This window comes from Callorhinchus milii, unplaced genomic scaffold, assembly GCF_018977255.1.
Source record: "Callorhinchus milii isolate IMCB2004 unplaced genomic scaffold, IMCB_Cmil_1.0 Scaffold15, whole genome shotgun sequence".
Lineage (NCBI taxonomy): Eukaryota > Metazoa > Chordata > Chondrichthyes > Chimaeriformes > Callorhinchidae > Callorhinchus > Callorhinchus milii.
This window is the reverse complement of record NW_024704756.1, coordinates 8,844,720-8,916,808: the sequence shown is the minus strand read 5'-3', so window position 1 is coordinate 8,916,808 and position 72,089 is coordinate 8,844,720. Positions and strand designations below refer to the sequence as shown.

The 72,089-nt window shown below is 39.8% G+C and overlaps 2 protein-coding genes across 2 annotated transcripts; one reads left to right on the top strand and one right to left on the bottom strand.

Annotated features, from left to right (window-relative positions):
- Positions 1–3,250: 3,250 nt before the first annotated feature.
- hmgn7 (high mobility group nucleosomal binding domain 7) lies at positions 3,251–11,608 on the bottom strand. Its single transcript, XM_007892071.2, has 6 exons — positions 11,377–11,608; positions 8,039–8,062; positions 7,883–7,912; positions 7,741–7,791; positions 5,060–5,206; positions 3,251–3,945 (listed from the first exon to the last, which is right to left on the bottom strand). The coding sequence occupies exons 1-6, from the start codon at positions 11,389–11,391 to the stop codon at positions 3,898–3,900; spliced, it is 315 nt and encodes a 104-aa protein (XP_007890262.2). The 5' UTR covers positions 11,392–11,608; the 3' UTR covers positions 3,251–3,897.
- Positions 11,609–30,057: 18,449 nt separating this feature from the next.
- Positions 30,058–47,154, top strand: LOC103177754 (SH3 domain-binding glutamic acid-rich-like protein). The gene is made up of 4 exons (XM_007892069.2): positions 30,058–30,393; positions 41,007–41,192; positions 42,028–42,108; positions 45,285–47,154. The coding sequence occupies exons 1-4, from the start codon at positions 30,349–30,351 to the stop codon at positions 45,315–45,317; spliced, it is 345 nt and encodes a 114-aa protein (XP_007890260.1). The 5' UTR covers positions 30,058–30,348; the 3' UTR covers positions 45,318–47,154.
- The last annotated feature ends 24,935 nt before the right edge of the window (positions 47,155–72,089 follow it).

The following is a 72,089-nucleotide window of genomic DNA, read 5'->3' as shown; positions in this document are numbered from 1 at the left end:
ATCCTCTTTGGAGTAAAACCATGTGGTGCACAAAATGGCTGCCTTTATCTACAAAAAGCTACTGTGCTCGAACAACAACAAAATTACATTTGTATAGCACCTTTCACGTTGGGAGGACATCCCAAGGCGCTGGAAACATCAATTACTCGCAAAGTGCTTAGAGACATTTCAATGTTACAGGTCCTACAAAATGCATGGATTATTGTTATAATGGCTTAATGGAAATACATGTTGGTTGAAGGTCATATTGACTGACTTAGCCCACCAAATGAAATTGTGCTCACAACTAATGTTGAACTTTAAAAAAAAATTCCATATATTTTCCATCAGAAATTTCTCTAGAGCAGGGGTTCTCAAACTTTGTCACAATGAGCCTTCCTTGGACAACAAAAAAAACAATTGTGCCTCCCTACAGTTCACCAAGATAACACACAGAACTGAAAATCCCATACTCTGCAGGAATATGAGCAACAAAGTAGAAGGGCTCCAGTCAATAACAGTTACAAGAATATGAGAGTCAAAAGCACTAATTCTGCTTCACAAAGCACCCTCCTTGCTATCCCACGGTTCTGCCGAAAGAGTACAAATCACAGCAGCCAAAACAAAACTACACAAACACTCCAGGATAGCACAATACAAAACAACTACAGACCGTGTCAGGACATTATCCATCAGTCCCATCCCACCAGTAGGAAGAGTGAGATTGTCTCACTTTACAAAGTAGTGGAATAGAGGGTTGCAATTTAGAACAGTTGAAGTGGGGTTAGGCTGTCGTGGGAAATGCCTTTGCGAGGCCAGGCCATCGGGAGTGGCTAATTTTAGTAGAAAACGCTTTACATACACTCACAATACAGGTAAATGTACTTCACATGTATGTTTATATGGATATTTCCTTAACAAACATCTACTTAACAAACATCTACCACCACTCAGTGCAAAACTTTTTTTTTTGCAGTCTTTCTCTTTCACCAACGTTAAGCTTAGTTAACGTTTAGTTAAGCTTCTAGATTTATGTCCAGCAGTTGCGAGCAGTACTTTGACTTCATCAGTCATGGCAAAGGGTAAGGAGCATCCAACCATGTTCTGGATGGAGAGCAGGGGTGGATCTTCTCTTTATTTTTCTTTGGCGAGATGTGCCAGATCCAGAGGTTTCACCCATGCTACACAGCATTTTAGCAGATAACCAATAAGCAGTAACCAAAGAAGTAAAGCACACATAATGATTAAAATACACTCGCACACATTGCTTTTTGCCTTACTATTTTACCAACAAGTGTACAAAAAGGTCAAAGTTCATGAGTATTGAGATCATATGCCCAATGACGGTGTCTATTAATCATTTTTATTTACTAATCCAAAGTGCAATTTAGCCACATCTGGATTCCCAATTCACCACATGTGGCTAGTGGCAAATGTATTGGATAACCCTGCTCTTGAGTAATTAAATCATAGTTGTTTAGGTATCACCTGTGACAAAATGTCATCGACCTGAAATGTTAATTCACTTTCCTCTCCCCATAGATGGTACCTAACCTGCTGAGTTCACCCGGGGAATTCTGTTTTTATTTCAAACCATAGCTGTATTGGCTCGATATAGTCAGACCCACAAACCAAATTTTCATAATATGAATTTGAACTTTTGCAAATTATTTGCAGTGCAAGTAAAATATAAATTTTAGGTAACATTGTGCCTGTCTGTGTCATGATTTGTCAGTCGGCCTTTTGATGAAAAATTAGAGATCTGTTGGGTGATAACACTTCACCTCGTACTGGCTAACTCAATTTAATAACAGAATGTGTTACTTAGTAACGTAGAAGAGAGCATGCAGGTCAATTCTGAAAAGTAGCTTTTTTAAAAAGTTCTCTCCATCTATTATCCCTTTTCTCCTCACTCTGGCTGGCATCGATCCTGAATTGATATCAGAAACCCAGGCTAGGGCTCGCTTGTTCCCACAAGGTTTTGTAATTGCTTGGATCATTCTTCAAAATTAGAAGCATCTGATGATTTCAATTCTAAATACAAGATTGTGCAAGATATCAAGCAGATCTACCCTGGCTTTTTGGATCAGGAGTAAGCAGTTGAGTTATCAGAACATTTGGTCCACCCTTATCATCACTCAGGCCTTGTCAATAGGTGCATCTCCCAGTCATCTAAATAAACGTTCTTCCAACGTGGAAGGCGTTATATAAACGTAATTTGTTGGTAATAAAAAGGTAAAAGGAAAGGAACACACTTACAGGCTAATTTTTCTTAATATTACTGCAATATGTGGATCTTTGTGGTATCCATTTCTAAAGTGTAACCCAGTTTTCTCAGAATGTTCAATGTGTTAAGAGTAACTACTCAATTAGTACTAGTACTCAAAATCTGCTGTTCCATCTACGTTGGTTTGAGTTCACATCACAATCCCAAATAGCTGATCTAAACATTTCCCATCCCAGAATAAGATGGCTTGCTTATTGTGATGCTTGCTTTTTAATGAATAAGTAAAACTGGGAGACGGTAGTTTTATATTAATTTGCCAGTGATAGATTGGTAGACATAGGCATTAAATGTGTAGTTTAAAGTCATATTATAATTTTGAGTACCATGATCTAAAAATTGCCCAAACATTAGTTAAAGCAAAAGATCAGCTTTGTAGGTATAAACCTGTTGTCTAAAATTTGTACTGGAATGGGTAAAGCATAAATCACTTTTAAAATAGAAAACTACTTCCCAGTTAAAACTCCAGTAATTAACTCCTGAAAAAAAAACCTTTTGATTAATAATCTTTCAAACATTGTTCAGCAGGTACTCAAAAGCAAACAGTCACATTTTAATTATTTAAATTAGATTAGATATTTCAAATTCATCGTGTGAAATGTCATCATATATAAACATTCACATTTGCTTTTCTAGTCACTATAGAAGCAAGATCACAACTCTTCTTAAAACAAATTCTGAATCAGAGCAAGGTGTTTTTACCTGGGAGTTGGGGAGGGAAGAGGCAGAGAGAGGAAAAAGAGAGATGAAAAGGGAATTCAGGTAGCAGACAACTAAGTTCTATGCTGAAATATAAAAACATGAATCTCTCTGTACTTGCTCTGTGAAGTATGGTTTCTGAGCTTGTTTGGCATCTACTATACAAGCACCATATTCACCATGGATGATTCCACATTCATGGGGAACTTATTGGATTAGACCTTCATACTGTTCATTTAGAAAATCCAATGAACAATTAAATGAAATAGCATCAGCAATACAACTTCATGTAGAGAAACTTTGGGGAGTTTTTTTATTAAGGTAAATCCAGCAAAAATTCTGACAGGAAGTGGGTACACACAGCCATCTGCCCTTTAAAAGATGTTCATTTTCCATTAGAAACTAGTTTTACATGATTTGCAAAGATTTTCTTTACAAAAATGACAAATCAAAAATTAAAATATTTTTCACATCAGATTTCCAGGCCCCATGTGTTTATTTCTTTTCACCAAAATATTTTACCTGGTTACAAAACTAATCCACAAAACCACTGGAATGTTTTTGACATAGACAACAACTTTCTGCTTATTCTTCCCCAATTGTAGTAGCCTAACACCAAAAAAAAAACCCCGGTGAATTAAAATATCAGACCTTTGAAAATGACACAAGACAGACATTTTGACAGAAGTCAATTAACTACCACCATTTACTTGTCCCACGTACCACACTAGCTACAACAATCACAAAATGTTAAAACAATGATTCTTTAGGGTTTTCATACCCCCAAATAATCTTGAGATGTGGGTGTTTCCATAATTAAATTCATGCTAAAAAAAACCTTGTATTTATAAAATAGTTGATAAAAATATTCCTCTCTGTTAACAATACAGTATGGAGGTATGGATGCCATTGATGGAGATGACAGGCAGATGCAGTTACTCTGTCTTGGCTTCTTTCTCTTCACTGCTTTCAGCAGACTGTGCCTAGAACATAAATGGCAATTGAAAGAACTAAAATGTTACAGATAGAAACAAAACATTACACAGAAACTTTTTAGAAGTGTTGTCTTCAAGAGTCATTGTTAGTACTTACAACTGCCAAACTACCAGCTTAGTTTACAACACATTTTATTGTTTGAATATTTTTGTTATGTTCTTACTTCTTATGTTCCTATTTTTCCTTTAGGAAATAACATTATGGAATATAGTACATAGATAGTTCGGGACATATACGCAAGTGACCACCAGGAAGGTGAACTAGATGGAGCTTGGTCNTTTTTCGTCTAGCAAATCTTATGTCTGTGCATCATATCACTCAAATCTGTCTCCTATGTGAAATTATGATTGTTTTTAAAAGAAACCGAAAAGTAAACTTTAGACAAAAATAACAGTTTTAACAGGTGTACAATTTATTCTTCTGCCTTAAAGCAAAAAGCCTCACTTAGAAACTTAAGTGAGGATTGTAAATACTGTGAAATCCACCTGAAATTTATATTGCTACCCAAAAGACTCATTCACCAAAATGTATTTGTTAATTATTAAAATACAGATAACCATTTCTTAAACAACCCATATGTTGTTATGCTTATCTAGAGTAAATAAAACACTGCAGTGTAAAAATGTAAATAGACCAGCTAAAAACTAGTAAAAAAGGTTAAATAATGGCTGATCTGAAAAAAGATACATTTCCATGACATAAGACAATTAAACAATTCAAGTTGTAGTGTAATTAAAACATAAAATGCAGATAACCAGATAGTATTCACAAAGATAGGAAAAATAAAAGCCAGCAGGAAAACAAGCATTCTAATCGTTCCAAAGCACTGACTGGCAGATATAGCAAATTATAAATGAGTCTACTTTATCAGCTGAACAGAATTATAGATATTTTTCAATTTATTTTTGGGAGGGGGATTATTTTATGATTAAACAAAAAACAAAAGTGGAAAGTGGACCCAATAATAATCTCAAACTATTCAAATAGTAAAAATAAATAAATAAAATAACTGCATATACTGAGTCTCAAGAGATCATGAGAAAACAGGGTTAAGAGACAAGCTGCCAAGTTAAGAGGATTACTTTTCAGCGTTACATTTACCTCATCATTTTTGGCTTCTCCATTTTCAGAGGGAGTTTCTTCCTTTGTATCCTCCTGATTAGTCTCCTCCTTGCCCTTCGCTCCCTTTTTTCCTTTTGCTGGTGCTTTTTTATTATCCTCCTTCTTGTCATTGGCTGCCTTCTCTTTCTGTTAAAATAGATCCAGCACGTTACAGCCAGTCTAAATGACAGTGCAAAAAGAGTAGAATAACAACACTTTGGATTATAGCACCTTTCATGTAGGGAGAATGTCAGAAAGCGATTCCAAAGACGCAGGTTTTGGAAGACAGTTCCAGAGAATGGGGACAAAGAGTTTGAAAACTTCTTCTTCAAACACATGAACTGGGTAAGGGGAATGGAGCAGTCCAGACTGATATGAATAAGTTGTGTTATAAAAAATATAGTTCCAATGAAAATTCCTCCCAAAAGGGACATAAATAACTGCACTGTAGTAGTAATTAATGTGAAGATTGTGAACTTCATGGATAAGATCCAAGCAAGTTGGTGATGCAGAACACGGATTGATAACCTGGAGAACTACCAGAATCTTGGTTGAAGAAAGAGCAAGAATCAAGCAACTTAAAAACTTTCAAACAAAACTGATGACCGTGAGAACTTTTGATATTACTTGCCTTTTTGTTATGATCACAACTCATTTTACACATGTTTGGCAGGCTCTCTTGGATCACCTAATGGATCCCAGGACTGTGTGCTCCAAGACGCTGTCCGGCATGAAGGGCATTATATAAATGCAAGTTGTTGTGTGTATAGCATGCTGTACAAAAGACCTCCTTTACACAAAGTGCACTTCATGGTCACAAATTCTACTTAAATAATATTTTTATAATATATCACCCTCTTCATGAGTTCAAGGTTAAATCCCATAGGAATGATGAAAAAGACTTGACTAAAGTCTCTTCACATCTCAAATCACCCAGCACCCAGTAAAGATGATTTTTTAATATTTAGAGGGGCTAATTCTAATTCCACAAGGCTACATACTTTGCCTCAAGGTAATTCACTGCAATCTAACACCTTTACACCTAAGCGCACCTTTAAATCAAACACCATGTGCCAATTTATTTCAATTCACTCTTGCCTTAGATCAGAAGGCTGTGGATAAAGCTCTATGTTGAAACATTCCAGGACAGTTCTGCATTGTCAGAAGAGACATAAAACCAAAGATCTGTTGAGATGGATTTTAACAATCCCATGGCATTTTTGAAAAGGGAGTTTCTCCCAGTATCCTGAACAATGCACCAGATTAAATAGTCATTCACCTCATAGCAGGTTGTGAAGTGTTGCTGATACATATGGTTGCACTACACTTTAAATCACTTTAATTTTGATACGATAAAAAAAAACTTACTTTATACTAAGTTATTTATTTTTATTCAAGTGTGTGAAACAAGAATTTTAATTAGCACAAACTTCCCATTAATCTGACTAGATTCACTCTCTTTATTAAAAGTTTATTGTATAATCCTGATCTTTTAGTAAGTAAACATTCAACCCAACTCGAGATGATGTTTGGTCTGTCAGTTTTAAAGATACTATATTACTTTATTCCCACCACAATGCCTTTAAATATAAAAATGCCTGAAGAGTAGCCATTATTTGTTTCATTCCACACATTTGAGTTTGGAATGAGTGTATTCTCTGCATTCCAGCTCTGGCTGATTTTAAAGAAGTGGAATTTGTTCCTTGAGGAATATGAGGCATCCTCTTCATATTAGCCATTGAGTCGTTTTGCAGGTAAAATCCATATCCAGTCAAAGCTATGAAGAATCTAAGTAGAAGTATCCAGAAAGCAGATAACATCTTCCTATTATCTGAAAAAACCTGCTGATCTCAACCCTTCAGCTGCTGGAGAGAATTTTATGAATGATTGTGTCATAAATTAGACCAATTCTGAATCTATCCATACTTCCCCATTTATGATAAAGTAGCTTACCCGGTTTTCTAAATGGTCCTCACTGGGGATGAATATTCTATGTTAGTATTCTGTTTTCAGTCAATATAAGTAGTAACTTTGCTTCAGAATAGCAAGCTCAAGTCTGCCAAAATTCCTTCAAGTGTGCCCTTATTTTTTATGGCAAAAGAATTGTTACTAGTACCATTTCCACAAATTCAACCATTGTGAACTGATTTAAGAGAAGCAAATTATTCCTGTATAGCAAGCCAAATCTGTACAACAACTGCATAAATGCAAGGGTTATTAAAGTCCAGTCCACAAATTCAGATAGCCACACTAACTCTAATTTATCCTTCTGAAAATGATCCATCAGAATCTAGTTATTTTGCAATTCTATCCCCCTTTTCTGGAAAAGGGGAAGGGAAAAGAAAAAACTGCTGGTAAACTGCAAGGTTCACATAGAAGCAAAACTAAAGAAAATTACAAGATTTGGATGAATACTTCCTCAGTAGTGAGTAGAGATGGCATTAGAGAAGGGGAAAGCTCTTAACGGCCTAATAAAACATAGAAGTTTTGCGAAAAAAATACAAGCCAATGGTCATGAATTAGTGCTATTTATTCAAACCTGTTCAGAAACTTGAAACTCAAATACAGATAAATCATAATAATGTAAAGCAAGCCTTGTGTAACAAAACAAAAGCACACAATTTGTGCCAAACACTTTTTTCATGAAAAGTATAGAACTACAAAAGTGAAGTCTCACTTACTTTAGTTGGTGCCTTCTTTTGTTTGGGCTCTGGTTTTGGGGGAGAAGGTTTCTGCAATAATGCAAAGATGCACATAATCAATGTTCTGCCATTCAATCTAGATCTTGATGAAATTAAATACAACAGTAATAAAGATACTTACAGCTGACAACCTTGCCGACCTTCTTTTTGGCTTCAGAAAAGAAAAATAAATGTCAATCTTATAACTGCTTAAAGTGCAATCCACATTTACATTAGAAATGACTTGCAATAACTCATATTTTTAGTCTCATTGAAAAATAAAAATCAATTCACAAACCTCATCTTTTAAATCTGTTTCACCCTGGAAAAACAAAACAAGAAACAATTACATTGGTTAGAGATGTCAATTGAATTAACAATGTGAAAAGACAAAATCCATAAACTTTTCCAGATATTTCACCAGACAATGTAATTTGGAACCACAACTTAGTTCGAGTATTATAGGAATCCAACTCCTGCTTTGACCTGTTAGGATAGTGTCTTGATTATTAACCCCAAGTGATTTTACGTTATTCGTGAAAATGCTTAGCAGAATTTATCCTCAAGTCCAAGTTAATGTAGTACCCGTTAACATGAATTAATATATCAAACTTAATCCTTTATTCAGTCATTTGAATTTTTATTTTAAAGCGCAGTTCAAAGTCAAGTCTAAAATCAAAAAGCTGAACTAACCACATACTGAGAGCATGGAAAGTGACAAAAGATCATTCATTTTCAAAAGATTTAATCACACCAAACATCCCCAATATGTAGAGATATATCATTTTAAAAAAAGGCTGCACATCAATTGACCAACAAAGAGTAAGAGCGTCAGGACGTCCCAAGGCGCTGAAATCACACGTACAGTGTTTCATTTTTTGAAACATAAGTTTAATCTCAGTCCATGTGTTTATTGGTAGAAGGAGCCTAAGTAAAATCTGTTCAAGCAGTCAAACGTTGGTCCTCAGATCCAAGCGAACGCAAGTACATTACAACTTTGCATGCAAGTACATTACAAATTTGCACTGACTTGACAACCTTACCCAGGAAAGTCAAAGAGAAGTGTGTACCTGTATTGACTTCATATTAATTACCGCCTAAACAATAATAATAAAAAAACTATAGCACTAACATTCCTCACCTTAGTAAAGACAAGGTAGTACAGAACTCACCACTAGAGCAACAACCTAAAGGGGCAACTAAATACAACTTACTAGGACGTCAACATCAACACAAGTTAAAAATATGCAGCACCTCAAAGACTTCCAATCACAACATTTCATAGTTTTATGGCTGGACAGGATTAGCAGCCACAAAGTAACGTCATACGTATAACTAAGGCAAGTCCTCAAACCATCACCCCCTACCAGTTAAATCAGGGAGTACAGAGCTAAGCCCCTAAAAAATCTTCCCAAAGATGTATTGTGGTAGATATAGCACCATTTTTACAAGCATATCTGATCATATGCATTAAGTAATTTGTAATCTATGTAATGTGATGCTGCAATCATCTATTGCCAACCTTAATAGGGTTTGTCAGTGAGTTGGAGCCTTGTAAATAAATTTTAAGTGAATTCCTATCAAATACTGATGTCATCTTAGCTTTATTTTCCTTAATAACTAGATGCTACTCTTCTACGTTAAAACATTCAGCATTTACAAATACATAACGTATCTCTTGATAACATGAAAATAATAAGCTGTCCGCGCACACTCGTGGCTCAAAATCTTGACTTTCCAATCTATTCACGAGAATTTGTACGAAAGCGTTTGTGACAGGACATGGCTCGAGAAGGTACATTGCGTTCGCCCACAAATATACAGTCAATTCACTTTACAGTGTGTTCTGTGAAGCGCTTTGGGACGTCCTCCCGACGTGAAAAGCGCCATATCAAATGCAAGGATTATTATTATTATTGGAAAGGAAAGTATGAAGCAAACAACAATTTGGTGGCAATCCCGACCCCCCCCCCCACCCCCAAAAAAAAAACAATAACTTGGGTCTCGTCAAATCCACGACTGTTCGCGGGGACACCGCTGTGCGTGATCGGCCGCCGCGTTTCGCCCGCAAAACACACAGCCAATTCACTTCACGGTCGATTCCGCGAAGCGCTTTTGAGGCGCCTTCACGACGCGATAAGGCGCCCTACGGGGTCACTATTATTTTAACAACAGAGATTTTGTGGGGTGTGGGGGAAAAGGGGGTGGGTGGGGAGATGACCTGAACTGAACGCACTGCGCGCACTTGCACGTTACATCCACCGGTGCGGATCTCCACAGCGGCAGCGAGCGCCTCACGCACGGGAACGTGAGGGCGCGCGTGAGACTGGCGGCCGATGACGTCGCACGTACTTTCAAGCTTCCCGCCGTTTTTTTTCGCACGAGAGAGAGAAGGCGGGGGGGGGGGAGTGTGGGGTGGGAGTGAACCTCCCAATTCGTAAGAGATAACGGTCGCTGGGGCTCGAGCGCGGGACGCCCGTCACAAGCGCGACCAGCGAAGGCTGAGCCGCCGCCGAGCCCGACACTCGGTTTGGAATCAGATCTCAAAACCGTTGGAAGCCGTCGCTCCCGCAAACCTTCACATTTACACCCAACAAAAAAAAATTAAACCACAACAGCCTGACATCTCGTGCAAATCATTCGCCGCCTTCGCCCCCCCCCCCCACCCCGAGGCGTCTTCAATAACCCGTCCCGAGTGCGCAGCGGTTTTATGTTTCAGGTAACGGGGAAAGATGGGGATGGCGGTGGCGGAAAGATGGCTCCGCCGGAGCGGACCTCTTCTTTTCTGCTGAACGCGGGTTCCACTCCTGGAACCGAGTCTTTTTTTTTAAAAAAAAACCCACACATTTATAAACGTCTTCTTATTATTTTTTTTTAAAAAAAACAACAAATCAATTTCCCGCTCTCTCTCGCCGCCTTTTTTTCTCCTCCGTCGACCCCCCCCCCCGTCCCCCCACTCCGCGGCCACTTGCCCCCTAACGGCGGGAATCGGGAAGTGCGCCGACATCTGGCGCTTAAATAAAACAAGTCGGCGGCGGCGGCGGCAGCAGCGACGACGACGACTGGGGGGTGGGTGGGGGGGGGGGAGAGAGAGAGGGAGAACAAAGAAACGAGGGCTCTTTTTCTCTTTCGCCTCCACTCCGCAGCCGCTTGTAACAGCCCCCCTCCATCCTCTTCCTCCCCCCCCCCTCTCTCTCTCTCTCTCTCCCCCCCCCCCTCCCTCCACCCACAGAATAAAACATCATGGCGCGGGGGAGCGCGCCGTAGCCGAGCAAATTTTTTTTTCTTAAGCTGTGCGTTTTTGTGGCGTCTTGGATCGCGCCCGTGGGACACGGCGGCGGTGGTGGTGGTGGTGATGATGGTGGTGGTGGTTGTTGTGTCCGGCATGGACGTGGGGGAGAGAGAGAGAGAGACGCACACACACGCACGCACGCAGCAGCCACCTTTACTAAACTAACTAACTAACAGGAGAGGCAGAGGCAGAGGGAGGGGGAGGGAAAGAAAAGAACAGCAAACAGCACCAGCAGCAGCAGCAATGTCAGTCGATGCTTCTTCCTTCACTCCTCTCGCTCTCTCTCTCTCTCCTCTCTCAACTTTAAACACGACAACTGTCGGCGCTGATTTTCTTTTACGTACCTTTCTCTTGGGCATGGTTACTTGATGGATCCCCCCAAATAAAAAAAAATGTACAAAAAAAAATAAAAGTGGGGGGGGAAAAAAAACCGAGCGACGTCTGTTTCCTTACAAACGGTTAATAATAAAACCACAGTTTTTTTTTCCCCCTTTTCCCCCCTTTTTGCACACACTAAAATACCACCAATGGCCAGTCCCAGAAATCACACACTGGGAAGCCAACAACCAAACGTGCTGGCTGGGGGGGGGGCTGCTGGCCTGATGGACGCGGCTGCCGGCCAATCGCTCGCCGCTACCCGGCGGGCTATTGGCAAACGGGAGCCGCCGCGTCCAATCAGAGTGGGGGGCGGGGCTGAGGCGGAGGGGGCGGGGCTGAGGCCCCCGCGCGGCCCCAGCATGTTAGTGTGAGAGGCGATTGTGCTGAAAACAAACCAATGCCGATCCGTTGCTTGATGTGATTTTTTTTTGGAAAAGGTGGAGGGCGGCGGGGGAGGGGGGGGGGGAATATATTTGTTTAATTTATTGTTATTCATCGTGGGCGGTGGGTGGGTCGTCGGTGCAAAAAATAGTGGGGGTTCGAGGTTGGGTGTGGGGGAGGAGAGGGGGTTCGTGGCAGATCTCCTGGAGGACGCGATCATCTTTGACCAACAACTGTGGAATTTTTTTCTCTCTCTCTCTCTCTCTCTCCCTCTCCACTCCCCCGCGCGCTAAAAAAAAAGAGAGAGAGAGAGAGGAAAATACACAATAATTCACCGTAAATTACACGTTAAAATATGTTAATCTGCCCAAACCGGTTCGAACCAGATCTGATTAAGGGCTAATCCCCGGTCGTGGTTGGATATGACCGGGTCACGTGATCGCCCAAAATATCGATGACCCTTGACCGTCAAGAGAGGGACTTAATATAAATCCAGTTATTAAAATAATTCATCTTGCATTAACGTTGCCAATTGCAACGGGGTTGAAGCAACCCCCCCCCCCCCCCCACCACCACCCCTTTTTTTGCATCAACACAATAAACCCCACCACCACCACCACCCAATTGGGATAACAATTCCATTTTCTACCATTTCCTTCTTTTTATAGATTATGTATATATATATATATATATATTTATATATATTATTGCATTTATATTAAAAAAATCCCCCCAAATGTATCTTTCAATGCCAAATGCTAAGGGTCGCTCATTTAATTAGTTTTTTTCTGAATCGAAACAGACTGGAAGAAATTGCAACCTCTCTGCACGAACGTTTCACACTGTACCAAGCTAGCAATTTTTTTTTCTGTGCCCCCCCCCCCCCCCCCCACCACCCACCACCTGCCCCCTCCCCCAAGTTGTTGCAGCCCTATTTATTCTTTTATTATAAAACTTCTTTTTTTCTCTCTACGACCAGCAGCAAATGCAAGAGCATTGCATTGCACAGTGTATTGTGGCTGAGACTTAAAAGTTGATGGCTTTTTTTTTGGGGGGGGGGGGGGTGGGTAGTGGGGGTGAGGAAGCTCCATATTTATTTCACCAGTGTATAAGCCTCGAAAGGGATTGGTCCTTCTACTCACTCCTTTGATTTTTTTTGGGGGGGGGGGTGAAAATTTTTAAATCATTAAATTTGAAGCACACACACAAGCAAAAAAAAAACCACACGTATCGAGAGAGAGAGACAAAAAAAAATAAAAGTCTGCTCAGGTTTATTTCTTTTTGTTAAAAAGAGAGAGAGTGCCCCTGCGGATATTCTTTAGGTGGGGGGGGTGGAAAAAAATACATTTGTCTGAATATCCTTCTAGTGATGGCCACAAGTCACTAACGACAGCGCAATCCAGAATCTCAGGCTCTACCATTGGAAATGTATGTCCTTTGGGATAAGATGGGGGGGAGAGGGGAGGGGGAAATCACCCTGAAATCTCCACAAATCTCCCCCCATATATATATATATATAAACGTAACAAATGTATGACCTGCACCAGGCTGACCACAGCAGGGACTCACTCACTCACTCACTCACTATTGCGCGGTGCTCCTCACATTAGTCCCAAGAATAAACTAATGGAGAGGATGTTCTCTTATGACTCGGTTTACATAGCGCGCAACATCTGATTTAACGCCGCGGTAACACGGACCCGAATGATCTCCAAAGGGGTCTTCAACACACACACACAACGCACTCGCACACAAAACATATCGAAACGATAGGCTGGTGGGGTGGAGTGGGATTACACAGAGATAACTCCAGTGGCAACTCAGCGCATCGATTATACTCAGTGTCATTGCCTGAGCGTCAACGGGTTATTGATCAGAGCGCTATCCCGGGTCAGTCGGGTGGAGAGGGAATCCGGGTTTAAGAGGCAAAAGGGGGATCTGTGGGATTCTTGAACAGTTGGACCTCAATGTGAGTTTAATGGTATTTCTCCCTTTTCCCGACTTTCTTGCAAATGGGACTGGAACCGTTTGCATTCCAGACAGACCAGAGGTGTGGGGAGGGAGTGGGGTCGGGGGTTGTCGCACCTTCTTTAAAATCAGCCTCGTAAACCTTCTTTTGATCTGGAGAAAGAGCTCAGCCCATCCCCTTCCCTCCGCCAGAGAAGAAAACAAAGTCATCGTGAATTGATGGTTACTGTTAAAAAAAAAGCTTTCTCGCAGTGTCATTTTTAATAGGGTTACAACGCTTTAGTAACTTCTCATTCGAGATGAATTATTCTCCAGTTTCCATCAGTTTGAAGAGGTGGGACAGTAATATTTTCCACCTTTCATTTAGTGGACTGAAGAGTTAACTGAAGACTTTTGAAAACAGCATCCAACTTTTTCATGTAAATAGTCTGTCTACGAACTAATAGTCATTTGCTGCCTTGATGGCTCAACAGGTAAATAGTACACAATCCTAAGCGAGTCAGACCAGCGAGGTAAGAAAATTAAACTTGGTCTGCGCTTAGTGAATTGATCTCAGTTTGGAGCAGTAAGGAAAGGGTTCCTATAATTTGCCCCATTATCCTCAAATAGGGATGGGCAATATTTCCATCCTTGATCATTATTCAGTGATCTTTACTGGAATGTGTGAGAATGGGTGTTGTCTGACCACAAAAACACACTTTCCACTGAAACACCTGGCTATCAAATCACGATAACGTTTTCAAGTTCAAGACTAAATTTGATACCTCATTATCCTTTAACAAATGTAGTGACATACCTGGCTATACTTAGGTCCTGAACCTTTATATCAGCCAGCTGGTAAGAAAGAGTACTTATTGTGAGAAGCTTAGTTTGCACTCATTCACAAAACCTGCTTTCTTTCCATTAACAAACATGTAAAATGCATACATGGTAGTGAACAAAAATAATAATCCTTGTATTTGCATTCCTTGTAAGACATCTCAAAGTGGTTCTGAGGAATTACAATGAAATCTAATGACTGTATTTTATAAGTGAACACAGTGGCTAATTTACCTTCAGCAATATACCACAAACAACTATAATGTGAATGATCAACCTTATCTGGAGGATTGTTGGCAAGGACACATGAGAAATACTCTGAACATCAGAAACTCTTTACTATAATAATAATAATCCTTGCATTTGATATAGCGCTTTTCACGTCTTCTAGACGTCTCAAAGCGCTTCGCAGAATATACTGTAAAGTGAATTGACAGTACATTTTTGTGGGTGAACGCGACAGCCAATTGCACACAGCAGTGTCCCACAAACAGTTGTAGATTGAAAATGACCAATTTATTATTGTTTTTTTTTGAGGGATTATTATCAGGCGTACAAAGTAAGGAAACTTGCCCAAGGTTTCGCCCGGCCTGGAATTGAACTCAGGTCTCTCGCTTACAAAGCGAGTGCTCTAACCATTGAGCTACAGGACTCCACAACTATCCATTTGAAAAGGCAGAATTCACAGAAAGCCAAGGAATTATCCTAATAAGATCTCACTGACTTTGCAGTATCCCTATTTGTCAAAATAAGCAGTTATTTGTACTGTATAATATTTTGTTCAAATCGCTACAATTTTATGAATTATTATGACAATATTTAAATAGAAGTGTTTAGGATTTAGCAATTGGATGTGAGATTATGCATCAAGTTACATGTTTCTAGAGAGAATGGTTGCTTTTAGTAATTCAGTTTGATGATTATAATAAGACTAATGCTTTGCACTACATTTTGAATCAAAATAATAAATGCCTTCATTGTCACCCCTGAGAATCCTTTCAATTTTCATTGACATGAATTAGATCTATAATGCTCTTATATTTGGTAAATGCCGGAAAACATAAATGGTATTGTAATGCTGGGGGTCAGCATTGCTCTGTTATTTACTGAACATCAGGATTTTCAATGAGTAATATTAAAGATACAGCATGATTATTTATATGCCTAATGTACTTGTACATTTAACTAGTTACATGGTGTTCATAATTATACATCTTACAAATTCTCACTTCAACAGGGATTTTACTAATAAAATGTAATTGACTCAGGAATAAGGTAAATTCAGCAAAAGTGATTTATTCAAAAGTTTACTATTAAAACCTTGTCATATTATATTATGTAATATTAAAGAAGATTTCAAATGATAGATTTTGAAATAATGTTTTACCCTATTTCTTCAATATAGTGGGAGCCCAAAATGATGAGACTGAATCAATAAGACTGGGTGCAATTAAAAGCTAAAATATCACATTACGAATTTTCACTGCAAGTTGACGATAAGTTTATTAAATACAACAACAACAACAACAAGATTCCATTTATAGAATGCCTTTCACGTCAGGAGGACGTCCCAAGGCAAACACATGGAGCAATTATCCCCAAATTGGATAAATGAAAACCTGATTAGAGGCTAGAACAATTGGGAGTTTCTGTAACACAGATTGTTTCGGTCACTTTAATATCTATCCTATGTACTCCAGCCACATGCCTAAAGGAAATTAACCAGGACCAGAGGGTGGCAATGTATTATAACATTGCCTCACACAATATGGTACTGAAACTCTCATCCATGTTTTTGTCACCTTCTGCATTCACTTCATAAATGAGTTCCTCACTATACTCCTCAGCTTCTACCATCCACAAGGTTCAGGTAATCCAAAACTCACCTGTCCACCTCCTCTCCCACACCAAACTCTGTAAGCCCATTACCCAATCTTCACCAGCCTCCCATTCGCTCCCTGTATATGAACAGATAGACTGCAGGGTTCTCACCCTCACAGACAAGTCTCCAACCCTAACTCTAGCACCTCCCTATCTCTCTCTCGTCTCCCTGTAGTCCATGCCTCTGGCCTCCCTCTATGCTCAGGTAACACAGGCCTACTGCACTTTCCCCACTCCACTCTGCATCACCATCAGTCACCAAGCCTTCAGTCATTACACACCAACTTCTACAAGCTCAGCCTTGCTCCCTCTCTATCTTTAAATCTCACTTCAAACCCTACCGCTTTGACCGGGCGAATAATCACTTGCTAGCTCTTAGCCTCCTTCCTCCTATCTTGACGTCCACCCCCACTATTGTGAAGCACATTTTGCTTTAAATTCCATATGAACTAAACTTTGTACAGGTGTATTAGTTCATAGTTATAAAATGTTTTATTGGAAAATAATCAAATGCAGTATTTATTGGCTTACACTTTCTCCAACAGTTAAACCATTTAAAAACACAACCTCACCTAAATTCTAAGGATGGATATAAGTTTGATTTATCACCTTACAGATAGTGCTATGAAACTGTACTTTATTTTTATTAACTGTGTAAAGGATACTCAGATACCACTTCAATAAGCATAGTAGGGAGGTTATTTATAGTTATAATTTTTTCTCACAATTTTAAAGGGCTGGAGTTTATTATTTCAACAACAAATAAGCAATTTCAGAGCAGGATGATTGAAAATACAGATTTGTTTATTCACCTGTGAAATAGCAATCTAATCCCATTAATATGCAGTACTAACACTTTGGAGAAACATTAGGATTTCTGCAAAAATGATGGCCTTTCTATTAAGTAAATTACATGGAAGAAATTGGATTGCAGACTCAATGTGATAAATACTAATTAAACTATAAACCAATAAAGTACTATATGGAACAATTTAAATTAAACCTTTACCATCAAGCCTAATAATAATCCCTCCAAAAAAACAAAGCAATAATAAATTAGTCATTTTCAATCCATGACTGTTTGCGGGACATTGCTGTGCGCAATTGGCTGCCGTGTTCGCCCATAAATATACAGTCAATTCACTTTACAGTATATTCTGTGAAGTGCTTTGGGACGTCTAGAAGTTGTAAAAAGTGCTATATCAAATGCAAGGATTATTATTATTATTAAGCTGACTGTTTTGATCCAAACGAGCAATCAAAATTGAGTAACCCAAGCCAACCAAAATATTAAATATTAGTTGAACTATTCCATTTCTAATTTAAAAGCTCATTGTCTTCCAGAGTTAATCTTTGCCCCAAAACTGGAACATTCTCCCTCAATCCCTCCGCCTTGCCCCCTCTCTTCCCTCTTTCAAGTCACGTCTGAAGACTTTCCTGTTCTACCGTGCTTACGGCCGCCTTCCCCCTACCCCTCCCCCCTCCCCCTGGCTCGGAGTAAGCCTCTGTTACTGTTAAGCACTTTGAAATGCTACCCTGTGTAGAAGGAGCTATATAAGTGCAAGTTGTTGTTAATAATGCAGAGACTGTTTCTATAACCGAATACTTATTCTGATCTCTAAATATGCTAAAGTAAACATATAGTTCCAATAATGAACGCTACAAGAATCACTATATTAGAAAATTCTAATATTTCTTTTCAAATGGAAACACAATTAGGTCATCATATTGAAACATTAATTTTACATGGCACCATTTATATTCCAAACAGGTCGTTAGTTCTTGCTTGTGACTGCAATACTGTTAAAGGTTTGACATCTAGCAGTTTTGAAACAAAAAGGCATCCCTGGTTCTAACTACATGATGTTGAGAATATTTAATTTGATAAATTTAGGTTATTTTCCATTGTATATAAAAAGAAATGCACAGATTATTTAATAAAAGATAGAGCAGTCAGTTCTGAAGAATTGTTACGAACAAACCAATTTCAATATTTGGTCTTTGTACATTGTAGATAAGGAATAATTTCATACAAAAATTAAAATTGTACATACAAATAATAAACTAATTCAATAAACCAAGACGCTTGGCTGAAATGGATGTTTAATGGTACATCATTCTAAATTAAGACCACCTTGGCGTGAATTTCACTGTACACCAATACAATGCTGAAGATCAATCAATTTGCATTTTTATGTACTTCACAAGGAGAATGTTTGTGATTCTTCGAATTATAACATACAATATCTACTGTATCTACATGGCATAATCCTTCCACTTGGTATAGTGTCTATAAAATTTAAATATTTCAAAGCACTTTACGGGCAATATAGACAGAGTAGTTTCTTTTAAAAAAGCAAACACAGTTCCACAAATAGATATGAGATGAATAGCAAACCACCAGAGAATTATTGGTCAGGACACAAGGTTTTCTTTCTGTTTTCTTCTTGTTTTGTGCCAAGGGATCATTAAAGTCCACCTGAAAAGCCAGATGGCATCTCGGTTTAACATCTCCTTTGAAGGCTCCACAACACTGCGCTGGAACTTCTCAACCTAAATTATGACCTCATGTCCTGATGTGTAAATTAAACTTAGAGCCTCTGATTTAGAATTAAGAGAGCTGTTAACTGAGCCAGACTGACTTGAAAGTTGGAAAAGCCTGGTGGACCATTGCCTAAAAAGGACAGACATGAAGTAACTCATATTGAACAAAATTTGAGTATCATTCAAAACAATCCTATAAGCTAATGAAAGCAGTCATGCCTGGATTGAATCTGTTGCATGAGAAGAGAGGGCACAAATATTTGAGGAGCCATTCGGCAGATGTGATGTGACCTCTTCTGAGAAGTCATTACATGATGTCTGGACGATAACACGAACCACTGGTGTTCAATGAGATCAACAGTATGTGTGGAACATTGAACACTGTAGTTAAGAAAAGACTTAAACATACCATGTTTGTGGGACATTGCTGTGCGCAATTGGCTGCCGCGTTCGCCCACAAATATACAGTCAATTCACTTTACAGTATATTCTGTGAAGCGCTTTGGGACGTCCTCCCGACGTGAAAAGCGCTATATCAAATGCAAGGATTATTATTATTATTATTATTATTATTATTATTATTATGTGAACATTTGACTGAGAATTACTGCCAGTTGTTACAGTCAAGAAAATATTTGTGAAAGTGTCTGGAGTTGCAAATTGAACAAATTAAGTAGGTTGATCCATGAATGTATGTTTTTGTTCAGCATCTTGCTGTTTTCTCTTTGGTGGTTATGGTAGACTTAGGAGAACTATAGAATTTACCGTCAAAGTTGATATGACTTATAGAGCTGGAATGCATTAGACCAGAAATTAAATTTTAAATGATAATAAAAAAAGTTTGGAGCTTAGGAAATCATTCCTTCCCTGAATAACCTGCGGAATGCATGGCAAATGCAACAACAATGTCCCACAGACAGACATGTAGTGAATGTTCAATTTTTAATGTAGGGTTGTAGGCCGCGATACCAGGAGAAATTCCCCTATTTTTAAGTGGATACTTAATGTCCACTGAAACAAGTAGGTGGGACTTTATTTTAGCATTTCAAGTGAAAAGGTGGCACCTTCAATAATGCAGCACACAACCACTGCCCTGTATCAACCTAGACTTGCGAGTTCAAAGTCCCAAAGTGAGACCTGAACCCATAGTGATCTGATTGAGATAAGTGTGGTACCCACTGAGGCATTCTTGCTGCATTTGCCTTTATATATATAAAAATATATGCATGGCAGAAAAGTACTCATTAGAATTATAGATCTAAGAAGAAAATAGAGATTTTGAAGAGCTTCACAGCATAAAAATGAAATGAGTCTTTTGCAATATCCCTGTTGCACAACCTCTTTAATCACACTCTGATACTGTTAGGAAGACCTGCTTGTACCCAGACACAGATTTTAACTATGCCCTTTGTAATCAGACAGTGTTTTTCTTGCTACTTGGTGCCGTGCTTCAGTTCCTGCAGTGCAGGCACATTGGCAGAGTAAAGGTTTGTCTTGTTCAAAAGTTGTTTCTGAGAAAGCCGTACACTCAGTCTTTCCTTGCAGTAGCATTCTCCTCCGCATATATGGCTCACCACTTTTATTTCACCTATTTTTAAAATTACAACCATTAGACTAGCTTCTGATTCCAGTGAGTTTAGCCTGCTATTAGGGATGCTACTGGGGCAAGGGTCATTTTAAAACTAGTCAAGCAACAGACCTTGGACCTAAATCCACTGCAGCTCATTAACTTCCCTTTGCAAATGTGGTCTGTCCTTTTGTCTTTTAGAATGATCATCAAGCTCACATTGTGTGTTGGCAGAGCAAGAGAAGAAACCAGACAAGCCCGTAGACCACCATAGGTTTTAGCCTTTGAATAACAACTACAGTAGTCGATTGTTCTCATCAAATTAGTTGTTTCCCTCCAAAGGTACGCCATTCAATTCCCAAAGTCGTTTTTAGCAATGATTATTTGATGTACCTAACATCTTATAATTTAAGTTTAATCAACTGCATTTTGTGTTAAGTTTTATTTTTTTAGCACAGTATGGGAGTGAAATAATGATGCTTTTAAGTTAAGTGTATCTGAATGATCGATACTGCTCCACAGCAGGCAATATAGGATACAAAGTTGTCAGTATAATGCTTGTTTCATGATTGAAAGAGTTCATGAGTGTCAAATTGCAAATTTAGAATAACACCCAGCTGATCATACAGGTTCTATCGCATACAGCAACAAGGTATAGATTAGTGGTTCCAAGTTTGAATTATGGTCTGTTATAGGTTGGCTGATTTCAGCACTGTGGTGATTTTCAGCACTGCTACAATTGTCTATGCCATCTCCATGCCAGGATTCTGGTTCCTAATTGTTATCCAGCATGCATATGTTCATTGCAGAGAACAGGCTTAAACTTGCCTGTGATAACCACAATAGTCAAATAGTCTTCCAGTACTATGTAACTGGGAGTGAGGGGGAAAATAAGAGAAAGAGCAAGACATAAATTGTATTTTGTAACATCTTATAGGGGCAACATTTCACCTAGATCCAGATTTACTTTAATAAGAATCCTTTGCATATGCTATAGCTCCTCTCATGTCAGGAAGATGACTCAAACACATTCACAGGATTTACCGTAAAGTGTCTTGACTGTATTTTGTAGGCGAATGCGGCAGCCAATTTCCACACAGTAATGTCCCACAAAGAGTCATGAAGTAAATGTCCAATTTTATCTAGTGGGGGGAGATGGAGGGGTGGGGAGAAGCTCCCTCATGTCTTTGAGTGAATTCCTAGTCTGTGAATTCAAAGTCCCAATGTGAGGTTTGAACCCACAGCTTTATGAATCAGAGGCAAAAATGCTATCGTCTGAGCTCAGCTGATACTTCTACATCTATCATGAGTCAAATAATTGATATTTTATACATTATGAAAGAAAAACAAACAATTTATGTTTAGAATATTGGGATCTGTTCTTCAGTTTGAATTTGCTGACAGCATTACCATCCAAGGATTCACACTCCACCTCACTGAGCCAGTCCGGAACCTTGATGTCTTGTTTGACCCTCAACTATCCTTTGTACCCCACCTCCGTGCAATGACCCGCTCTGCCTTTCTTACTTCCTCAACATTGCCTGGCTCCGCCACAGTCTCACACCGCAGGTTGCTGAGACCCTCATACACGCATTCATAACATCCAGACTTGACTATGCAAACTCCATGCTTGTCAGCCTCCCCAACTCCTTCCTCCATAGGCTGCAGATCATCCAGAACTCTGCAGCCCTTGTCCCCTCCCGCACCAGGCTCCATGACCCTATCACCCCATCCTTGCCCGACTCCACTGGCTTTCCATCACACAGAGGATACAGTTAAAGATCCTGATCCTCACTTTCAATGCCCTTCATGGCCTTGCTCCCGCTTACCTCTGGAACCTTCTAAACCTGCTTGCTTCCTTTGCTCAGCGGGCTTTGATCTGCTTCACATCCCTCGCCCGACCCACCATTGGTGGGCGGGCCGTCAACCACGCTGCCCCCACCCTCTGGAACTCCATCCCACAGTCTGTCTGCCTTGTCCCCTCCCTTGCTTGCTTCAAAACCCATTTCAAAACCCTCGACCGTGCGTTCGATCATCTTCCTTCCTTGCTTTCCACCCTCCCAACCTCCAGCTCAAGTCCAAAACACTGATTATCCAGCGCCTTGGGATGTCCTCCTGATGTGAAAGGCGCTATGCAAATGCAATGTTGTTGTTGTTGAATATTCATGTAGGCATGATAGATGTTTTTAATTGAGAAAAATAAAACCTTTTGTGTAAATAGTATTCAGTCTGAAAACGTTTCTAATGGAAGCAGGAATTATAAGACTTCATGGGAGGGGTGGGGTGTAAAATACTTATCACTAGGGTAACACAAGACCAATATTACAACAATCTGCATACATCAATAGAAACAGCAGGCACCAAGCCATGAACAAATATAATATGTACCAACCAGTAGGAGATGTGAGAGATTGCTTCAGATAGCGAAGTCCTCTTATAAAGGAAGGCAAAGAAGCCAGAGCCAATGGCTTGTTAGCAACATTTTGTACACTTCCTGCTCTTTATGCAAGCTGTTCAATTAATACCAAGTGAGTAGTATAAAAATACAAAGCAAATTTATTCCAATTATGACAGAATTAGGATTTTTTGAGACTTAACTCTTTATAATGCAAATCCACATATTTTGCTCATGGGTTTCTTACACACTGACGGTCATCTTAAGCCTTTCAAAACTGATATTCAGAAAAATATTGTGCACGACTAGATTTTTGTCTACCCAAAATATTCTTGACACTGTTACATTTTTATTACATAAAATATTAGCCTCATTCTTAAACAATAATGTTTTATTGAATCATTTATGAACCTATAGTAAATAATAATCTGTTCATTTGATATACCACATGTAACATTGAAAGATTTTAAAGTTCAGTGATTGTATTTGTAAGAGAATTCACAGCCAAATTTGCACAAAGCTGTGTCCCACAAACAGTCATGAAATGAATGTCCATTTTTTTTCTCTGGGGTATTGCAGATCAGGACATTGGGAGAAACTCCTATCTCTTTTTGAATAGTGCCATGACGTCTTTTGTAGACCTCAACAGGCAACTGGGTCTTTGGTTTAATGTCTCATCTGAAGGAAGGTACTACTGATAATGCAGTGCCAGTGCCATTGAACTGGGATGTCAGCCTCCACTATGAGCTCAATGTCCCCTATGTGGGACTTCAGTCCACAGCCTTCTGATGAGAGTGCACTAACCGACCCAGGCTGATACCCGATAACAGTTGAGGAAAACTATGTAATATATCTGTAATTGATTACAGAACATGGTATTTCTTTGCCAAGAAAGTTAGTTTCAATACTGAAAATGTTAATGAGATAAATACACAAGTTGCAGAATTACAATAAACTGCAAGCATGTTGTGCAGAAAGCAAAGATCCTGCTAAGGACCAGGCTACAGTGTAAGAAACAGGACACTAATTGTTTGTGGAATGTTTAATGGCTCTAGCCAGTCACATCCAACTTTGTAAACAAACCAGTGAACTTAATAGAACATATTAGAATTTTGATGTGAACTGCTTTACTATTTAGGAATTAATAGATTACTTTGCTGTGAGCACATGAGACTAAATCATATTCATTTGCAGCTCATCATGTAAAGTTAACTTAGAATATCTTTTAATAGAGATCCAGTAACTACAGATGGCGAGATTCTTAACCACCAGATCTGCATATTAATTCCACTATCACTTGAGCTTTCCTTTGCCAAAATCAACCAGATTATCTGGAGGAATGGAGAATCAGCTATTCGCACAGATATCCCTTCCTCCTGGCAAACTAGGTGGCACTTTAGAGGAGGGCGACCATATTTGCCCGATTCCGGGGACATTCCCTGGATGAGATATTCTGTCCCTGGTCAAATTTGCCCTCTCTTTAAGATCAGCAACAAACTGAGCAAGAACAATAACAATAACAATTCCAAAACAGATTCACCCATCAGAGAAATACAGCCATTAATCCAACAAGCTTCTCCAGTTACTGGCAACATCAGGATTTGTGGTGAGTTCATTTTGTTTTGTGTGTGCCCAGATTTCATTGACAAAATATGGTCAACCTACTTCAGAGCCATCTATTAACTATTAGACTATTCTGCTTTCCTAAATGAGGGGGATGCCAAAGGTTAATTTAAGAGTGGCTGTGACAATAGGGCAAGGTTACCCAGAAATAATGTTAAGATAGATACATCAGGTGGGAATGTGTTTCTGCAGCAAAGCCATGTCCCAGTTTTTTTTGTCTCTTCCTTGTTTCCAAGCTGTAATCTGTAGCTCCCTGAGTTTTAAGCAGGGGGCCCTGATTCCCCCTTTTCTCTGTGCAGGAATGGGTAAAAGTTCATATTTAGATTCATGAAAAAATACCCATTGTGCGAAGCGCAGCAGAACATAGTGAGGTAATTACACTTGAAGTGCTATGTCGCATACCAGCCCTGCTTGAGTGGCCATTATGTGCTCCTAACAAAGAAGGAATGCATGAAAGGAGTTCCCCAAGTGGTATTATTTCCTCTCCTCTCCTCACGTAGGTCTATATATAAATGATATAAAATAAATACTTCAGATAATAAATCACAGTGGCTTAGTTTACAGAAGCAGGTCAGAAATCAGTCTGTGCAATCTTTTTTTTACAAAATACATTATATTGAATAACCTTTTTGGTATACCTTTTATGTTATGAGCTTTGTGGTATAATCATAGAGGGGGAACTTTACAGAAACTGTGTTTCTTGAATTATATTTCTCACTTATGATATTGTGGATATTATCGTTTGAGCACCGTATTTTAGACCTAGGTCTGGGTTAAAGATCTGGTGACCTTTCAAGGATTAGACTAGGACGTTTCCTCAAGGGGAGTCCTAGCTAGACAAGTAATGTGAATATTAGTATTGCATAGTTGCCATTATTTATTATTGCCCTCCCTCAGAATCTACCAATACCTTTCCCAATACTATTCTCTAAGTGGCCACTGGATGGAGTATGAAAGCAGCCTAGATTCACTTGTCCTCTGATATTCTTCTTCACTGAAAGTGACTCACTTTCACAAGAGGCATGATGCTGATAGGCTGGTTAAAACCTGGAAGTGATTTTCTAAGTGATTCCTTGTCATTCCACTTTGTGATCTTGTGCCCGATGAACTAGTATCAAGTACCACAAAGACATCTTGAAGCCTTTCTCAACTTAGCTGGTACAGCAGGTGAAATAATTTGTTTTCACAAAATACATACCCGAACCACACTTGCATTTGATTTTGTGAATGGGGTATATTATTGGTGCTTCATCCATACGTGGAGGAGGACAATAATATGATGGTTGATACAGTTATGCCACTCATAGCATCTATGTCTGTAAAGGCTTTCATTTATTCAAACTCTTATCAAAAATGGAAAGGTGCCCATGAGACCAAAATGATGGTTGTTCATATTACATCAGCCATATTTAACTTGCATTTTAATGTCATAGCATTAAAATCAATAAAACTAAAGGAGCAAGGTCTTCATGACTTGTGACTGGTCTGGCTTTCCCTTCCCAGGCTTTTCATTCAATTTACCTCCAAATCCATCCAGCAGAGGGTGCTTGTGCACTTGATTTGAAATTAAGAATTTTAAATGCCAAATAGGTGCCAAAACAACAGAGTTCTTTCCACATTATCACTTCCAATTAATTAGATATTCTACAGAACAAACCATATTATGTGACATATAGTAATTAGCTTGGCAGATGTCGTATGTTTTATCGTAGATGCTGTGTGTTTTATCCTTACCATTATTCTGATCATCCATATTTTTAAAAAATCCTCTTGCCTGTCAGTGAATAAATACCTTGTTTATTTATTGAACCACTGGGAAAATATTCTTGATACTTAACTTGTATTTTAAGCTTGACAGTATTTTAATGTTTGAATTTACCTGAGATGTTTTTAAAAGTAGTTTGTATTCACATGACATAGCTAAAATTCTTAAAGAAAAATTGTTAAATGAATGAGAAGTGTCCTAGTCTAGACAGGTTGGATGATATTACTACAAGCTTGGGGTGTGTGTCTCTTTGAACGTAGTAATGCAGATGTACAAAATTCTAAAATATCTTTCCTTAACTATATGTCTATAACTATCATTTCATATACTGTAGATTTCCCCTTTTGTGTGCATATATCCATAAGATAGCAACTGTCTGGTGTGTGTCAAACAAGCGTATAGTTAGCTATGTTGTTTAAGATTTTAACTGACCATTGGGGAATTAGTGCATCCAATCTCTGTTAATCCTTTGGGATGTATTTGTGAGAAAACACAGTCACTGCACTTCATAATGTATCCCGTGAAGCGCTTTGGCCGACTCCCTAATGCGAAAGGTTCTGTCCAAAATGTAAGCGTCCTTATCATAATGTAGGGCCTTCACCTCTTGCCAAGACAGGCACTTTGACAGATTCCTTGGCTGCAATGTGTCTCATGGCCAACTTCATTTCCCATGTGGCAAAAAAATCCAAATTTCAAACCTGTGAGAGCCAATCACAGGCCAAACTGCCTTAGCATGTTAAGAGGATGTAGTTTCAGGAGGATGATGGCAAGAGCCTCACCATCAACATGGCTTTAGTGTACAATAAAGTCAAGACAAAACAGATCCAAACCAAAGCCATTGGAGCGCTACAGAAGTAGAAGGAGCAGAATAGAATGGCTTGTCTTCTAAAAGCAAGACTTCACCCCCAGCCAGGTTTAGATATTAAGAATGGATCGGATCAAGCATTGGATTCTCAGAGTCATTCCCCCAACCCCCCACCCGGCTGGTTACTGTGGAACAATAGGCAACTAACTCATCAGTCATTCTTCTTGAAACAATTACTAGCTGCTGCCTGAGTTGGTTGGGGGTGAAGGGGCTCAGGCTTATGGTAGCAGTCTTGCATTTAGGCAGAAACATAAACAGCGAGAGCCGGGGAAAACTCAGCCGGTCGGGCGGCATCGAGGGAGAAAGAAGAGTGAGTCGACGTTTCGGGGTCCACGGCCCTTCGGTGGACCCCGAAATATCGACTCAACTTTCCTTTTCTTCCCCCCCCCCCCCCGGACGCTGCCGGGACCCGCTGAGCGTTCCCAGCGCTCCGGCTGTTGTTTTGGTGTTTCAGATTTCCAGCATCTGCAGTGTTTTGGTGTTTTGCATTAGGCAGGAGGTGTTACTGTTATTGGTGGGTGGTGTGGGGGTCTTGCCTGGCAGGAGGTGTTACTGTTATTGGTGGGTGGTGTGGGTGGGGGGGTCTTGCCTGGGCAGGAGGTATTACTGTTATTGGTGGGTGGTGTGGGGGTCTTGCCCGGGTAGGAGGTGTTACTGTTATTGGTGGGTGGTGTGGGGGGGGGTCTTGCCTGGGCAGGAGGTATTACTGTTATTGGTGGGTGGTGTGGGGTGGGGGGGTCTTGCCTGGGCAGGAGGTGTTACTGTTATTGGTGGGTGGTGTGTGTGGGGGGTCTTGCCTGGGCAGGAGGTGTTACTGTTATTGGTGGGTGGTGTGGGGGGGGGGGGGTCTTGCCTGGGCAGGAGGTGTTACTGTTATTGGTGGGTGGTGTGGGGGGGGGTCTTGCCTGGGCAGGAGGTGTTACTGTTATTGGTGTGTGGTGTGTGTGGGGGGGGGTCTTGCCTGGGCAGGAGGTGTTACTGTTATTGGTGGGTGGTGTGTGGGGGGGGGTCTTGCCTGGGCAGGAGGTGTTACTGTTATTGGTGGGTGGTGTGTGGGGGGGGGGTCTTGCCTGGGCAGGAGGTGTTACTGTTATTGGTGGGTGGTGTGGGGGGGGTCTTGCCTGGGCAGGAGGTGTTACTGTTATTGGTGGGTGGTGTGTGTGTGTGGGGTGGGGGGTCTTGCCTGGGCAGGAGGTGTTACTGTTATTGGTGGGTGGTGTGGGGGGGGTCTTGCCTGGGCAGGAGGTATTACTGTTATTGGTGGGTGGTGTGTAGGGGGGGGGGGTCTTGCCTGGGCAGGAGGTGTTACTGTTATTGGCGGGTGGTGTGCGGGGGGGGGGGGGGGTCTTGCCTGGGCAGGAGGTGTTACTGTTATTGGTGGGTGGTGTGGGGGGGGTCTTGCCTGGGCAGGAGGTGTTACTGTTATTGGTGGGTGGTGTGGGGGGGGGTCTTGCCTGGGCAGGAGGTGTTACTGTTATTGGTGGGTGGTGTGGGGGGGGTCTTGCCTGGGCAGGAGATGTTACTGTTATTGGTGGGTGGTGTGGGGGGGGGGTCTTGCCTGGGCAGGAGGTGTTGCTGTTATTGGTGGGTGGTGTGTGGGGGGGGGTCTTGCCTGGGCAGGAGGTGTTACTGTTATTGGTGGGTGGTGTGTAGGGGTGGGGGGTCTTGCCTGGGCAGGAGGTGTTACTGTTATTGGTGGGTGGTGTGTGGGGGGTGTCTTGCCTGGGCAGGAGGTGTTACTGTTATTGGTGGGTGGTGTGTGTGTGTGTGTGGGGGGGGGGGTCTTGCCTGGGCAGGAGGTGTTACTGTTATTGGTGGGTGGTGTGCGGGGGGGGGGGGGGGGTCTTGCCTGGGCAGGAGGTGTTACTGTTATTGGTGGGTGGTGTGGGGGGGGGTCTTGCCTGGGCAGGAGGTGTTACTGTTATTGGTGGGTGGTGTGCGGGGGGGGGGGGGGGGGGGTCTTGCCTGGGCAGGAGGTGTCACTGTTATTGGTGGGTGGTGTGGGGGGGGGGGGGTCTTGCCTGGGCAGGAGGTGTCACTGTTATTGGTGGGTGGTGTGGGGGGGGTCTTGCCTGGGCAGGAGGTGTCACTGTTATTGGTGGGTGGTGTGGGGGGGGGTCTTGCCTGGGCAGGAGGTGTCACTGTTATTGGTGGGTGGTGTGGGGGGGGGGTCTTGCCTGGGCAGGAGGTGTTACTGTTATTGGTGGGTGGTGTGGGGGGGTCTTGCCTGGGCAGGAGGTGTTACTGTTATTGGTGGGTGTGTGGGGGGGGGTCTTGCCTGGGCAGGAGGTGTTACTGTTATTGGTGGGTGGTGTGGGGGGGGGTCTTGCCTGGGCAGGAGGTGTTACTGTTATTGGTGGGTGGTGTGCGGGGGGGGGGTCTTGCCTGGGCAGGAGGTGTTACTGTTATTGGTGGGTGGTGTGCGGGGGGGGGGGGTCTTGCCTGGGCAGGAGGTGTTACTGTTATTGGTGGGTGGTGTGGGGGGGGGTCTTGCCTGGGCAGGAGGTGTTACTGTTATTGGTGGGTGGTGTGGGGGGGGGTCTTGCCTGGGCAGGAGGTGTTGCTGTTATTGGTGGGTGGTGTGGTGTGGGGGGGGGGGTCTTGCCTGGGCAGGAGGTGTTGCTGTTATTGGTGGGTGGTGTGGGGGGGGGTCTTGCCTGGGCAGGAGGTGTTGCTGTTATTGGTGGGTGGTGTGGGGGGGGGTCTTGCCTGGCACCATGTATTGGTGTGATTTGCTGTACAGTGGAGGAGGCAGAACACAGCAGATCTCGCGGCGCTGTTGCTGTTCGGGATCTGACATTTTCTGTGTGTGTTTGAGAGAGAGAGAGAGTGAGAAATGCTCTTTTAGTTTTTTTGCTGCTTCCGGGACTGAGCAGCTTTGCTCTCTCTCTCTCTCTCTCTCTTTGGTGGAGTAGTTTTCGTTTCGCTCCTCAAAGCCTCTGTCGCCAGTAAACACTCACACACTCCACAACACACAAACACTCACACACTCCACAACACACAAACACTCACACACTCCACAACACACAAACACTCACACACTCCACAACACACAAACACTCACACACTCCACAACCTGCAACACACACACACACTCTCAGCTCTTTTTTTCTTGTGTGGGGGTAAAACGATGGTGATTAAAGTTTTCATCGCATCCTCTTCTGGTTTCTTAGGGGTAAGAAAATGTTTCTCTTCTCTCCTCTCCTCTCCCCTCCTCTCTCTTTCTTTTATCCCTCTCTCCCTCCCTCCATCCCTCCCTTTTCTTTCCCTCTGTTCTCTGGAACCGTTGTTTATCTGATTGTCTGCACGATTTTTACTAAATGCAAGAAAAAAAATGGGTGTTTCTTATATATATGTATATATATATATATATGCATAAATTCCGGAATCGAGTAAATTGGCAATTTTCCTTTGTTCCTGGTGTATTTTTTTTACACGCATATGAGACCTTTCTTTGCAGTTGTTTTTCTCTCTCTCTTTCTCTCTCTGGTTATAATATAATAATAATAATGGTTAATCCCAATGTATTTCAACCTCGATAACAATTTTTTTTAACTCCCCCCCACCAAAAAATCTTTGTTTTCAAATAAATTGTTGAGTTCTCAGGTTATGCAACTTTGCTTGAACTTTTTGTATCCCACCCCTCCTCCTCCTCTTCTTCTTCTTCTTCTTCTTCTTCTCTGGACTGGGTGTTAAGTTACTTGGTTGGGCTGCAGTAGCTCATCAAAGCTTCCAAGATATCTTTGGTGTAACTGGGTTTGGCTGAATGCAGATTGCATCTGAGACAACACAACCAAAAACAATGTGTGTGTGTGTGTGTGTGAGAGAGAGAGAGATATATATATTATATATATATATATATATAGAGAGAGAGAGAGAGAGCCCAGAATTGTGTTCCTCCTCTTCATTCCAGGGAACCTGTTTTTATTCGGTGGATTCTGTCTCCACTCTCCTGAAACAATGCTGAAGGGTTGAACCTGAGAACGTAATGAGATGTTTTGGGCTGAAAAAAAAGAGCACGTTAGCAGTTTAACGTTTGACAGCGTGATTTTTGAACGACACTCGTCGGTTTGATGCCTTCTCCCAATGTGGGTGACCGACGCATTGCAATGGTCACTGTGTGTGTGTGTGTTTTTTTTACACACGTCAATTTCGAAATGTATTTATTAATACGCCCCCAACAGCCGTCGGAGACCCCAGTTCAGCCCTGTGTCAGCTCTTGTTTTTCCTGTGACCCACATCTATTGCAGGACTTGAGTTGGAACGTTTGCTGTACCATAAGCCGAATAACAGGATGCAATAATGCTGTGAAAGCGAGGAAATTGGCCCAAAACTTCAATGGTTCGGGATGCAATTCATTGCCAATGATTCCATCGTCGTATTGCATTGCATTAGTCACTGCCATAGACACACTTGCAGCAAACCTTAACGACGAGTTCATTTTTTGTCCAGAATTATTTAGATTAGAAAGTTCCTCCTGTTTCTGTTAAAGAGTAACTCAAATTAAAACGTTTCCCTCTGGGGAAATATATATATATATATATATAAATATATTTACATCTGTATGTTTTACTCACTTCATTTGAGTGATTTTTTTGTAATAATAATTAGTCTGCAATAATAATTATTAATACATTTCATACTGAGTCTGATGCCGAATTATGGTGTAATGTTACTGAGGAATGTTGACCTCTGCTGCACTGGAGGCACAGCAGCAAATGGGAGGGGGGATTACAAACTCTTTCGTGAGTTGGAAAGCAGGAGGAGATTTACTTGGAGGAGGAAGGGCAAAATTCCTGTGATCAACTTGACTCTCTTCTTAGGGGCATTCATTTCTGTGAAATTTCATGTATAGTTGCTATGGTTGTCAGTGAAAATATCCTTCCCCAAACAGCAGTAGCTTATTGGGTGTGATGGGCACAATTCTACCATGTGTATGATTTTCAAAGAAATTGGCAGAACATAGGCAAAATGGCATTAGATTGAATGCTCTTATTTATTTTCAAATTGCTTAGGTTGCTGGTAAGCTCTTATTGGGTAGCTGTAATTTAGCTGTCATCTTCTTCACGTAGATTTATATGAGCAACGTTGAAAGGCTGTAAAAGGAAATGTTGCATGGGTTCTGTTTCTGAAGGTTCGCATTCGCAGCATGTCCTTTAAAGTCGACTTAGACATGGAATTTTTTGCAACTGGTGATGAGAAAATTTAATTAACTATAAGATATCCTGGTCGATAGAGAATCCAGCTGACGATACATGGCATTATAACTCTTCACCAACTTTAAACTACAGCGCAATCTAATTCTTCCCATGGCCTCAATTTTCGTTATTAACGTTTCCTTTCAGTACTCTCTGCTGCAGTGCTTTGGTTTTGTGATCCTTATTCTCAACACCACTTGTGAAATTGATTTATTTCTGGTTTTTATTTCTTTCCCTTTGTTGCTTCCCTCTGGACTTGAAATGTTAGCATCTGACACCAGTATCAGCTGACACATCTCCTGACAGTATGCTAACCGTTCGACAGTCTGTGTAGCATATTCCCCAAACACTGTGAAATGCAAAATAAATTAACATTAAAAGACAGGATTCACAGGATTGGAAATATTATAGTGGTTATTACTCACTTTGGTAGCACTTAGGTCAATTCAGATGAACTGTACAAAGTCTCCTTCCATATCAGTAATCTATCTTCAGAGAAATTTTAATAGCTGTGATATGTATTTATTAATTTGGATAATCTGTGCAACCCGTTAAGAAGCTGGTGTACACATACTGTATGTTTTTGCCACCAGGCTGTTGATGCGAAAGCAAAGCAAATGAAAGGAACCCAACACATAAGTAAATGACTTGCTGGGTTTAAAATCCAGGCAGTACTGTTGTGAAGTAGGCCTCAGTGAGAGTATGGAGGAGGAGGGCAAAGGTTGAGTTGCCAAATAACAATTGCATTAGAAGTTAGTAATTGTGAGATTTCAGCATTATCAGCAATGCCACACATAATACACGTATCTTTTGAAGGGGTCATGTGAGTCATTGCTACTCGTGTAAATAGATACAGACCATTGTATGGTAAATGCAGTGTTCATTATTACTTCAAAAGAATTATTCCAGGTCAGCTCTAGTATAGTCTAGTAGTTTTATATATTCACGGAAAAAAAAGCACAGCCACTAAAAGAAAGGTTTTTAAAGGCCATTCATATGTAGTAGTTACCTCCTAAATTGGAGTTAAGTTCCATGTTTTCCCATGTACAGGCCTCACTTTCATTTTTGATAAATTCCTAATATGCTGGGAAAAACATCAATTTAACTGACCATTTCCTTGGGTACCTTTGTGTGCAGTTGTTGTGGGCCCTATTGTCCTTTAATGTCTTTAGCATTGTCAGTTGCCTCTTTATTTAAAATATCTATCGGTTCTTCGAATCTTCCCGTCATGTCTTGGAAGTTCCACTTCTGTCTTGGGAAAGCGCTTTGTTTTTCTGTGTGAGCATGGATACAAAGAATTAATTTAAGGTATCTGTGTCATAGATATTATGTTCTAATGGTGTGTTTCGTATTGCAAAAAGTTAGTGTGCAACAGTGTATACAAAATCAATTAAGTACAGTGAAGTTTTGAGACATAATGTCAACCACAGAGTTATTTTTGGAGGCTGAATTTTCCTGTAATTGAAAGTTAAAACACTTCTGTATCTAGACTACTCCCTTAGCAATTATGATCCGTCAATAGCTTCCTATAGACATCTTGTTGAATACAGAAGAATGCAGTAGAAAAAGGAAACATATTGCAGAAGGAAAAAAATTAGTGGCTTTGTTCTGCAAAATGTGTACAAAAAACACATTGTACCAGAGAGACTTTATAAAATAAAGTGTCTAATCAGATGAAAATCAACACAAATATTTAATGTAAATCTCACTATATTGTGTGTAAATACTGTAGTTGTCAAACATAACAAAAACTTAATAAATATAAAATGCATTTGTTTTGAAGCTGTTTTAAAGGAATCAATAATAACCATTTCAGAAATGTCCTTTTATGCTTACAACAGTCTCAAGCAAGAAGATTTAATTGTACAGAAACTTGGAGAGGGGATATGGTATTCCTTAACGCATTTTGTTCCTTATTTATTGCAGCTCCTTAATTTATCGACTGAACAGAAAATGTGGCCAATACTTGCTCTTAACAGGTGTGACTAAACATTAATCTCTTTCTCCTTCTGACTTTGGGGTGATTTGTCCAGTGGTTCTGCAGGTTCCAGATTGGCGTTGTGCTTTTTTCTGCAAACCAGGATCGGGGCTTTATTCCCAGCCGTGTGAACAGTGAATCGAAACTGCTGAGGCAGACAGATACTATCTTAAAATTGTGCAAAATAATCTGCAAGGTTGAGACAGTGTGTTCAGTGGACTGTTGCACATGAAGAGGACGGTGTTAGCCGGTACATAGGTGCAAGTTCCAAAAGGCCGGGTATACCGCAGTGCGTCATGGAGGGAGGCTTCGATTTTTTGTAACTGCTCAGTTGCAATTCAAATGTCTGAAGAACAGAATTAATTCAATCAATAAATATCAAGGCTGTTGCAGCACTGGGACCAAGCCATATAGTGTTTCATACCGCAAGTTATATTGAGGGTGAAAGTATTGGCTGCACTGTTTTTTTAATCTCTTCCTTATTTCTCCCAATTTATACCCAGTCCTTTCACTGAGAAGGGTAGAATGAGCAGTTAGGAAACTCTGCTATTGCTGAGTAGAAGCCGGGCGCTAAGGGATGTTTGAGAGCATTGTGATTAAGAAGATATCTAGCTTTTATTCAACATGCATTCTCTTAGTTTCTTGGGTTATACTGAAGCCCTGCTCAATGTGAATACGCTCTCCGACCTCCTACATCCAGAGAATATTAGGAGAGTTTTAAGCCTTGGCTCTTGCCAATCTGCACCTAATAATCTCGGGACTTTGGTAAGCAGAGTGTATCCCTCTGGGGAGAAAGTGCATATTCCATTTCAGACATGGAATTGTCAGTCTGGTTTGCATAATCTTAAGCATGTGAGCCCCGGCTGACCAAAGGAAATAAGATGAAGAATCAATAGATCACTTGACATCTCATCCTCGGTCATTTCCTGTAAGAATTCTTTAGGTTACTATCATTTTCATTTAGTATAATTGGAAAGTATGCCTCTTTTAAGAGGTTAAGAAAGCAGTCCTTTATCTTTAGCAATGCTAAGCATTAAAAGTTTCAACTGCTATTACGTGGAGCATCTGGATATCATTGAGGTTTGGAACTTTTATGCAACAAAACTACTTTGAATCATACAAACATTTAAAACTAATGAAATAATTTTGAAGTTAATTAGAGGTCATGGACAGAGCACCAATGTATTACAGAAAAAACCCCAAAAGCTTGTTTTGATTCAATGTACTAAAATCATATTTTTCAATTTCTGAATCAGAATCATAGCACACCGGTAGTGTTCATTGGGCCTGTTTGCACTCTGACACGTTATTGTGAATCGACCAGTGAAATTATGCTATTTCTCTGTTCTCTGGAATATGCAGCCAGACAAGCCCACTGGTAATGACTTGGCACCAAACTTATCAACAACTAAAATTTGGTTTGGCATTAACACAATGCATCTTTATATTCTTTTGAGAGGAAGTGAGCTGTTTGAATTGAATGATACCATAGCCAATAGAAAGAATGTAAAATAATTTGTTGGCAAGGACCATATATGATATTCCATGCTTCAGATTTACCCCCTTTACTGACAGCTTTTGAAATAATATCAACCTGATGTCTCACCCGGAAAGTGCAGCCTGTGGAATTGATGATGCAGTGCTTGATGCATGAGAGAATAAAATTCACTTTGGTAACTGTTGATATTAATTAATTTCCACTGCCAATGTTGGGTCAATAATTCCTCTAAACCAGATCCCCTGTCAGTGTCATTGCAACTTGTTCTTTAAAGTAGTGTATTCACATATTACAGTATCATCATAGGCATTAAAGCATTATTGTTTCCCGATTTTGATGGATCACATTGTATTAGAGCTAAAATATGTTTGTGCTTTTTACCAGGTTTGCCACATTCTCAGTGTTACAATTTTCTCTAAATCAGAATCTCAGTCAAATGTTTTGCTGACGTAACATTGTGTTGAATATAATCCCTTAGGCTTCTGTAAGAAGATGCTAACAGTAGTCAAGAACAGCTGCATTTGACAGCGAAGTGTGAGAATCTCCTAAGAAATGTGATTGACTTGCTAAGCAGATTATTCTTTTAATACAATATGTATTCTGAAAAAGTACAACAATCAGATTGAAAATAAAGAATTTCCTTCAGCTAGCTTTTTTAAATTACTATGTAATCTGTAGTTTCAGCAAAATTAATAACTGACATTCAGGATAAAAAAATACAGCATGGCATTCAGTGGAATATCTTCAAAAGAAGCTTCCTTGAGGCAGTGTCTGCACTTTAAACCTTGGTTTCTAGATTAAAGGTTCTTTAATCAAGAATTAATGAACCTGGCACCATTTGATACTGTATAAACAGGGGCTTGTCTACTATTAGGGTAACTGCATTTCTTGATTGAGGGTTAAAATATGCTTTTTATTGCCAGGAAGCAAACAGAATAATATGTAATAAACACTGCAATGCGCTTTTTGATATCTGGTTGGGATGAGATAGTGAGTTGCTATATTAGCAAGTCTCTGATTCCTGTAAACTGCATTGTTGGAGGTGCTGTCAACAACAACAACTTGCATTTATACACAGGTAGAGTCCCAGAGTGCTTGACAGTGGCGGAGCATGATTCAGAGTTCGGGGGAGGGGACATAGGCACAGTCAAATAGGATGGTCTTCAGGCGTGACCCAAAGATGGGGAAAGAAGGGGCAAGGCAGAGGGATAGAGGAAGATTATTCCAGAGATTCGTTTGGAACTTGACCTTGGAACTCAACATGGGGTAAACTTCCACATGTACGCGGATGACACGCTCATCTACTTTGCCTTCTCCACTACCAACTCCAGGTCCGCCGATGTTCTATCAGATTGTCTGGCAGGGCCTGGATGAGTGCAAACTTCCTGCAGCTGAATATGGACAAAACAGAAGCCATACTCCTTGGCTCCCGTCAACGTCTTCCATCCTGCAGATATGAACTCCTCAACCTCCCTCTGCTCTCCCTCAGCCTCACCGAACCATTGCGCAACCTAGGCATCCGGTTTGACCCCCACCTGTCCTTCATCTTCCACACCTAGTTCCTGACCAAGACTGCTTTCTTCCATCTCCGCCACATTGCCCGCCTCCGACCGTAGCTTACGCCAAATGCAGCCAAAACCCTCGTGTATGTGTTTGTCACCTCCCACTTGGATTACTCAAACGCCTCCCCAGCTCCACTATTCAAAAGATCCAGCTCATTCAGAACTGCCGCCCGCATACTGCCGGGCCAAACTCTGTATCCACATCTCATCAGTTCTTGCCCCCTCTCTCCCCTTCTTCAAGTCCTGCTGAAGATCTTCCTCTTCGACCGTGCTTACGGCCACCTCCTCCTCACCCCAGGCTTGGAGTCAGACTCCACCACTGTTAAGCACTCTGAGATGCTACCCTGTGGCTGTTCAGGTGGGTGACACAATTTGAAAAGAGAAGGATGTTTCTTCCAGTTTCCTGGCCAACATAATTAGTCATTTACCTCACTACTGCTAGTGAGAGGAACACTGTTTTGTGCAAAATGACCCCTGCAAATAGTCTACAAATTGACTACAAATAGTCATTACAAAGATGCACTCTATCTTTGTCTCCGAACTGTGGAAATTTGGCCCTTGAGCCAGACCTTGTGGTTAATACTTCCTCATGAAATGCTTTACATATTCCACGCAGCATGTCTTCTTGTAGCCAACAGGCTTCATTTGTCGTTCTGACTTGTACTCAATTTCAGTCTCAAGCAGCCTGTGATGCTACCATATTTGGTCTTCAAATGCCTGGCAGTGGTTCATTTGAGGATCTGTGTGTTTTTAGTTTCCCATAAATGGGAAAGATACCACTGGGCACGGCTGTTTCATTTAGATTTGGTTAATATTTGGGTAGTGGTCGCATAATACTGTACTTGGAAAATAATTTATTGATAAATGAAGTTCATAAAATTATTTAAAAAGTGGACTTGGGGTGCATCATTTGTTAGTGGGACACCAATCTGTGCTGCTAAATATGACATAAAATTTGAGTAAAATGCATATTATTAGTGTTTACCATAATGCATTAACTGTGAAAGGCCGGCCCGCTGTTCATGATGTGAACTGCACACATTGGAGCCTCATTTGCAAATGTAACTATTGCAGTTATAAAACATTGAAAGTGCTGAAGAATGCAACAGTATTTTAGAAATCCAATATTTATATATTTCCTATGAAGCAATCTACTCTTATTAATTACTGTAAATCATACTCCAGTGTTTAGATATTTCTTGTTTACTAGTGGTGATTTTTGTTTCGTGGTGAGTTAATGTGCAGGCTCAGCATTAACTTTGTGTGTGGAATTAAATGCTATCGTGAAACCAATAGATAGAAAATTGAATCCCTGGAACTCTTAAATTTTTTATCAGTTTTCTCCTTTATAGTGACATTTTATAATGCATTTGGCATGAGTGGATTCTCTAGGCCTGGAAGAGGTGATAATGTGATGCAGTCTTATATCAGGAGTTTTCTTTCACAGTACAGTCTAAGATTCTTACAGTCAGATAAGCGTTGGATGTTTTAGTTTGCATCATTAATAGAGTACACTTAGACTCAGGTGGAATTTTTACCCAAAGAACCAGAACTCAAAAGGGTTTGATTCCCCACCATGCCCCCACCCCACTCTCCTTTTTTTTGTTTGTATACATACATACTCATGCATACGCATACACACCCATTAGCGTGGTGCCACAGCTAATTTACAAGGGTAGATCAACAAATACTGTACTAATGCAGCTTCTGCCCTCCCATACTATCTAATGAATAACTGCATATTTTTCTCCAACAATATGGCAAATAAGCTTTTTTCCTCTTGATGGTTCGTGTTACTACAGAACACTTTGTTTATTTGGGTCATTTCCTGTTTAAAACTGGAATGAGAACTCAATAGGAAAGAGGTTAAAATGAAGTGAAATACTCCATGTTTGCAGTCCTTACTTACAGCAGCATTTAATCACTACGCATAAAAGTAGAACAAAATGGGCAGAAAATATGTTCTGCATTTACAGGGAAACTTTATTACGACCATGTGACATGAGTTTTATTTTTGGCAAATGTGTTCCTTCAGTCAAATAATATTAGTTTGTTAGTATCGAACATTTCACACCACATTTAGCATGTTAATTCTATGATTCTATGAATAATTGGGACCAACCCTATTTTTCTCTCTGAGTCTCTTTTTATTGCTCTTTCTCCACAATCTCTCTCTCTAACCTTGAACTTTATAATGTAAAATTGTACAGATGCTATCAGCAAAAAGGAATACACTATTGTTGAATATATGCTAAGTTTCAAATGCTTCCTGGGGTTGTTGATATCACATAGCCAGCATCAGAGCATCCCTAGTAACCTGGCATAAACACGCAACAATATTTTTCCTGGTATCTTACAGGCAGATAAATGGTTTGTGGATAAATAACATTCGATTAAGTATCAATTTCTGGACAGTTTTTTTTATTGTGGAGCTTTGCTTATTGGGACTGATCACTGCTTAAATTTTACCCTTTGCATTTGAAGTAGGGCCTTATCACACTGAAAATCACTTTACAAAGTTTTTTGCAAAGTTTAGTTACTCTGTATTTTGTAAGCAAATACAGTAGCCAATTTGTGCACAGCAGTATCCTATAACCAGCCATGAAGTAAACGACCAATTTTTCCAATTTTTTTTGCCTGGGGGATTGTTATTCAGAACATAGAGAAGAAGGAAGAAACTCCCTTCTCTTTTTGAAAAGAGCCATGGGCTCCTTAACATCCACCTGAACAGAAAGGTGATGACCTTGGTTTAAATGTCTTCAGCCAAAGAATGGCACATTTGATAATGCAGCTCCTCTGAATGTCAGTCTGGTCTATGAGGATTGTTTAAAAATCCAAGCAAGTAAATAAAGAAATGTTGGACCAAGAGACTGAATAACACACAATAAAACACAGATGCTTAAACGGTTGGAGATCATTTATGTTGCATTCCTAAAAGTTTTCAACACATAGTGTCTGAAAAAGCATCATTTTGAAGTCCCTTTCCTATGGGAAATCTTGTTACATTAGGTATCTTGTTTCTTTTTTATATCGTTTTCATGACTTTTTTTTAAAATTCTAGTGAAATCTGACATTTCTTGGGATCCTGCTGATGGTCCAATTCAAGACAGACCAAGGTTTGAAGCTGTGGCCTAGGCTGTTCGATTTTATACCAAACCAAATTGTGACTTAACCCACTAGGCTATAGGGAGAAACTACTATTTATTCCTATTATTGTTTCTTTAAATGCTTACAAAAATTACATCAGTGATTCATTGACAAACATCTAGATGTGTGCCCAAAGTCAGACGTGCATTTAAAAATCAGGACCTTCACTTGGGCCCACCAGTTCTTAGTACAAAAACAAATCGAATATTACCCTTCTATAAAGTGGGATTAAGTAACTTTCTTGAATCTGCACCAAATATTCTTTAAAATTGTCTTGACTGTGTCAGGGTCAAATGATTATTTGTGACCTGATTTTTTCGATGACATGCAGAATTGTGAACCCGCAATACACCAGTAGTTTGAGCAGTGAGTGTTTGTTTACCAGAGTCCTGTTTTAAATTCTAGATTAAGAAGAAGCAGCAGGAAGTGCTGGGCTTCCTTCAGGTCAACAAAATTGACTTTGAAGAATGCGATATTGCAGTAAATGAGGAAAACAAGAAATACATGAGAGAGAATGTTCCAGAGAACTGCCGACCTACAACTGGAAACCCACTTCCACCTCAGATCTTCAACAATGACCGATACTGTGGGGTAAGATGGAAAGAGTATTTCTCAAATAATGTTTATCTCTGGCTAATTTACCAAAAAGGAAACAATTAGTTTGCTGGTGTTAAAAAAGTAAGGGTTCCTCATTTTCAAATTTGTCTACCATGTTTAGTTTACTTACAAACACTGTTTCTAATCATGCCAGATGTGCAGTTATTTTTCCCCCAAAATAACCAGTTGAGGAAACAATCATTATAATAACAAGCGGAACAACACCAGCTGTCACAGTACCTGTGAAAGTCTGTTGAACAAAGATTTACCATCCCAATTAGCTATGAAGAGATTAAAGCATCGTGGGGGAGTAATAAGTGTTTTGTTTAAAAGAACTGCGCAGAACCACAATTCACAACATCACATAGGATCTTCGCCCTGGGATTATAATGAGGAATGCGCTTTGCTTTTTCACAAAATATCTATTATTTTCCGTTGATGCCATTGCGCAGTGATGTTTTTATGATTATTAGGATATAAAATATAGGTACTGGAGAACAATTGAATATAGAAAACTGCAAATCCTGCTTGTTCATATGGAGTTTTCTTCACTGTTATTCACCAGCGCAGCTCCACCAGTGGCTGTTTGCTACCAAATGGCCCTTTTTTAAAAAAATGCTTGATGCATTGATGGGGAGGAGAATGGTAGGGTGGAGGGTTATGGAGTGATGAAGTTGGATGAGCTGAAGGGCCTTCTTCATCCAGACCAATCTTGTAACTTCCTTTTCTTTTGCTTTCTATTTCCACTTGTACAAGGAGTAGGAGAGGAGCTGAATGTGATTCACTGGTTCTGAACTGATAGTATAACAATCCCTATTTTTCTTTGCAGGACTTTGAAGCATTTTTTGATGCCAGGGAGAATAATGCTGTGTATGCATTTCTAGGCCTGACAGCTCCACCTGGATCAAAGGTTGGATTTAGTTTCTTAATTAAGCCTCGGTTTAAATCTGCAGTCTTTTTTCAACAAGAGAAGAGACTGCAGGTCACCTCCAACAGAATGTTTGAAATGTTTTCTAGCCATACTGTTTCGTATTTATCTTTTCACTCCCCAAATTTTCTCAGCGCACAACCTCTCCTTCAACTACTGACCTGCACTGAGGTATGGTTGGATAGGCACTGGCAGCTCTCTGATATACTGCTCAAAGTGGGTCTTTTATGATGTGAGAATCCAGACAGTGTTGGCAGTGCTGCTAACACCTTTAAACCATATCCAGTTTGCCCTTCAGGAGAGGAAACATAAGGAGTGAGTGAGCATACTACTTTCTATAAAAATCACCCAAGAATGCTACGACGGGTATCACAATAACTAACCACCTCAGATTTGCATGTCACGAAAACACATATGAGGTTCATCTCACGCAGGAGTTCAGAGTACATGAAATGACCCCAAATTAATTATGTAAGAGGCAGGCATTTTCTACCATTCACATTGTGCTTCTTGTTCCTTATTGCTGGGTGGGAATTAAATTGGGAAAACCAGATGAGACCGTTTGTATTGTGAATCTCTGATGCAACTGGTGTACTGAACTAATTACAGCCCCTCATGAATATGTGTTGAGTGCTGCTCAATAAAATGGGTAAGATTGAGATGAGGCACTGAAAGGCTTTTGCTGGGCAATGAAGGGACAATATAATTGAGCCCTACGATTCATTCTCATGAAGGGATCAGAGGTTAACTGAAGAGAATGGAAACGCTGCGTTGCAGAATCCTATTCTGAAGCCAGATGAGGAACTTGGGACCACATTGCATTCTGGGTTAATACAACAGAGATGGATAATTACTGACAACTACGACTCAATGCTTGGTGTCGACCCTCACCTAAAAATATACATATATTTATTTTGGTTTTATTGATAAGGCGATTTGAAAAGAATCAAAAGGCAAAATGTCATTACAATGGCTTGTTATGCAAAGTGTTTGTGAGGCAAGTGTCATGCGTGCCTGGATATAACCACTAAAGGATAATTAAAAGTGCGTTTTAGCTTATTGGTGCCTCCAGGTAAGCTTAGCAGCAGCTTCTGCTCCAATTACAATACATGTGAACTTGTAACCTAGCTGTGCACCAACAATTTAATTGGTCGGAGTTTTGTGCTGCTGTTACTTCAGCATTGTTAGGTTTCCTAAAGTACTCTCATCCCAATAAAGCTTATATTTACTACAATGCTCTTTATTATGATATCTATATATCCTGCAGCACATTTTAAAAAAATCATTTGCACTTAAATCCTAGTTCCTGATTTGCCAAGTTTTGTTTGTATTATTGCTTATCTATGTACATTCAAGCACCAGACCTGAATGAGTAAGGTATTACATTGTCTCGGTATTGAGTAAGGTATTAATTGGTCCTCCAATTATTTACATGTGGCTTGTCTCAAGAGAAAGGAACACATAAAATTAGGTTTTCTTATATCTGAGTTGAAAATAACAAACTCCTTGCATTTGATATAATAAAATTCAAGGATCATCTTATTTTCTTTGTTGGTATGCTGATGGAGACTTTTTATTTTAAACTACTTTTATGTAGAGTTTTAAACAGCTTCAAAAGAGTAAACGTTCAAAATAGATATCCAGATTAGTGATAATTGCAGACACAGTAGTCAACAGAAGGACATTTAAACCATTGCTGGAGTGCAATGTGTTAGTGGGACATTGCTGACTCAGTAGCTTGGGTTTGAACCCAGATGATTTCTCTTTGACCGTGCCTTCAGCTCCCCTCTCAACTCTCTACCCCCTCCTCGCTCCCTCCCTTCCCTCCCCTCACCCTGACCATTTCCCCCCTGCTCGCTCCCTCCCTTCCCTCCCCTCACCCTGACCATTTCCCCCCTGCTCGCTCCCTCCCTTCCCTCCCCTCACCCTGACCATTTCCCCCCTCCTCGCTCCCTCCCTTCCCTCCCCTCACCCTGACCATTTCCCCCCCTCGCTCCCTCCCTTCCCTCCCCTGACCATTTCCCCCCTCATCGCTCCCTCCCTTCCCTCCCCTCACCCTGACCATTTCCCCCCTCCTCGCTCCCTCCCTTCCCTCCCCCTGACCATTTCCCCCCTGCTCGCTCCCTCCCTTCCCTCCCCTCACCCTGACCATTTCCCCCCTCCTCGCTCCCTCCCTTCCCTCCCCTCACCCTGACCATTTCCCCCTGCTCGCTCCCTCCCTTCCCTCCCCTCACCCTGACCATTTCCCCCCTGCTCGCTCCCTCCCTTCCCTCCCCTCACCCTGACCATTTCCCCCCTCCTCGCTCCCTCCCTTCCCTCCCCTCACCCTGACCATTTCCCCCCCTCGCTCCCTCCCTTCCCTCCCCCTGACCATTTCCCCCCTCCTCGCTCCCTCCCTTCCCTCCCCTCACCCTGACCATTTCCCCCCTCCTCGCTCCCTCCCTTCCCTCCCCCTGACTATTTCCCCCCTGCTCGGGTCCTGACCCAACTGTGCAGCGCCTTGGGACGTCCTCCTGACGTGAAAGGCGCTTTATAAATGGAATCTTGTTGTTGTTGTTGTCCTCCCGACATGAAAGGCGCTCAATAAATGGAATCTTGTTGTTGTTGTTGTTGGATGACTAGAAGTAAATAGGAATAAGACAAGTAAGGGACATAAAAGAATCATACATAAATATCAGAGATAAGAGTCACCCACCCACAGTGGTAAAGGGGTAAAGGATGCTACTCTCATACCTCCTAGTGGACAAATGTAGTAGAACACCATTCAAAGAGACTGATTATTTTGGGGGCTTGAATTCTACTTGCAATTCTGATGATGTTTTTGTAACATATTTATCTTTGCTTTGTTTCAATGGGATATCTCATAGATTTTGTCCTTATTCCACAGCCCTCTTAAAATAGCATTTGTCAAGCAAACCAGTTTTGAAAATTGTAATAAATGGAGCTGGAAGTGTGTCCGAAGTAGGTTTTTAAACATCAGCTGATCACTGCAGTTCCGATTTTAGAAGCTTTGCTTCTTTAACACTTTTCTTTTAGGCTTTGATGGTGTGAGTAGTTATGCAGGAGCAGACTAGATCAGAAAATGTCGATCGCACATCTTTTTTTCATGTCAATAAGTTTAACTGACTTTTGTTTCTATTTTCTGATCTTTGATGCAGGAAGCTGAAGCCCTTGCAAAGCAAAATGCCTAAAGCTCGAAGTTCAGAAGCAAAAGAAGAAGCACAACACTCAGTTAGAGCAAAAGAAAGTTGTGATGTCAGGCAGAATTAAACAGAGAGGACCAGATGTGATAATGTTACACTGTTTGTGCAGTGTTGAAACCTCTTTTACTTAAGCGAACATCAAGTATATTTCGTCTTTTTTAACAAATAGTTATTGAGTTATTATGGACCACCAGGTTTACATAAGAATATTTTCAATTTTTTTTTACTTGATCATCTTATTTGTTTTACACAGATAGCCAAATTGTTACACCAAAAAATGAGTTATTGCAAAAGTCACTATAGAATTTAGGCTTTATTATTGCTTTGGTTCAGTGGCAACATTCCTTTTCCTTTAACCAATTGGACATTGTTTCTGTCAGAGCTAGTTTTAAAGTGTACAGCTGATTTCAGTAGCTGTGCAGCTCAGCTACCAGAAGATCCAGGTTGCTCATTTTGATTCAATGTATTCTCAGTTAGCTCAGGACACTGGGATGAAATTCCACTTGCTACTAAATGTAGAGGTTTTGAAGATGCGAATTGTAACGGGAAAGTCACCACATTTAGTGACAAAAGGAATTTCTTTTTGATGTGTTAATGCTGTGCGGCTTGTTTCTGGTGTGAGCTTTTTATTTACATCACTATCACAAGATGAGCAGTAGAACTGTAGTATAACTTGCCCAGTTCAGCTTTTATGACCATGTGATACCAACATGGACTCAGAATATTTTTGCTCCCCATTTTGAAGTTGATGTGAAGGTAACACCAACAACAACTTGGATTTATAAAGCACCCTCCACGCCGGACAGCATCTCAGAGCGCTTGTGAAGTACAACAGATCCTTGTGTAGTACAAGAGGCAAACTAAACCATTGGGGAAAAAAGAGTGAGACCTTTTTTCATCATCTTGTATTGATTCTTTGAGTTCAATCCTGAACTAGGAGATGAAAGGAAATCATGTACAATATAAAATACAAAGTTGAGAATTTAGACATCTGTAGCTTTGATAAGGTCCAATGAGAGGTAGACTTTCAGAACATTTACTATATTAAAAAGTGTGATCAAAGTCTCAAAACTTGTTTTTTTTTAGAATTGTGCTGCATCTGCCTATCCTCAGTTCAACACAGTGCCAAGTATAAACCCACAGTCAAATTTCAGATGCATTCAAGCTGCTTTGATCATTTTATTGCAATTATAAGTAAATGAAAATATCACTTATAATTATGATAGGCAAGGCATGTTACTGTTGATCTTCCGACTGAGACAGTTCACAGTAATTGTGTTATTGCTCTGAAGATCTTCGACGTGCACTTTGAGAGTTAAACACATTTCAAAATGCTTTAAATTGAGCCAATGGATTGATGCTTTTAATATACAAGTCTTAAAAAAAATCGCTGAAGAATCGTATCATTCCACCATTATTCAAGACTTTTGCTTTTGCCACTCTCATGATTGACAGTTATCGATACAGTTATGCACTGAACCCGATTTACAGATTACATGATTGATTGCCAATATATTTTAGATATTTTGCATGGGAAAGATAGTTTGAAAAAAAGACTTGAGATTACGAGATCATGTTTTGCGCAGAGGTTCCAGATTTTGCATTGTGTACATTGTGAAACTGACTGATCGTCTTACTCCTTTTATGCCATAACAATGAGCCATGCATTGTCAGACGTTAACTTGATAGACAGGAGTCGCTGTGGCTCATGTATGTAAACAAATCTTTCAATGTATAACAACATATCTGGGATTTTTGCAATTGCTGTTAAGATCATGTATGCTTAAGGAACAAGTTGTTAAAAATAAAATTGGATAAAATATTATTAGAGTTGTGGTGTTTGTCTTAATACCATAAGTATTTATGAATATAGATGTTTATTATTCTTTATCCTTCGCTGTTTATTATTATTATCCAAATAGTTATTTTTTAAGAAGACGAGATGCATGATTAACGGGACTATTTTTGATGGCCCAGTTTTTGGTTGGTGGTATTTCACCACATTTCACTGGAGGATTTTCTGATTAAAGCTCCTTGTGCCTGGCAGCATTTTATTTTTAATTAGGGCAGAGTGAGTATCAGTAATGCTTTCTTGACCCTGATTTTCTGAAAAATCTATTTGCTTTTCGATGTGTAGCCTGACTGAGCCTCAATTGAAGACAGATACCGAACGTCTTGAAAATAGATTTTTTTTCCTCATCCATTTCATATTGCCTCTATGATCTATAGCTCCTTCTCTCAATGGTATCTGGAAGATAAAGATAATCCTATCTCGCAATTTCCTACGTCTACGCATACACAATTTGTGTACTTCACGGTAACATCCTGTGAAGTGTTTTGAGACATTGCGATGAAGATATTGAAAGTTGTTTCTGGCAAACTGCAGTGCAGTGTTTCTGGCAAACTTCAGCAGTGCTGTCATTCCTATGAGATCAGTGCACCTGACATGGATTTGGCAACCTTGCTTAGATAAAATGGTTTAATGCAGTCTTGCCATTTGTGCAGTGTAGGTCACAAAGGAGGCTGCTATCACATTTCTTGTGAAAAAATGTCATGTCAAGTGAAAAAATACTGACATGTTTGATCATAATGTCTGATAATTGGACATAACCATATATTTGAACAGTTAAGTCTTTTTGATGTGTGATTTGTAGTTTATTCTGAAAATAAACCTTTCATTTAAAAAAGAAGGAAATCCCCCCCCACCCATTTGAGTTAGGATGTGATTTAGAGGTCAGCTGGATAGTCTTCATTTGTGGAATTGGAGATGCTGATCAGGGAAATTGTTTTGTATTGAATATGTGAGTCATCCTTTTGCCTTTCATTTGTTTTTATCTTTCAACCCAGAGAATGTACGTAACTGAATATAGGGAAAGGAAAATAGAAATTCGATAATTTTAATATAGAAAGAGTGTCTCTTACATTGTAATAAATATTCTCAATTTTAGTCCCTCTTTCTTTCTTCGATAAATCTTATCAGAACCAGCAGATGTTTTTGATAACTTCATAAGTTTGAGATAACAGCTTCTATTTTGAATTGTGGAAAATGCTGACTTAGAGAAACACAATAGAAAAGTGATTGTATACAAAATCTGATAACTAAATCTACATGGATCAAAAATCCATTATGCTACCGCAATTGATCAAATATGAGGGTCAGCACTTATTTCCAATTAAAATGGTGTTGAAAACAACAAAAGAAAAGCTCCACAGATCAAGAACTCAGATACATGTTTTGGCTAATGAAATAATTAGGAAAAGGATTGATTTAAATTAATAATACCTACGCAGTTAATATTTTCCCCCAGTTTTTGATGGATTCAGTGAACTTGCATGACTACATGATTCCATTTCCTAAATATTTTGAAGAACCTTAATCACCGTTTGCTTTTTTCCAACGTCAGTTAGTGTAAGTTTCAGTTCAGCTGTAGAGCAGTTATTATATAATTTCAGCAGGTGGCACTCCTCTTCTGAAATCCTGAGTTCTGGTTTCTGAAACAAGATTCCAGTTCTCAATTTGGATCTGCAGATTACTGCTGAGTGTTTTGCAAATAATTTCTTATTTTCTTCCAGTATCATGTTCCCTCCTTGGTTGAACGAATGAACTGAAAAACAGCGGGTGTATTTAACCATCAGCTAATGAACAACATAAACACAACTTGGGACAAACGGCCCTACTCGTCTGGGAGGATAATTATCACATCACGTTCTTCAAATTCCCACCCTGCACACGTTTCAACATGTGTGATTAAAAAAAATCGATTAAGCAAAACAGACATCTCAGATATCTCAAATATTGCAGAACATTAATTTATCATTTTTCATCATAGCACATGAAGCATGTCTACGAGGTTTGTAGTTGTAACCTTAACACTGTTATCCACGATTCATTGAAGGTGTAACAGTATCAGTTTTGATTGCAGTTGCTGGATGAATAGTTGCTCAAATGGATTTGGTTACTATACTTAAACACAAACATTCAGTTCATATTTCTTTTGGCAATGCTGAGTAAACAATTTGCAGTTGTTTCTACAGTGAATGTAAATATTGTGGTGCATTGTACAACTGTATCTAACCATTTATGTAATTATGAAAGTCTTACTTACGTTTGTCAGTGGTTTGACAATGACTAACAAGAGGTGGAAACAGTACTCTGATGCATACTGCAACCTCGTTGACTTTAAACTCAACAATACAACCTGATATATTGATAATTGATAATTATGTTCTTGGACCAGGTTTCCTCAAATAAAAAAAAATATGCGGCAACACCTTATTTTCTTGCTAAATAGAAAGTCTCACCCCTACGACTTTCCGTAGCATTAACTACATTTAAAGAATTCACATTTACCCTTATATTTTTGCATAGTTTCAAAGTTGAATTAAACATTGACCAATCTAATCAGTCTTTTATTCCATGCTTCTGATGCCTTGATACCTTTAGTTCTCAGCCAACAGCGACATCTTTTGCAAATTTACCAAACTCACACAAAGTAAGCCACAGGTTCAAAGGCCCGATATGGGCTTTAAACCACAACTTTCTGACTCAGAGGCAGGAGTGCTACCAACTGAGTCAGGCTTGACATCGGTAACTGCAACTGATGCTTCACAATAAATTAGATACTTTGCCATTATCACTACATTTGACAACCTCTTGCGAACACGTAGAGCTAACTGCTATCATGATGATCTGCCAGCTTTCTTCACAGAATGTACTAGATCAGAATTTTGAAGAGGGTTATTGTAAAAAAAAAGGATTGCTATATCTCTGAAGGAAGGGTTAATGTTTCTGTGGTTTGAACATCAGACATTTTGACATCAGAGGAAGTTGATCAGAGATGGTCATGTGAACAGTATCATTTTTAGTATGTGGAATTATTTTTATAATGTCATCAAAATCATGACAAGCTCTAATTTGTGGGCGTTGTTTTGTCAAACCAGGAACATATTCAGATAGCACAGGCCAGGCAGCAGTCTATCAGATCAGTAAAACAGTGTAAGAAGCTGTCGTGGGAAACTAGCTGATAATTTGGTTGTAATTCTGGGCTAAGAATCATTTCTGTAGCGACATCTAACGCATATTAATACCATCTTGTTCGGAAGAGGACAAAGAAAACAAAGCTTCAAGTGTGTCAAGTAAGTGCAAGGTTACCTTTTCATTGTTTTTATAGCTCATTCATTTTTTGATCATTTTTGTTTCAACATTGACCCATATTAAGCTGAGTTCTCTCTTACAGGCACTAATAGACGAGCTGATAGTCTGATAGTCTATTTTTACTATTTTCTGTTTTTAAGGTGCAGTTTTGGATTGTACACTCTGTGCTATGTTCTTGCTTAATGCTTTGTGAATGTCTTTGAATGGTTTAGAATACACTTAAAAGACATTTTTGCATTTCGCACTTCATATACAAAGCTGGTCGTCATCGAAAGATTTTATTCCAACAGCACAGTCCCTTTCAATAGAGGAAATGTGTGTACTCGTTTCTAAAATGAAGAAGTGAAATGTCAAGAATTGGGAAGCATTGGTTCCTAAAACAAAATAAGATCAGCAGAATTTAGAAATAGGATAGGTTCTAAATATGCAGAATTTTTTTTCCCATTTTTTAAAAAAAACAGCCCATTTCCATTGTTTCATCCTTATATTTCCTTTCCTGAAGGCAGTATAAGCACGATACTGATCTATTGGTTTTAGCAATAGCTGGGTGGGGCAGCCAAGGCGAAACCTTAGGCCAGTTTCCTTTGGCTCTCAATGCTGTCTTTATGAAACAAGATAAAACATTGTCACAGAATAAATCGTCCCTTTATTGCTAAATGCTTTGCTAATTTGCTTCTATGTGGCTGACAAATCATTTTGTCTCTAAACAGCGATAGTCATGTTAGCTGAAGGCTTCGTCATTGGGCTTGGTTACAGCAACCTAGGAAACGACTGTAAATCCAACAAGAAATGTATGAGTTCCCAGGAAAAGCACAAGAGCACTGACTCTTGGAAGAAAATGATCAGTGAATGCCAGCAATGTGATGCAGGACAAGGCATTCAAAGCAAGTTAGGTGTCTTAGGTAACATCGTACAAGAGAAAGCAGAATCACTCCAAGCTCAAGAAAAAGAAACATCAAATGGAGGGAATACCTGGATACCTGTGTTTACAAAGCAAACATCTGATGTGTTAGGTATACCAAACACCTCAGCATACAGTGCCAAACCTTTGGATTTATATACATCTTGTTCAAGCATTTGTAAGAGCTACACAGATTTACAGATTGCAGGTCATATTACACCCAATAGTTGTACAAGTTCAGGCTGTTTTATGTCTGATGATTACGAACTCTCCAGTTGCAACTTTTCACAGGTAGATGACAGTGCTGCATGTAACTCATTCCTGCCTCTCAATGCGAGAGTCAACAACTCTCTCGGGTTGATACGTTCCTCAGCAGCGACAGAAGCATCCTCCTTCAGAGACAACCATTAACAAACTCCGTGCTTAATAACTACATGGAACAAAAGATTGCAGAACTATATAAGCAATACCTGCAAGACTGCCTGGCAAAATGTGCATCTCCGACAAAAATATTGAGCTCCAATTTTCTCATGGCCAACATGGATCAAATTAGTTTACAGATTTCTCAAGAAAAGAACATGGAGACCACTAAAGCTAAAGACATGGTTATAAATTGTCTCCTGAGTGTCGCATGTGCACCAAATTCATCTGAAATCAGCACTCCCAATTTGCAGATATCGTTGAATAATTCTAACCAGCAAACTGATGGAAAAGCCAAGAAAAAGAGGAATAATATTTTACTGAACTATTTTACTGAACTCCTCTTCCCCCCACTCCCCCCCCCCACCCCACCACCACGCCCCACAACCCACCCCCCCAGCACAGCCTGGATCTGACACTACGGGCGCGGACGTGTGTACGTGTGGGCGCGGATTTACTGCACTGAAGCTGTGTGACAGCGTTGGAGTTTGAGAGACATTACACCCCAATTCCTATCCCTCCCTCCCTCTCTCTCTCTCTCTCTCTCTCACACGCTCACACTCTCTCTCACACGCTCACACTCTCACACACACGCTCACACTCTCACACACACTCTATTTCTCACACGCAGCCTGTCACGTACACACACACACACGCACACCATCTCTCACGCTCTCGTCCTCTCTTTCTCACCCACTCGCTCTCATTGTGGAGTCCTGCAGCTCAGTGGTTAGAGCACTCGCTTTGCAAGTGAGAGACCTGAGTTCAATTCCAGGCAGAGGGCGAAACCTTGGGCAAGTTTCCTTACTCCACACAGAGCCTAATAATAATCCCTCCAAAACCCAAAACAATAATAAATTGGTCATTTTCAATCCACGGCTGTTTGTGGGACATTGCTGTGCGCAATTGGCTGCCGCGTTCACCCACAAATATACAGTCAATTCACTTTACAGTGTGTTCTGTGAAGCGCTTTGGGACGTCCTCCCGACGTGAAAAGCACTATATCAAATGCAAGGATTATTATTATTATTATTATTATTACTGAATGTGTCTTTATACTTTGTCTCACAGTCAAATTTAATTCTAATTTAAATATTTGTTCGCTTATTTGATGTATTCCCTCCATATATCATAATTATTGATTTACGTAAAGCTGCCACTTCTTATATTAATTAAACATAAATCTGATTATATCCTAAACATATTTTGAACGCTTAAGACTGTTTTATTTTATTATTTATTTGAACTATATTTTTCAGATAGAAGTTCTCTAAATATGTTCAGAATGACAACCAAATATATTGTAGAACAAGCATTAGCTGGTCTTTGTACATTACAGTGTTGATGGAAAACATTATTTATATGTACTCAGTCTAAAAAGTTTCTCCTGTTTGCTTCTGAAAAGAAAACATTATTGAAATGGTTAAAATGCAATAAATATCCATCTAGGACAAACATTTTTATGGATGGTGTGATAATAACAATACTAATAATCCTTGCATTTAATATAGCGCTTTTCACTTCTTCGAGGCATCTCAAAGCGCTTCCCAGAATACACTGTAAAGTGAATTGACTGTGTGTTTGGTCAGCGAAACACAGCAGCAAATTGCACACAGCAGTTCATTCGCAGATTGAGTGACCCAATTTATTATTATTACATTTTCTGAAGGAATTATTACCCTCGGAAGAGTGATGCGCCAAATGACTAACAACCGGGTTCCTACTTACTGCAAGGATAACATTGAGAATTGTCTGCCAAATTCTGGCACTTGTTGAAGGGGAAACCGAGAGAAACTCCTAGACATACAAGCCTCCCAGATCAATATGGTCAACTGCTCACTTAATAGTTCCATGTCTAGGCAATACACAGGCTGCTATCAGGACTATGAGAGCAAAGGGTTTGCTCAGGGAGCTATCTACCACCAACAACAACAACTTGCATTTACACAGTGCCCGCATGCAGGGGCATTAATGTTTAATGTTTATTAAGTTTCAATAGCAAATGACAAAGCAATGCGGTCTGTATTAGTATTCAAGCTTATGTATTTAAAAACATGTATGATAATTCTTCCCAGGAACTAGTACTTACTTGATACCTGAAAAATAAAGTAATATATTGAAATAACTTAAGCAAATAACTTTCTTACTTTCACAAAAAACATTTTATTTATGGAACCAAATATCTGTACCTACTTACTTGCTCATTCATATACCATGTCTGAGAATGTCTGAGAACTCCTGGCCTTCATTTGTATTGCATTGTGTGAAATGAATTCATCTTGAACACACAGATTGGAAGTCAAACTAATTTTGTTGAAATTATTTTCTTTGGTTCTATTATCTCTGGCCTACAGGAAATTGACCCAACCTACTTTGAGTAGTTGAGAAGCCACAAATAGATGATTGCTAAACAATAGTCCAAATGAAATGAAAACACAAATCTAAGAATAATTGATACTACAATTAAAATCTACTTTAAAATTGTCATTAATGTTCTGTGCTTATGGATAATAAATTGGCACAAGTCAGGGATAGATGATACAACTGTTTCCTTTGGTATCTTCAAATTTGGGATTGAATTGGTTTAAAGTTATGTTATAAGACACACATGAAATCTATTAAATGTACCAAGGTTAACAGTGTCTAAATACAGTAAATCTCTGATCATCAAGAAAATATGATAGAGTAGTTTGGTTGAAATGGAACTTACTCTATGCAGCTTCTAAGGCTGCTTTGAATTATTGCCTAACTGCTCAATACAACACTCACCCCACCTAAATCATCACTGTGATGGGAACAGAAAATATATAAAAATAGGCTTATATATTGCAGCTTGAACTTGCTTGATATATTTCACCACATTTGCAAGTAACTGATTATAAAATGTTTCTATCCCAAATTTTAAATAATTGTGCAATGGCACAGTCAAAACAAGATTTAATGAAGTCATTATCCTTTAGAAGAAATAGCAAAATGGGGAAGTTTAGACATTACCCACTTTGTACAGATAGTTTAAATAAAATCATTTTGATACTCTTGGCACTGAAATGAATGAGAAGCACTTTAAACATTTATATACTTGTCTAAAATATAGGAAGTTCTAATGGGATTTCTGAAAATAGTCCAGAATCATTGAGTTTATAGTTTAATTCTGTGCTCAGCATTGACAGACCAGGTTTTGAAAAGATTTTTCATACAATACTTCAACATCTGAAACATGTCATGAAGAGGAGACTGAAGAACAGAAGTCAGATGCATCCTCACAAATGAAGGGAAGGGAAGACTTGTGCCTTTCCTGAGCAGGGTATTAGAGACAGAGGCTCAGGAACACGTTGGCTGACTGTCATCTTGGCCTCTTGGAATAGATAGGCGCAACTTACAGATTTGTTTTTAGTCAGCCAGGTGTCTGACACATGCGGAAACCATTCACCATGCTTAAAAGTACCCAATCCAGTACATTGGTACACTATGAGTACCCAATCCAGCCTGCAAGTTTCATATGTGCATGGCCTGTTTGCATGGGACTTTCCATCTATCTGGAATAGAACATGCACTCTCTCCCTAGAGGATTGCACCCTGTTTACCTAATTCCGGAGAGTATTAGGCATAGGTTGTCGAGACCCAAAGTCTGGGGACATAAATGTTTTGTTGAGGATATTGCTGGCGTTTATCCAGCTATAATCATAAATGTAAGCATTGAGAACACTGTCTGGCAAGCTTCTTCCTTCTAGTAGGACTGCCCTGCCCATTATGGATTGGCTTTTAGGATTCACAGAAGCTGATTCCCTCAGTGACCCGACTGCCCTCCAAGTCCTGCCAGTGAACCAGACTAGCTGGTCTGCCACAGAGTACTGCTCAGGAACCCACCTGGCTCAGGAATCGGACTACCCAAATGTCAACATCACATTGCCAAACACATCACCTTGGAGCCCACTGAGTTCCAAGAAGACATTGCTTATCTTCTTTACCCCCCCACCTCCTTGTACTTGCGGAGTTTCAAGGTGCAGATTCACCAAGCAAAATCCATGTAGATTAAATATACAACAACAACAACAAGATTCCATTTATAAAGCGCCTTTCACGTCAGGAGGACGTCCCAAGGCGCTGCACAGTTGGGTCATGACCCGAGCAGCGGGGAAATGGTCAGGGTGAGGGGAGGGAAGGGAGGGAGCGAGGAGGGGGGAAATGGTCAGGGTGAGGGGAGGGAAGGGAGGGAGCGAGGAGGGGGAAGAGAGTCGAGAGGGGAGCTGAAGGCTCGGTCAAAGAGAAAGGTTTTGAGACCGGCCTTGAAGGAGGAGAGGGAGGAAGCAAGGCGAAGGCACTGGGGGATAGAGTTCCAGAGCCCTGTCACACCCTGTCACCCTGTCACTACATTGATACCTGTCGCTTATGTTTCTTAATACTAAGAATTTCTCTATTCCTGAAATAGTTAATATTGACCTAAAGCTTACTAATATTAATTAAAATGCAACTTCTTAAAATTTATTCATTCTATTTCCATTTTATGAGTCAAAATAATTGAAATTTTCCACCAGCAGCCTTTGGGAATCATTCTGGTTCTGAATCCATATGACGACACATCAAAAATTCAAAAATTTAGCTTGAAAGCTTTTAAAGAGGTGAAATTCCCCTGGAGACACACGAATAGACAAAAAAAGGGTACAAAAAAGGTTTACACATATGTTTCTTATTTTACATGAATATATTATGAAAATAGATTAATTTAGAACAAGCGTCACCAAACTAACTGGAGACATAACCCTGTTCCTCTTCCTATGGTTGCTGCCCATATACAGTATGATTAGAGCAAATTGTACCAAAGGTTAAACTCTAATTTTGCTAAATTTATATGCATTATTAAAAAGTGCGGCAAAATGCTTAGAATGTTTCAGGAGCCATTTTCAACTGCTAATGCTTCTTTGTCCAAATTCTTTAAAAAAGGCAAATAATAAAAAAAAGTTCTGATTTGTTGCAGTTGCATCCAGGATGTATAAAACCACTAGTAGTAATGTAAAACATACTGTTTAAAGTGGCAATCTACATACACAGGCACGAGAAACAAACTCAAGAGAGTAAGACATTTCAGCCATAACACAGAGAACAGATGAATCTTGATAGCTACAGTTTGCCAAGTGTTCTGTTTCGGATCAGGAATTTCCAAACTGCTTTGCAGCAAAAGGACCGGTTTACAGCATTTTCCTGCTTACTCACTTATGTAGTAAATAAAACTAAAATAAAATGTTTGCGACTCAAAATCAGATTTTTAACCACATGCTCAGTGTGTGGGAAGCTATGAAAAACTGGGAAATTCTGGAGTAGTAGGCGGAAGGTGTTTGATAGTTGCATCAGAATGACTATATTTTAATACGCAGTGCAATAAGTAAAGAAAACGAGAGCTCAGACGGGAGAGTACATTCTACGCAATGATTTACATACATCGTGATTTCATTCAAGTGTTGGGATCTTTTACCTGTTACCAATTACTGAAGAGATCAGTTACTTATAATTGTGGAATCCCATCATGGAGAGGAGGGAAGAGGGAAGCACTAGAGGCCAAGGAGAATGCTGGTTTAGCAGCATCATGGATGGGATCACCAATGCATGTTCAAATTAGACAAATTAGGATCTAATACTTTTTAGTGTATTTGAATGTTCAACATGTCAGGAATGATGTAGGATGGATATGCTGAGAAGTGATATAGCCCTCCTATCCCGAGGAGGAGGAATAGGAGTGTGCTGAGGAATGTAAATTTGAATGCTACGTGTGGATTACTTTATCTGGTTATCTTATCAGAAGTTAGTTAGAATAGGTAACATAACATTCTAGGCAAGGCCTTGAAAGGAGTGGATGCGATTTATGGTCAAGTGCAAGCTACACTCAGTGAAATATTATACTTTCATCTTTTCAATGATGCATTCTAATTACTTAAACATTGAGTTTTTTTTATTCTTTGAGCGTCAACAGTAAAGGAGTGGATGTATTTTTGTACATTGTGTTCTTGATGACCCTCACTGTTTTTACTTGTTGATGCCTTATGGTCACAATATCCAAGCATTTCAGCTCCTATCAGCACTTCACCTCACAAAGAACAGGGTTTTGAGAGATAAAGTGCAAGAAGTAACGCGAATATCCATGGAACTCCAAAGTGAAATCCAATTACATGAATGTAAATCCTTGCACAAGGAGAACCTATTTGTTTGGTGAATTTTCTGAAGGTACTGAGGCATGTTAAGGTACCACAGGCATAGTCACCCTAAAACTATTGGCTGCCGCATCTCGCCCACAAATATACAATCAATTCGCTTTACAGTATACTCTGTGAAACGCTTAGAGACGTCTCGAAGAAGTGCTAGATCAAATGCAAGGATTATTATTATAACAATAATTATTATAATTAGATTTTTCTTTTATTTCAAAGTATTCCATAGAGAGGTGGAGTGGCAATTATAAAAGCATTTATTTTCATACTGTTACCATTCTGGCCATTTAATGGAGCTTTACAAAGGTGGCCTATGTTTTGGAGACAAAATATTACGCAAAGAAAACTGGCGTTAATTGAGAAGACAAGTAAAAATTCCTCTGTATAGTACCCAGACTCGGTTATTTTTCTTTCCCACTGAATCATTAAACAATAAAGATTTATATTCAAAAGAATCCGTGAAGGAACAAAGCTAAACCCAATAGTTCATTGGATCAAAAGCTTTCATCCAAAATGCCTAACAGCAAAGAGAAATCCTGCAAGGATACCTACAAGAGCCATTCTTAAACAAACAACCTGTACTTCTCAATGTAGAGGAATAGTTGGCCTCTTGCACTAATTGGCAATTGTGTATTGGAAGTAATTTTCAGCCTTCAAAGTACTTACACATTTTTATTTTGTAACGTTTAAGAGATTCTCAGCACTTTGCTGAAGGCGAGCTTTACAATATGGAATCTGAGGAATACATCAAACACACAATCTATTTATGTTTTATATCAGGAAAGACACAAGAACAACAACAAAATTACATTTGTTTAGTGTCTTTCTCATCGGGGGGACGTCCCAAGGTGCTGGAAAATTATTGTTTCAGACCCGAGCTGGGGGTTGGGATCGGGAAGGGTGGAGGGCAAGAGGGAAAGGAGGGTGACCAAAAGTACGGTCGAAGAGGAGGGTCTTGGGACAGGTCTTGAAGGAAGCAAGGGAGGGGGCGAGGCGGAGGACTGCGGGATGGAGTTCCAGAGGTTGGGGGCAGAGTTGCTGAAGGCCCACCCGCCAATGGTGGGATGGGCGAGGCGGGGGACGTGAAGCAGGCTGGAGCCCGCTGAGTGAGGAAGTGGGCAGGTTGGTAAGGGGTTAAGAGGTTGCAGAGGTAGGGGGGAGCAAGGTCATGGAGGGCTTTGAAAGTGAGGACCAGAATCTTGAACTGTATCCTCTGTGTGATGGGAAGCCAGTGGAGTCGGGCGAGGATGGGGTTGATAGGGTCATGGAACCTGGTGCGGAAAAGGACACGGGCTGCAGAGTTCTGGATGATCTGCAGTCTATGGAGGGAGGAGTTGGGGAGGCTGACCAGAAGGGAGTTTGTATAGTCAAGCCTGGATGCTATGAATATGTGTATGAGGGTCTCTGCGGCCTGTGGTGTGAGACAGTGGTGGATCCGGGCGATATTGTGGAGGTGGGGGAAGGCAGAGTGGGTCATGGCACAGATGTGGGGTAGAAAGGACAGTTCAGGGTCAAACAAGATGTCGAGGTTCCAGGTGCAGTGTGCATCCATGGATGGTGATGCAATCAGTACCTGAGATGTGGATGCGCTGACAGGAGTCAATCAGGAGATGTCCCAAAGCACCTCGGTCTTGTTGATGTTCAACAGTAGAAAGTTGGTTCTCATCCAGGACTTGATGTCTGACAGACATTCTGTCAGGACAACAATGGTCCTGGAGTCAAACCTCTGGAACTCCATCCCGCGCCCTTAGCCTTGCCCCCTCCCTTGCATCCTTCAAGATTCATCTCCTTCCTGGAGGCAGAGAGATAGAGTTGGGTGTCATCTGCATACACGGAGAGAGAATGGGCGAGGCATGAGAGGGTGGGCGAAGGAGCGGTTGCTGATGGAGAAGAGGAGCTTGGAGTTGTCCTTGGTCTCCAAGAGTAGAAGGATGGTTTAGCGGAGGTGAGGGCGGAACAGTAAGTTTTGATAAGGTCCAGCCAAATCTGCCAATGGACCGTTAAATTAGATTTGAGCCAGGTGCGTTCAGTGACACACACTTGTGCCTTGAGGGAGCAGAGTGGGCTGGTATACCAGGATGACTTCAGCGAGTAGGAGGCGGTTCAGGAAGTGACAAAAGCAAGGACATCGAGAGTGGTGGAGAGGGAGTTGTGGACGAGTGTGACCGAGTAGGATAGGTCATTGCAGGAGGAAGCCCAGAGTGGGAGGAGTTCAGATGACACAAAGGTATCGGAGAGGGAGAAGGGGAGGAGATTTTTTTCCAGGTGCAGTAGGAGATGGTGGTGGGGAGAGGGATTGAGGAGTTAAGGGAGATGAAGTAATGGCCCGAGATGACACAAAGTGCCTTTGTAGTTTTGGAACAATGGGCCAAATGGCCTTCTTCTGTATTGTAAGTTTATATGGCTCTAAAGCTAAGATAAGTGCAAAGAGAACTTATATACTAATATTAGGCAGTCAAATATTGCCAAGGGCTTGTTTCACATACATCAGAGTAAGTTTATTTAAAGAGGAAATATTCTGAAGATGACAGCAATCAGCATTTTGTTTTCAGTGCTCCTGTATTTCTTCTGTTCAGAGAAAATATCATCATTACAAGAGGTGTTCAACTGGNAAAAAAATGTGGTTACTTATATGGAAGATGGCACCTCTAACAATGCAGTACTCTCCCAGCAGTGCACTGGAGTGTTAGCCATGTCTAAGAGCTCAAAGTTTCAATGTGGGCCTTTTTTTGAACCCACAGTCTTCCTTCTCAGAGATAAGAGTACTACCAACAGACACAGAGGGTGAATAACAACTGGATCGATCACAAGGATGAGTCTGAATTAATCTAAGACACAGCTTGATTCTTTGATGGCAGGACAGTAGGATGGGTAAACCGGAAGGATGAAATCTAACCTGCTGAAGAACATTCTGGGTTCAAACTAATCATGTGAGCTTGTTTATCATGATGACTTTCTGCAAACAGGTTGCTATCCGTATCACTTGTCCTTATGTTGCTTAACTCCAGGTTATTTTCAACCTGACATGAACACTCATATCACTTTACTTGTTAATGCTTGTTAATGCTTCTATGTCTGGCACTGCACACAGATAAAACAAATGGAACTCTGTTACAACCATGTGTTGTGCAAATGTGAAACATTGACATGATAGTCTGTGACATAATAGATTTGTATATGAATAGAATTTAAAAAATTTAAAAGGCTTGCCTTAAACACCGTCATGATATTAGGAATCTGAGATCGTCAAAATGTTAATATGTGTGATAAAAAATTTGAAGAACACTTCTGAGATCTATTGAAAGGAGCCATTGCTGTAACGGACAAGAATGACTGCAAGGAACAGTTGACATTTTTGATCTTTGGTCATTCTAATAAGTATGGAATGGTCATGGAGAAGGCCATTAGTCTTTGGCTTGAACTTGGGTATAATGCTGAACCTGTGACTGGGTGGAAAAGCTAATGGACATATTGTTAAGGCATTGTGTATCAGTGAGTTGTAGCAACATAATTAGAAAGCATGGGTACTTCTGCTTTTATTTGTCAACCTACATGTCCCAAAGTAAATGCTGCCTCCTCAGCCTAGAGACAGGCTTGAAAATATCAATGGTATTGTGTAAAATGATGTGCTGCCTTGGGTATCAATTAATTGTTTTCAGCAAAGCATGTGGTCTAGTTGGTACAAGTGAATGACCTGTATTTCTTTACCTCCTTTGTTGGTTTAATTATGCTGCATTCTATTTAAAACCTGAAAGAAACTAGGAAAGTGCTAAAGCAAACACCAAAAGTATATGTTTCAGGTTAGATACCAAATCCCCAAACCACAGAACACAATATATAAAATATATATATACACACAGTATATTTAATAAAATATTTATATTTAATAAACCATATGCATTATGCAATCATCCCACCAAGCAGCAGAACCCAAAATTGCAAACATTTATATTGGAGCACGGAACTGCAATCCAGAGAGGAACAGATCCTGATGTTTTTAATCCAAGCCATAATAGTGAATTCTGTCTTTCTAAATTGGGAACAGACTAGAAAAACTAACTGGACAATTGACTCCTCTGTGACAGTGAACAAATCATCCTTTGCAATGGTTTCTCTATCCCAAACGATTTCAAGAAGCAAAATAACTTTTCCTTTTTTTCTTTTCTCAATCATTAAATTAATTTGTACGCTAACATTTAAAAACAGGTGAAATAAGTAAAAACTTGGAAAGTGGGAACAAAATACTGGTGCCGGGAAATGCTTCATAAACTGACATTGTGTGCCCCATTCCAACGAGGATGATTTTGATCCTTTTGATCATATCGATCAAAATAGTTCCTTAATCTACGAGTAGTGTACACCTTATCACTCAATCAGTAGAAATCTGTGGTGCACATTTTCCAGAGAGGTGCACAGTATGACCATGAAATTCATCTTGCCAGCACAAAATATAAATTTAACAGCAGAAGCATGGCCCACTGTAGACTGGAATCTTCCACCTGTCTAATGCCTAAAGGAATAGGATAGTCTCAGAAAAGGCATATATCCATTAGCAAACTTGAAGCTTCAGCTTCAGGCCCCAAAAGAATAACCTGAGATCTAGTTAGGAGGTTATCATAATGTCATAATGTGTTCTTCATATTATTTAACACACAAATATGGGATAAGGACCATTTCAAACTTCTACCCATTTCTTAATCTGCAACGGGGTACAATCAGTGACAGGATGATCTGCAGCTCCTGATACCTGCCATGCCTGTGGAGTCCTGTAGCTCAGTGGTTAGAGCACTTGCTTTGCAAGCGAGAGACCTGAGTTCAACTCCAGGCAGGGCGAAACCTTGGGCAAGTTTCCTTACTCCACACGCCTAATAATAATCCCTCCAAAACCAAAAACAATAATAAATTGGTCATTTTCAATCTACGGCTGTTTGTGGAACGCAATTGGCTGCCGCGTTCGCCCACAAATATACAGTCAATTCACTTTACAGTGTGTTCTGTGAAGCGCTTTGGGACGTCCTCCTGACGTGAAAAGCGCTATATCAAATGCAAGGATTATTATTATTATCAACCTGGTAAGACCTCAAACCCACGCTTGTTGGATGCCAAATGACCAACGAGTGACTATCCTCCGGGTGGGTGGGGGGAGGTGGAGAATAATAATAATTATTAGGGTATTGTTATCCTAATAACCAAGACTTAATAAATTGTGTTCATCTCAGATCTTGGTAATTATTTTTCCCTCTCCGAGAACTGAATTTTCTTTGTACGTTTGCAGGATCTAAGTTATTTCATCATGACTAAAAATCTGCAAGTTGATGTCAGCATGAACTGTGACATTGAATATGTTGAGGGTTAATAATACTGTCAATAATACTTTGCAATTCGGTCATTGCTAAGGAAAGGATTATACTATCTGCCCAGCAGATGTCTGAGTTAGCTAAAAACAGACAGCAACTAATTCTTATTAATGGGTCATATAATATGTCTGGCAAAATAGTGTGGCCATTCTGTACACAAACTACATGAGAATAAACGTTCTGAAATCATTCAGTAGACACATTGGCTATTATAAAAACAGAAAAATGGCTGTCAGTTAACCAGAAGTCTATGTAGATTTGAACATTTTTGGACTAAATATCACCAGTTACATTGTCGTTAACACCAAGAAGAGACAAGGACAAAAATTTCTTTAGTTGTAATTGTAAAAATATCATGTTAACACCCGGAATTCTGCCCTGTTAGAGCACATCGTCAATCTTGCTACACTTAGTAACGCAATGAATTTTTCATCCAGCTCAGATTGTTATCCTATTAGCTCCAAATTGAGGCTAAATCCCACAGACCTCCAATTTTGTCATTCTGTATATAGATTGATGCATCTGCAGAATATCAAAATCAGATATTACTGTAGTTATTTAATATTATTGAAGGGCTGTTTGTGCAATCAATTCCTTACAGCATGTTGAAGTGTGATTTGCACCAGCCTCATTTGTATTGCATGGGTGCCTTCCTTCCATCACAGAAACATCCTCCTTCAGGTGGTATCAGGAACAGGTCTCAACAACAACCACCACAACAACTCGCACTTATATAACGCCCTCCAAGGTAGCGTCTCAGAGTGCTTATCACGTTGCATTACAAATCACACTGCTCATCCCCTCACATTGCATGCTTTAGCAAACCTTCGCTAAATTGTGGCGATTCACCAGCAAACATTCAGTACAAATGCAACATAATTCTAAATATTATGGACAACATTAATTCACACAGGACATGACATTATAAACACAACTCATTGATCCCAAAGTGTTTGAGGATGTTATTTTAGTTTAAATGCTTGTGTAAAATGTAAAGCTTCCATCAGCAGACTATGTTTTCTCCAAAAACCTTTTGACTAAGGAAAAGGAAATAGTTTTAAAGCAAATCAATAACTATCTTGGTTTACTTTGTCCTTCTGAGTGAAAGCATATGTCCAAACTTAGCTGGGTTGTTTGTACAATTGCAGGTTTCTTCAGAATATGAAGACAGTACAACAGATATCAAGTTTCTGTAAATTTTTTCAAGTAATGTTTTCTTATCATCAAGGAATTTCCTTTAGCAACATCTTGGGGATCAAAAATAATTTTTCTTTCAGTATTTTGTTTTTCAATTATAATTGCTTTATTACTATTACTTCAATGCAAAAATATGACCATTCTTCAGAACTATTAGTTCTGTCTAGTTTAAAAAAAAGAGAAAAAGGTAGTTTCTTAAATATCCTCCGCCTTAATTAAAGCTTCTCCTTTATGATGCGTTAGGGCTATTACTGGACATTAGTTCTCCAAGTTTTCATGTCACATTTAATGTCAGGGCAAAATGGTGGACAAGTTTCGCTATTCCACACATCTCTGTTTACCTAGCAGTAAGTAGGAACCCGGCTGTTAGTCGATTGGCGGATCAGTTTACCGGTGGTAATAATTCCTTAAAATAAATTGGGCACTCAATGCACAACTGTTTGTAGGATACTGCTGCGCGCAATTGGCTGCTGCATTTCACCCATAAAATATACAGTAAATTCACTTTACAGTATATCCTGTGAAGCGCTTTGTGACGTCTCAAAGAAACGATAAGGCGCAAAATCAAACAGAAGAATTATTATTGTTATAACTCCTTTCATACATATCACAAGAGCCAGTCCCTAGAAGCAAAGCGGATGCTCCCCAGCTTTAAAGGATTGAGCTATCGGTAATGATTAGACAAGCCGGCAATCTTCAAATGTGATGAAGGGTGTTCTTTATCTAAGTCTCTCTTGATCTTGTGAACATGTAACCCACATTAGAATGAGGATGGAATAATTCCTTTTCCAGGAGTCTTTGTATGAGTGCAAAATAACCTAGAATACGTTTGATTTTTCTGTTAAACCTGTTGGATTTTCCTTCAGCATGAAGGAAACCTTTCAGCTTCAGACAGATATTCAACCACACCGACAGAGTGTACATGATGTAGTGAAAATTAATTAGATTGCTAACAATCTACAACAACAACAAAATTACATTTATAGAGCGCCTTTCACATCGGGAGGCAGTCCCAAAGTACTGAACAGTCAGGTGTCGGGGCCCGAGCATGGGGGAGGGGTGTTGTAGGGGTGAGGGAAGGCAGAGAGGGAGACCAAAGGTACGATCGAAGAGAAGGGTCTTGAGACTTGCCTTGAAGGAGGCAAGGGAGGCGAGTTGAAGGGACCGTGGGATGGAGTTCCAGGGTGTGGGGGCAGAGCGGCTGAAAGCCCGGCCACCGATGGTAGGGCAGGTCGGGCAGGAGACATGAAGCAGGCCAGAGCCAGATGAACGGAGGGAGTGGGCAGGTTGGTAGGGAGTCAGCAGGTCAGAGAAGTAGGAGGGGGCAAGGCCATGGATGGCCTTATAGGTGAGAATGAGGATCTTGAACTCGATCCTCTGGGGGATGAGGAACCAGTGGAGCTGGGCGAGGGTGGGAGTGATGGGGTCACGGAGCCTGGTGCGTGAGAGTACATGAGCTGCAGAGTTTTGGATCATCTGCAGCTTGTGAAGGGAAGAGTTGGGAAGGCCAATGAGGAGGGAGTTCCTGTAATCAAGCCTTGAGGTGACGAATGCATGGGTGAGGCAGTGGCGGAGTCTGGCAATATTGTGGAGTTGGTGGTAGGCAGTGCCGGACATGGCGCGGATGTGGGGGAGAAAGGACAGTTCAGGGTCACACAAGGTACCCAGGTTCATGACTGGCTTAGTGAGATTGAGTGTGCAGCCGTGGAGGCTGTTGCTGCCAGCGCCTGAGGTGCGGATGCACTGGCGCGAGCCAATCAGGATGACCTCAGTTTTGCTGACATTGAGTTGGAGAAAGTTTGCCCTCGTCCAGGACTTGATGTCGGACAGGCAGTCGGTCAGGACGCCAGTAGTCCTGGAATTCAGGGTGGAAGCAGAGAGATAGAGTTGGGTGTCATCTGCGGACATGTGGAAATTTACCCCATGTCTGCGGATGACGTCACCAAGGGTGAACATGTAGAGGGTAAAGAGGAGGGGACCGAGGACAGAGCCCTGAGGAACACCGCACGAGACAGTGCGGGGGCTGGAGGAGAAGCCGTTTGCTGCGACGAAGTGGAGGCGGTTTGAAAGGTAGGACCTGAACCAGTCAAGAACAGAACCGTGAAAGTTGAGGTGGGAGGAGAGGCCGTGGAGGAGGATTGAGTGGTCCAGGAGGAGGCAGAGGGAGCCCTGGTCACACATGGTCAGGATGTCGTTTGTGACCTTGACCAGTGCTGTGGGCAGCACGGAAACCTGATTGGAGGGGTTCATGGAGGGAGTATAGATGGAGGGAGTATAGTATAGATAATTTGTCAAATTTTCAACAAAATAATTTAAAAACGCTTCAATGAAATCACCACCAATACAGAAACAGTTAAATGTACTATTCACTTCCAGTAAATATTTGCCACTTTTTTCACATGCTAGAAACCTTGACTCATGCAAGAACTTACAGTAATTACAGCACCTCTTTCTTTGCTTGAATTAATATTGATCATTGTTAAATTCATAAACGATCTCTGCGAAGTACAGAACCAGACTGAATTGCTACTTAATCTTTATCAAGGACCATTGATTACCTGTGTATAAAAATGTCTTCACATTTTAAGATTTACTACTATGTAGCCTGAACACAACATGCAGTTCTGGATAAACAAGGCCTTGGCATGAAATTTACAATGAAATAATTGAAGGCCATGGTCATAGCATTTTTCTCTAACAAAAGCTGACTCAATGGGAACATCAAGGACACAGTTAATACAAAACAAATATGAAAATGCATTAGCTTAAAACAAAGTTTAGGAGAAAAATAATTTGTGCTTCATCCCAATTGAAAGTTATGTTTGTGCCAGATTTTTAGCTATAGGAGAGAACTGTTATGCTAGTCAAAGACTTTGTTGTGCTAATTTAGTTTGAAGACATGACTATTACACAGACAGTTGAGGTTTAGAACTGGATATTCAATTGTGTTCAGTATGTTATCAAAACATATACTACCTCAGGCTATATGAAATAGGTGCCCTCACAATAAGAAATCAAAGGCTTTACTCTCCTCTCCTACCCCCACTTGAAGGTAGTACATTTCACACATTAAAGATGATTTAACCACTTTATTTCAGATATCTGTTAAGTTGAACTGATCTACAACCACTAAAATTAAGCTGTAAACAAAATCTGTGGACCTGCTGTGTTCTATATATTAATACAATCAGATCAATGATTTGATTACTGAATTAGTTATTCTACCAATATAAGCAGTGATTCACTAAATCCTATTCTTCCTGAAATATCAAGACAGAATATTTGAAGATGTAAATATACAAATTTTATTTACTAACATTAGAATCTGGTGAACTCCAGGAATTTCCTTTGGACAAGCAGCATTCTTAGGAGTGTTCTGCTAAACTGTAGAACTGTCTAAGATGCTAACTGCATTAGCAATTGGATTTTATGAATGGTGCATCATCTGTGTCCTTCTTAGCAAATCTATGGTGTCTGCTACTTTGCATAAGTTACTGGGTCATATTTATGGTGTGTCGTGAAACATATCTTTGTCTTGTGCTTGTTATCTGCTTTGTCCATTGGTCAATGAATATTCTAAACAATCATTACCTTTCATGGTACTGCTGCTGTGCACTTCTGCTGTACATAATTGGCTGCTGCGTTTCGCCCACAAAATACAAAGTCAATTCATTTTACAATATATTCTGTGAAGCGCTTTGAGATTTCTCGAAGATGTGATAAGGCACTATATCAATGCTATATCAGTTATTATTATTACTGATTGTTCTCATGCTCAACATAGAATGGATAGAAGCCAGACTGGTAAGACAGACTGAGGAGAATAATTAATTGTTTAATTAACAAACAATGAAAATATTCACAATCATTGACTATAATTGCACAATTAAGGACACCTGAAATGCCCTCTTTATATGTGCATCTTTCACACATTTATCACAACCTGCAATTAGATTTATCTAAACAATAAGTTATTTCAAATAACTCAATTTTATTGCATTTTAACTCAAATTTAAAAATACTCGTGTTATCATGAAAATCACTGACAATCTACAGAGGGATACATCTATTGTCTTATGCCAAGGAGCTGTGGAATGTGACGCATAGTTCAATGGAAAGCAATGGCTCCTGTCATGCACCATTTAATGTCTGTCAACACCAAGGGCAAAATTTATTATCATTGTACAAGCAATTTTATCAGCTCTTTAATTAATTTGCACCTTAATTTTAAGCACCAATAGGAATTTTCAGAGGCAATTTTAACAAATCTTCTTCCAATGTGCTGTTAACACAGACTTATAAGTGCAAATTCCTATTACTCGGAATAATTTCTACACAAATAATATCTTTTGTATGCTTAGGTGACAAGAAATTAACTCTTTGTTGAAGGAACCTAATAATAAGAAAGTTACATTTCATGCTTCTTTACCGTGGTGTAATACTTCGTAGGTAATTACTTGGAAAGAGTTGGGATTGTTTTTGTAGAAAAATTTAGCAGCCATTTTCACCAGCAAGACACCCTAAATGAGTTACGGATTAATCTGGAGCAATGTTGGCCAGGACACTCTGAGAAAATGTCTTCCTCATGTTCAACAATCAGCTCCAAAATGCAATAATTTGCAAGCTGCATTTTCTGCTGTCTTTTACAACCTCCTTTTTGTGAATATTGGACTGAACATATATGTAGTGAATCTGGAATAGGGTTACTGTATTTTGGATCTTAGTGTCACAGGATCTTTAATATCCACCTGTATAGGACCTCAGTCTTTAATAATCCTTGCATTTAGTACTTGGCTTTCTCGCTATAGCCAAAATGAGTCTTTTCTCCATTTTTAAGCACAAACACACATACAAGCGAGACTGCCCAACACGAGGAGGAAGCCGGGAGAATAACACCTCAGAGTATGACAACAAAATGTCTGATTGAACCAATACCTTTAATTGACAAACACACAGTTAACTAAAATGTTAAGAGCTGAGAAAATAAATTTTCATTTGAATGTTGGTTTCTAATTTTTTTTAGTATTATTCATAAACTACCATTCATATTCAAGGTGTCCCTGAAATATTATTCACATCTAGAAATTTAGACCTATTCAAAGTCACTTCTGTCTTCTGTTTCTCTTTTAGCTGAAAACATAACTTGGTTGAATCCAGATACTTGTATTTGGTTCTTTGCAAAATAACTAATTTGAAAGGTTGTGCAAGAGACAAGGTATAAGGATGAATGCATTATTTCCCTCAAACAGCAGAAAAAGTTAATTCTTCTGTGAAAAATCACTTAAAATAAAAAGAAAGTGCAATAAAGTTTTCAAGTGCTACAGTTACTTAAATGAAAAAGTTGCCAAATGAAACATTTTCATTTTTAGAAAGTCTTGAAAGATTTGTTACTCTGATGCCTTTTTAGCAAGTAATAATAATAATCCTTGCATTTGACATAGCGCTTTTCACGTCTTCTAGACATCCCAAAGCACTTCACAGAATATACTGTAAAGTGAATTGACTGTATATTTGTGGGAGAACGCGGCAGCCAATTGCGCACAGCAGTGTCCCACAAACAGTCGTGGATTGAAAATGACCAATTTATTATTGTTTTGTTCTGAAGGGATTATTATTAGGCGTGTGGAGTAAGGAAACTTGCCCAAGGTTTCGCCCTGCCTGGAATTGAACTCAGGTCTCTCGCCTGCAAAGCGAGTGCTCTAACCACTGAGCTACAGGACTCCATGATTGCCTCCTTTGGGATTGGATTCACACCCAAAAATAATTTTGTGTCAAAAATGTCCTTTTATTGGGTTCAATGCCCTGTTCCAAATCATTGTAAATAGCAAGATGATCGAACACAATTTTCACTGTGCTTTGGAGGCCAACACTGCCTGAGTTTCTACCCAGTCTCTCACCCCATCTTCTTTTCCACACACACCTGAGCCGAAGTCCATTAAATACTCCTGGGCTGGGCTGATTAATCAGGCAGCTTCCTTGCTTCTTGTTGAATTTGGTCCTCGCCTTTAAGGATCTTCTTAAAGGGTGACATTTCACCAACCCAGACAGGCTGATACGTAACCTAGGGGCAGGGTGGATGGATGGATATAAATATGTCTAGTTGCTCACAATGCCTTGTGTGCATTTTTATGCCAAATTGAGATAGATAGGAAGTCTCAATGGCTTACCTGTGTAGATTAAAGAATTTCAACCAGTATGCCAGTAGGAGCTTCATCCTGAGTTTCAGGGAAGTATTAGAATATATGGACATTGGAAAAACAGACTTGTTTCTTAATTACTTTGCAATCAGTGGAGAAATGCCTTGATTATTCAGTCCACTTCCTCTGGTTTAATACATCTTTTTTTCTTAAAATATCAAATTAGGCTGAAATAATACTTTAGCAGATGGACTGTGCCTACTTTACACACGATACACTCAGACATATATAGAATATATATATACATATTTGTAAGAATAAAAAATATACTATTACAGTGATGGGATCGTCCAAAGAATTGGTGATGATATAAAATGATTGTTATTGTACTGTTATGATCAATGGGACTTTAAGTCACTCAAAAGATTTTAAGTATACTGTATCTGGTTTACCTACTTGCAACCTACATAGCATAGAAAGAATGACTGGACCACTTACACTGACTTAATCCCACTTATTCACTACCACTTTCCAGCAAAACACCAGCAAGAGCTCAACAACTTAATTATTTTTTATCCACAATAGTCAGCCTACAATCTAAATTTGGGTGCACTATTTTAAAAGCAAATGTTAATTTGTGTCAGTGAAACTCGAATTACTCATAGAAGTGCTAGCCTTCTATGTTTCATTTAACAGTTTCGTAAACAGTGAACAAACACTGGCGTGCTGACATTTAACTTCCAAGTGTTTATACATTGAATGATGAACTCAAGTGGGAATTTAATTTTGTCTGCAATTTGACTTGGAAATTATTGTTGAAGGGGCTATAAAAGCATAATTCAAAGATCCATTATTGATACCAACATTTGGATTACATCAAAATAATTGAAAGAAAATAAGAATTTTCATATGTATACACTTTACATACAATACAAAATTACATTTGTATAGCACCTTTTATGTCGAGAGGACGTCCCAAGGCACTGAAATATATAAACAATATATAAACTCTATATACACAGTATTTTGTCTATATGTATACACATATAGGAAAGTGAACAAAGCAAAATTCAGCTGTTAAATTAACTAAGGATATTGTTCATAAATGTTATAATATAAAAAATGCTTAGTTCTAATTCCTTCCCCCATCAGATTTGAAATACAATGTGCTGTAAACACGTGGTACAGGAAATAGCTTAACAATATTTGCTAAAATAGGAGAGATATAATATTGAACAAGGCAGTCAAAGAGCCAGACTAACAGTAATATTCAATAGAAAAAAATCATTTCAGGTCAAACTTAAAATGTAATCTAAGGGACATGTGAAAACTGAAATGAAGGGCATAAAGTACAGCTCACCCAACAAAAGTCTCAGCAAATATGCACAGACTG

Coding starts and splice junctions, on each gene's coding strand:
- hmgn7 (XM_007892071.2), bottom strand. Junction 7,913..8,038: donor AAACAGATTTAAAAGATGAG/GTTTGTGAATTG, acceptor TCTTTTCTGAAG/CCAAAAAGAAGGTCGGCAAG. Junction 5,207..7,740: donor AAAAGAAGGCACCAACTAAA/GTAAGTGAGACT, acceptor CTATTTTAACAG/AAAGAGAAGGCAGCCAATGA.
- LOC103177754 (XM_007892069.2), top strand. CDS start 30,349: ATGGTGATTAAAGTTTTCATCGCATCCTCTTCTGGTTTCTTAGGG. Junction 30,394..41,006: donor CCTCTTCTGGTTTCTTAGGG/GTAAGAAAATGT, acceptor TTTAAATTCTAG/ATTAAGAAGAAGCAGCAGGA. Junction 41,193..42,027: donor ACAATGACCGATACTGTGGG/GTAAGATGGAAA, acceptor TTTTCTTTGCAG/GACTTTGAAGCATTTTTTGA.